Source organism: Electrophorus electricus, chromosome 6 (genome assembly GCF_041902795.1).
Source record: "Electrophorus electricus isolate QZ-2024a chromosome 6, ASM4190279v1, whole genome shotgun sequence".
NCBI lineage: Eukaryota > Metazoa > Chordata > Actinopteri > Gymnotiformes > Gymnotidae > Electrophorus > Electrophorus electricus.
The window spans coordinates 4,857,700-4,929,788 of record NC_137502.1 but is presented as its reverse complement, the minus strand read 5'-3'; positions in this window follow the sequence as shown (position 1 = coordinate 4,929,788).

The window sequence follows — 72,089 nt, the reverse complement described above, 5'->3', positions numbered from 1 at the left end:
CTGTGGGGACCCCCCACTCTGGAGTAATCAGCCCACTAAACGTATACACAAGGAGCCCTGAAGAAGGTACAGAAAAGCCCACCGCACCCCCCCCCCCCACTCCGCCGCCCAACCAGGACGTCTTTGAGGCTTGCACTGGCTTCACGGCTCACCAGCCATTCATTAATAACGCCTGGCACCCGTTTGAGCACTCGCCAGCTAATTGAAGAGCTTATCGCGCAAAGCAGCACAACAAAAACTGCGGTGCACAAACAGAAACTTCGGTGACAACCGTGCTGGAAGAAAGCGGGGGTGGGGGGGAGAATTCAGCGTTCGATTTAGAAAAGAATAAGGATTGTTTTCTCACAGGGAACCATGTCTATGACAATTCTGTGACCCATTACTTAATGGGTACACACTTTCAGGGTCTATGTACTTTGGAAAATGACATTCGTATCGTTTCGCTGCTGTCACGCTGAGGACTGGACAACAAACCCCAGCACAGGCAGCATTAGGGGGGTATATCAGATATGGGTATTTTTAGCTAATGCACACTTAGTGACCATGCAGGAAGGACAGAAAACACAGCTGTGCCTTTATTCTGTCTAAAATGTTATTTGAGTCAACAAACTTCCAACCACAGCACTCTTTAGAGCAACAGAGTGGGACAGGGGAGAAAAACCTACACAATTAAATTTTCCCACAAAATTCTTACAGACGTTTTTGCTTTAAAATGGCTGCAAGCTGTGATTCCCACGTGAACAGGCATCAGCTGGATTCCTTCTCTGTCAGTCACTGGTAAGGATGGAAGGCTGAGAATGTCAAAGTCATGACCCCGAGCTCCAGGACAAGCCCCCCACCCACCTCCCACCACTATCCCCACAGCTTCTCATGCACAGGCTGCTTTTAATTATGGAAGAGACCAACACTACGCAAAAGATAGAAGCACACGTGTGCCACACTCGGCTAGGCTCGAGAACAGACCCGTTAATCTAAGAACATCGCATCAATGTTTATGTATCGGTGTTACTTGACTAATAAACACTTGGAAATTCCAATAAGTTCTTGGAATCGTGTCAAAGGCCTAAAGCGATGCCCTCCATTTACAGTGGGAGTCTATATGGAATGACCTCACGTATTTGTTTGCACTCATCATGTGAGTTGAGCCCTAGACCCTCAGGTCATGCCTTATGCTACAGGCATGGCAAACTGAAGCAAGCACCTACGCACACACACACACACACACACACACACACGCACACGCACACGCACACGCAAACTTACACACGTACACACAAACATGCGCATGTACGCACAAGTACGTGCATGCGCGCACACACACACACGCACACGTGCACGCACGCACGCACACGCAGATAATCCATCCCCAAAATTGAAATCCAGCCTCTTTCAAATCCATCCAATGTGAAGACCTTACTGGTAAGAAGCTAAATTTGTAGTTCATTATTGTAATGTCATATTAAGTTTCAAGGACAATGTTTGAAGGAAAAAAAACTCAATGCTCTTTCATTATTATTTTACAATAAATGCAACTCTCACATCATTGCACACTTTCAATGCCCACAAATTTTTTCTCTATTGTATTTTAGAATGTGCATTCAGTTCCCTTAGCTTCCATTATAAACACCTGGTGAGAAGTTGGTCTTAGACTCATTCATTCCCAGTGACAGTGTTTTCACTGACAAAAAAAACCCCTAAGGACATTTACCGACATGTCAGAGTCGACCTTTAAGAATCTCCTCTACATTTCAAACTAGATTCTCCAGTTGGGATCCTGTTCGGTACTAGTGCTGGAAGAATACATGTTCCTCTGGTTTGTACCTGGTTCCTGCACACGGGGTTTTATGCTCCCAGCAGCCAGATGCAGGGAGATGGCATTTCTAAAAGAGTTAGTAAGACGCATCAAGTGAGCTTCTCTTCAGGGAGCCCCTTAGTCCATTCATAGCCTGCTCTTTTAGCACATTCCACTCTGCACAGTGCTTCCACCACCAGTGAGGCTTATTAAGTCATCTGTGCCATCAGTGGGAATCCATACTAAACCATGTTATGGTGGCTGGGCGATCCAAGACTTATTTTGTAGTTTGTAAGTATTCTGCCAATTTTTCAGTCACAGGCAAGGCAAAGTGGCTACGACCAAAGAAAGCAGTGCTACGTTAAAGCTGCTCAATATGACCACAAGTTCCTAAGTATATTTGTAACTGTTATGATTCATTCACTCTTGGACAATAATAAAAGGGCAACGCCTTGGCCAAAAATCAATGCAGAGTCTTGCTTTTCTACACTTCTGCTTCTTTAACTGTAAGATGTTTTATAAAGTCTCAGGAAATGTGCCCATTTAAAAAAAATCTGAACAAACAAACAAACAAATAAATAAATAAGAGGTGTGTGTAAATCAACATTTAGCTCCTATCTTATCGACTGCTGGTTGCAAATTTTGCTTTGTTTATGACAATGAAGCCCATTGATTGGAAACAATGGTCTCCGAGCATGCAGCCCAAAGCCCTCTAGTCCAGTGTAGGCAAGAACAGTTGAGCCAGAGGGAGCACTTATTGATGGGCCTGTAAATGCTAAAGTCATTTTAATTGATCAACTTTCGAGCCGAGCAAGCCACGCACAGGAAGAGGAGGAGGCAGGAGTGTTAAGAGTCCAGGGGCAGTGTAACTTAAGAGCCATTAGGTGCAAGCAAGTGTGAACCGATTACTAAAGAACACTGATCACTGTGATTAGCTTTTCACCGGGAACGCAGCAGAGCGCTGAGGCTGGACAAACATTTACAGGTGAATCAGGGTGAGACACCGGGCAGGGCTCACGGCACATCCCCCGGCACGAGGGATCAATTCACCGTGGCTCCCGCTGCACTCTGTATCAACACTGGGTTATCTTAACTCAGTTCTTGCGATCACGTATCCCCAAGGGGTGAGTCTATGTTTTGAGGTTTTTACATGTCTGAGAGGAATCCTTATATATAGCTTAACCTCTAACGGCAAGCAAACTTTATTTTTTCATCCCGACGTCCTAAAAGGCACAGATCCTCTCTTTAATAAACCTGATATGAGGTGTTATTTATAGCAAAAGCAGGGTGCACTTTTTTTATGATAAACTATGATAAACCATGCCGTACCTCTGCTTATTTGCTTATCTATTCATTTCATCCCAAACAAATGGCGTATGAATGAAAACAGCCGTGCTGGAGGGGGCTTTTAAAACTGTCTGCAAATGAAGTGCGAGAATCAGACAGTGACTGATTTAGGCAATGTTATCTACAGCAACAAAAGCCCCAATCATAGTCTGAGTCATTTACATTCAAGTAGCTGTTGAAAGTGCAAATGGATATGGAAGGGAAGAAAAAAAACCGAAACAAAAAAAAAAAACTTTTCATCTGATTTCCTGTCCTCTTTACCTTTGTAAGTCCAAGACTTTCCTCACTTTTGTTCTTTATAATAATGAGCTCACCTTGATATTCTGCCATCAGATCACAGAGGTGCGTGGAGTGAAAAACAAATGCTGGGCAAATTTTTTTGATGCCACAAAGAGAGAAAGTGCAGAACCACATTTCTCAGAGATTCAGAGCTGTCAGGGTTGTCAGGAGGCAGCGGTGTTGACAATTGATTCATGTGCAAATGTCCTCTGCTCCCCGCCTAGCAGTCAGGGTATATAAAAGTCACTTTTAGCTCTGTGAGACTGACAGCACGAAGGCAGTCAAGACAACAAAGCTGTCACAAACAGCTGTCTGCACGGGGAATGGTCATATTTATTTACAGACAATGATTTGGCGGATCTGCTGTTTGAGAAGCATAGCTTAAATAGTAGGACATCCTGTCCAGTCAGTTTGGAGGGGCGATGCTAATAAATGCTGTATAGTGTGAAGCACTTAGCAGCGGTTGCCAATCATAGCTTGTAAGTACTCAATCAAAGAATTAAAGAAAGATAGACAGAAAGAAAAAGAATGGAGACTCAACATTCAATTTAAACCAAATGCTTAGCAAAAAGAGAAGAAAAAATGAAAGCTGGTTCATTCTTAGCCACCGAAACACAGACATACTAAATTCTCTCTCACACATGGGCTTATTAAAATAAGCTTTTTATGACCTCCTTCATACAGGTACTTGATCAAATGGAAACATACAGCTACAAGAGTCAAACTAGGCCAGAAGCTAAACAAGCCGTCTCCCCCTCTAAGATGCAGTGAGGCTAGGCCTTTCATAATCTTCCTACACCGAGTCCCTGGCCTTTGGAGTGCCTTCTGTTTCCCTAAATAAATGGCCAGTGCCCTGTGGTTAATTTAATAATCTCTCTGGATCAGGTGCTCCTAAATGGCAGGAGTAATAACACTTGTGACCCTACTTGAGCGGTGAAGAGCGGGAGCAGCAGGGCATCTGTCCATCAGGGGGAGTACGGGAGTGTAATCCCACACTCGACCGCGCGGTCTCTGCTTATCCCTTCACATCGTATCAGCGCGCCATCCCACTGGCATTCATTAGGCAAGGTGACCGGACTGTTTGTTCCAGGCTATTAGGTCTCGTCCATTTAGTGGACCCGATCGGGAGGAGTCCGTTTGCGGGTACACACAGCATGCCTTGAGCCTCTCCTCTTTAGCCGTGACTCTGCAGAGTACAGACCACCAGCTGATATGGATAACAGCTTTTGCAGCACACCGCACACTGTAAATAGGCTTACACCTGCCCTCTGCATCGATGGCCAGGAGGCAGCTAGTCAGAGTCCTTAAGCCGGTACTCATTAGCCGGTGTAGCAGAAAGGGTAGAAAAGTGTTGGGCAACATTTTCACTAGACACTGAGTCATATAATGTCACTCGGAGATAAAAATAAAATCAGAAATGAGTAACATTCTATAAGATGTATCTTTAAGCCAATTCCCTAATGTTACCGACAGCCTATACTAAAAAATAAAATGTTCAGCTCATCATCTTGTAGGGGATCTCTAGGGGGCAGGGTCTAAATAATTCAAAAATATATTACTGGTCATACTTCATCTTATAGTGTTTTTCTGCTCCTGAAAGGAAATGAATACATGCAAAGCAAGATTTTTTGTTTACTGCACATGACAAACTTGAAACATGAAATAAAAGCTGTTGATAAAACTAGTTTAATCAGACATTGAAACCTTAGTAAATCTATACCTGGAAATTAAAATATTTTATTTATATTGTTTTAGGAACTTACAAAGAGTGACCAACCAAATACTGTGGTCATTTAATTCCAACACTAAACTTGTGTGTACTTTATCCAGTTAATTGTATACGCTTTGTTGCTCTATCAGTTACTCTATCACTCTATATAAAGTCTAAATAATTCTACCGAATTAAAAATTGAAATGTTGGATTATTCCATGTGAGCAGGGGTTGCTCCTGCACAGCTAGATTAACAAAAAAACCAAAACAATAAAAGCTCACTAACAGGCTACCTGATATAATCTCAATGTTAATGTAAACATCAAATAATCATTTGTTTAACGGGCTTTGGTTTGTCAGTCACAGTGAAGGTAGCTGAGGTGCTTCTCTGTTCCTTCCACTGAGGGAGTGTTGCGCTCCCTCTCTTAGAGTGAGGCTTGCTCTTCCTCGTGATATGATTTAGCTATTTTACTGAAATGCAAGAGCTCATATTGTTGTGTTTGAAATGAAGGGCTTTTTCCCCCAATTGTATCTGATCTACTCATCCCAGCCCCTAAAGATCAGAGGCTGTTTCAGTGACTGTGCACACATCAAAGGCCTTATGGACAAGATAATCCAGATAACTAGGTAATAATGCTATTTTCTCCTTGAAAAACATGTTTTCAATAAAATTATCACCACCGGATTTCAACTAAAGGGCTTTGGTGCTTCCGTATCTGATACCAGTTAGTGCAGACGGAGAGCACACTGCTCTCTTTCAAGTAATCCAAGACAAAACGCCTAAATACCTTGTCAAGCCATCCAAGAGTATTAGGAAAGGAAGGGAAGAAGACAAGTCGCGTCTCCGTAAAAGCAATTAGCATCTCTGCTTTCCTTTCACATCTAAATGCAAACAGTGATTGGAAATGCTCATTGCAGTATCATTTCACAGTGATTGCATTTATGACTCAAATGGAGCCCCTTTTACTGGGAACCGAACCAACCAGTTCACCTTTGAGTACAGCAAAGCGAAGCCACACAAAGAGCTTCTTTTGCCTGGTTCACAATGCAGACCATGAATACCAATTGTCCGGACGGCAAGGCCGGGAAGTTGGACATTCTTGTAGTGAGCGGAGGTGAATGTGTCCACGATGGCCCCTGGGGGACCTTTTGTGCTCTCATTCTGCTGGTTCTATTTGCAGTCACTTCCTTCCCAACACAGAGCAAATAATTTCTGAAATTAGGTGACACGTGTTCATATTCCAGCTCAGTGTATTAAAGTGGTGGACAAATATTGGAGGTGCAGAGCCAAGATGGCCTTTCATTTCCTTATTCAAATCAGCAAGATTCAGTAGTTGGATCCTGGCATTGAAATTGGAGAGGAATGTTCTTGGGTGCGAAATGCAATATTTCCATGTTCCATACTTTTGTATTTGCTTGTAAAATAATGAATTGGCTGTATAATGTCTGTATGGTATTTTCATGCTCCTCAGAGAAAGAGGGGATGTTGCCTGGTATGTGAGCATATATCTGCCAATATCATGATAAAGTCTGAATTTCATGCAATTCTGCGCAGCACTGCTCTGGCAAATGAAACCTAAAAAAATTATGCAGTCCATGACCAAGGAGTAGAAGTCAAGTGGCCCTGGTTTCTTATTCTAATTAGCACTGATAAGACCAAGGTATTTTCAAAGCAACATAGCACCGCTTGTTTATGAACACAGTAGAGCTCCTTAGCAATTGTTTACTGTCATTTTTTTCACCCAGTTTCCTGTGATATGTCATTTTGCCTACAGTTTCCTTTCACATAATTCCAAACAACGCTCCCACTCTAAATCAGCTCCGTATTTTTAGACCTGTGTGTCCATCATTTCCTGACACGGCCATCATTAGCACTTCTCGGTACCAGCGAGCAGCTTGCCAACTGTTCCTCTCTTCAGCGAGCTCCCCTGAAACCGCTCTGACCTGAAGCACAGCCGCCCACATGCACACTCGTATGGCACAACAGCACCCTACACAGACGTGCACTCTAACACCAGACCACAAAGCATGCACATGCACAGACATCAGCTTGCACATATCCATGCACATATACATACACATGGTGAATTGTTTGTTCTGTGTTGGGAAGACAGACTAAAAATAGCTGAGATTGACACACAGTAGACACCTGATGTTTAGGGAAAAAAACATTTTTCCATTCATATGCACCAATCTAGTGTAAAACCTTTCTGCCCAACATGTCTGTCTTTTATTTCCGGCAAATTAGTTGGACTGATCCACTGTTTTGGATTTTCTTGAATCTTGGATGAAACCATCCAGTTTGATTATGCTCAGTTCTGTTATAATTTGTGACTACGTTGTTTATGTTGTGTCCCAACTGCAGAACTCGTGGAGGCTGCAATCAAAATGAACATGCGCTGCACTTAGACTTTACATTACATAATTGATAAATGCAATAAACTGATAAATGCCATTTATCTCCAAGCCATGCTGAGTCAAGGAGTGACACACAGTGGCCCTGTTTCAGAACAGGCCCACATAAACATGGGCTCTCCTGCTTTTTGCATCCTCAAAGTGGGACACCCCCGCCAAAGTTCACAAACACACGAATGAAGTGTGATTTAAGTGGCTGAACTTGAATGCCTCTCCCGCTGCCACCCACTTTCGTATAGATCGGTAAACGAATCATTCTCAAATTATGCCAGGATGGCTCATTTTCTTATTGACTCCCGCGTACGGCTATTTTAATCATTACCTAATTGTCTAGCTGCTCTATCGACAGCATGGCAGCCCCACCGCTCTGATTTGTGCTGACACCACCACGGGCCCACTGGATCTGGGTTAACCTTTCGATGTCCATCGGCGCCCAGTGCACTGATGGTGATTGATCGAGGTGGCCCTTGCCGTTAGATAATACCTAATCAGCGTTCAGAGTCATTTGTGTAAATGAGACCTCATTATTGACGATGGGCAACTTTTGAAGCCTTCGTGCACACTAATGCTGGCTCTGCCGCTCGATCAGCGAGAAAACTTTGCTGCTTCGAAAGAAGGGAGTGGTGGGGAGTGGGTAGAGATAGGCAGGAACCCAGGCTGAGCTCACAGAAATGTGTGACAAGATGTCAAGTAATGGAGGTTAGAAAATACAGCTCAATGCACGTGTAATTCGCCAGGCCTTGGAAAACCGAACACTTTAACACATTTACAGTGTGTCTGCAAAAACTATCTGCTTATCCGTCTTTTCTTCTTCTTTCTTTATGGGAGGGGATGCTCTTATAGATATCCCACACAGACCCAACACTTCTGGTGATTAGCTACATTATTCATCACATAATAGTACTTAATCACCATAGGGATTTCTGCGGTCGTCATCTGCATATTCCTCTTCATATTACTTAGATTTGCCCCATTATGCGACTCCCTTATCTTATTAGAGTTATCTGCTAGTGAACTGTGGCATAAATGACTTCCCCTACCCTAAGACTACTTACTTTAGAAAATCATTTTGTCAGCAGCCTCAAATGAAATAACTGCGGTGCCATATTAAAATGATAATAGGTGGTGCAAGTGCTTTGCAGTATACCTATTCACTAAAATGAAGATTATTAAAAAAAAAATGCTATTTAATTCATCCATTCTCTAAACCAATTCAATTTCAAGGGGACGGGGGGAGAAAATGTGCAGTGAAATAAGCCAAAGACTATTTGAAACTTCTAGGTGAAAATTAGCCTGCTGAACGCAGCCTGCAGATCAGGAGAACACAGACTGCTGACTGACACGGGGGTGTGTGTGTGTGTGGGGGGGTGGGGGTGGGGGGGGGGGTTAGCCGTCGTTTCTTCTCAGGATGACAACAAAGGTGAACGTATGGCAAGCGGGCTCACTGCTCTACCGCCGGGTGAGGAGGCGCATCAGGGCTGTGCCTCGCAGGGAGTCTCCGTTCTTCGGCAGCTCGGCTTTTGCGTTTGCGTGCGCTGGAGGCCCATTGCCTCTTCTCCCAGCACACCGGCCTGAAGCTGGAGCTGCTCGCCCGTCGCAGCAGTTCAGGGCCTGGCCACCGCCCTCACACGACTTGATGATGATTGATTGTGTTGTTTTCTTCATTACTTTAAACCCAATCAGTGCGTGCTGTAATTTGAGTAATGATGGCTCGTTACTACCCAATTGCACATTTTAAGATCTTCTTAATTTTACTTCACCGGTAGACCCCTTGGGACATCTGCATATGGCAGACACCTTTGGAATAAGAGATCGATCCCACCCAACCCCCTACACCTTCGATCCATTGCCTTCTTTCTACAGATGGAAAAAAAAATCAAATCGACAAACAAAAAGCTTATATTAATTACACATTTTGTAGAAATTAATTTAGAGCCCGGTATGATCACAATGGAGTGAAAAGTTAAGCCTCCCTACTCGGGGAGGTTGAAATCTCTAAATGTACAGTGTTTTGTACGGTTAATTACTGAGAAATAACAGGACATGACCACCATGCTATCATTTGTGGTTTTTCTTTGTTTGGTGCATATTTTCATAATTAGATATAATACAAAAGAGTGAAGCAGAATATTTCCAACCTAATTTTCATCTAATTACAACAAATGGATTAAACTAATATAATTTTTCAAGAAGTAGAAATGGTAAGATGGCATTTCATTGCTAAACCTTCCTTTGAACAACCCATTATACAGCATTGAGGTATACAGCACCTCAATTAGACTGATTAAAACCCCCAATTAAAACCCCTCAATTAGACTGATTAAAAATGAACATAAAAAAAAAAAATTAATAATACAAAAAGTCCATTATGATGTAATAAATATGCAGCAAATATAAAACAATTTGATTTAAATTTTTGCAAAAACATACGTAAATGTTGGATATCACTGTACAGGACTTCCTACTCAGTTTGTAAGTGAGGTTTAGGGTACACACATGTCACTGCCCTTAACACTGGACTGTGAAGGGTGCAAAACAGTACCAGTGTTGGCAACAGCTCAGGACTCCAGTAGGCTTTTGAGGTTTTTATCCCCCAATCTAGACAGATGCACAAAAAACAAAATCCCAAAAGAAATAAAAAAAACCCTCTTGTAATTATTACATCAAGATAATAATAATAATAATAATAATAATAATAATAATTTAGGTTAGTTCCTCAACAATAGTCGATGGCATTGTTTGTTTATTTGTTTGTCTGTTTGCTTGTTTGTAATTAGAGAGACACACACCAAACTTACCAAGCATGCTAACTTAAATGGCTCTGTCTCTCAGCCTGGAGGAGGAGGCCCAGATGCAGGGGAGGGTAGATGTCTAGATGTCAGGAAGGTGGGTAAAGAGGGGTCACGGCACAGCTTTACACACCATGATCAGAATCAATAGGAAATTTAGAAACAGAGGTTCCCCCTGGTCCTCTAGGAATCTCTGATAGATAGGGGTGATTCATCATGCTAGCGTGTTATTATTGCTCCGATTTCTCTTTGGGTTCCAGCTCTTTTGGCACACACGCTCAATCGTGAGCGTAATAATCACAAAGGAAGGGGGAACGAAAGGTGAATACGCTATGGGAATGCATAATTACCTCCGTATCTATTTCACCAAACTGCTGTTTCAATTATAGCAGGATTTTGTTATCAAATGGATGTGGTGTAACTGGAGCCTATGTGAAAATAAACAACAGGATTGAAACAAACAGAGATCATTTTCCGGCTAAAGCGGACTTCACTGGTGTCGCTGCGATACCACTGAGAAAAGCCTGCTCGCACAGAGCTGGCTACTTTCTAACTGAAGATACTGGAAAATTGACTTGAAATAGCCACAGGTATCTTAAACAAACAAGCCCCTTAGTGGAGGCCGCCACAATAACTGTGGTCCTGTGAGGCCCTAATGTCCTAAATTACAGGACAAGAATGGAGCTCTCTGTCAGGGCTCGGCTACTTATGGTGGTGTTTTCGCCGCACGGACAGTCCTGCCCTTTTCATCTTGCTGCCTTTGGCGAATCCCCCACGGCACGGGTTGTCTCCTTTCTTCTGGAGGAAATTTCGGTTCATCAAAAGCAGGGTGAATGTATGTCTCTGCTCTGTGGCCACAGCCGTGCCCGCTGTCATTAGGCGGCCCGACGGGGAGGGCGCACGTATAGGGAGCTCACGGGGAGGGGCAACGGACACACATATACACGTGCGCGCACACACCGAGGGGTATTTGATGTCGCCCCTGTTTGAAGCCAGATCCTTGTTATCAGAGAGCTGTTCTGGGCTCCATTTCCTAGCTGTCTGAGAGCAGGCCAGGGGCTTTCATGTGAGAGCCACACTCACGCACACACTCGGCTGAAGCCAGCAGAGCATAAGCACTGCCTCTCAGCCGCTTATCTGTTCAACACGCCCGCCTTGGGCTTACACATGACAGGTACAATACGCGTGCAGGCTGCAGTGCGCGCACAAACACCAGGTTTCGTTGTAACACAGGCATTACAGGCAGAGAGCTCAATACCAACAGTCAAAATCAGTTAACAAACTGATTTAGAATGAAACAAAGTATAAAGCGTATAGAATGAAAAGTATAAAGAAATAAAGGAGGAAATAACATGTATTGGTTCTACAAGATTAAGGGGTTGGTTTCAGAATCCTGCAGCTTTAAATGGGGAATTATAAACATGTCTGGACTGTCTCAGTGGACCCTTAAGCTAATGATATAAAGAAGCGGTTAAGTCCTGCCTACACATGGACGTCTTGTTTAATGTGATGAGGCTGCAGAATCTCACACACACAAGCTGTAACTTCAGATTACACTGTACAGGTGATCTGAGAGCCTGCGCATGCACTGAGCTAGTCAACATTTTTAATGAACACAAGAAAGCAAAAAAGGAAAGCATAAGAACCTGAAACGTTCTTAAGAACGGACTACACTTACAGCTGGAAGTAAAGGACCTTTCCGAAGAAGGCAAACCACAGCAAAACAGAATCAGACAGGTGGCTGTGAAACAGAATGCGTAAACCTGAACACAGCGCGTCGCTTAAATACGCGTGCATATTTTATTAAGTCGTCGATTTTATTAAGCTGACTCCCCTCATTACGCATGCTCCAGAAACCCACCAATCGCATGCTGTTGAAGTGAGAATGTCACCCCCCGCCGACACTGCCGGCAAAACCGGAGCGCCTGGGCCCGTGAAGGGCCCGCGGTCAAACAGGCCTATAAAATCACAGGACCGGAGAGGAGAGCAGAGCAGCTCCAAGCAGAAATCACTCAGACATAAAGGTCCACTGTAAAAAGCACTCGTTTTTATCTTCCATTTTATGCACAAGAAAACTTAAGCAAGGCTAATCTACAGTAAGTAGATACAAGCCTGAAAATCTTTCTCCCATGTTTATACCATAAAATAATTGGTGTTTAGGCCTATTTCACACTTGGAATTTGAACCATATGGGCCTGGAATAAGTCCCCTGACTATGGAGAGAGAGCAGGAGAGGGAGGGAAAGGGAAGTAAGAAAGAAAGAAAAGAGAGAGAGAGAGAGAGAGAGAGAGAGAGAAGGTTTATGGGCTGGATTTTCCCTTTGACTGTATTCACTTCTCTGGAGGCCCATTGGAGTCCCCAGGCCAAAGAAAACAGTTATGATTGGAAAACGATACCGCATGGCCACATGCTGATAGGAGGGCTAGTATTTTCTTTTCCAAAGTTCTCCTCCTCTTTTTACATCTCCCTTAACTTCCCGCTCAGACATCTCTGCAGAGACGGACAAGGAGGGGAGAAGGAAGAGGAACAGGAAGAAAGGGAAAGTCGGAACCCTTAAGCCCACTGAGCTGCCCCAGGCTGTTTTCTCTTACTAATGACAACCTCTCACCCCCTCACTCTTTCCACCAAGATTTACAAGATAAGTGAAGGGCAAATTACCATGAAATGATTTGAGTTCCTGTAGGATGTCAGGCGGTATTAGTGTGTACTCTACATCTCTAATCTCTCAAATATTCACTGACTGTGCAAGACGGGTGTACCTGACTTAGCACTAGTCTCAGTGCAGGGTCATGGAGTCATTTCTCAGACAGGGGCTTGGCTAAGGAAGGGTGGGATTGCTTTTGGATGTTCTGTTGTGGCTTAAGAGATGACGGATTGGGGTTTTTCCCCTCCCCGGGCCAAGTACCTCAGATGGAGATCTCGTCTTTGCCCTGTTGCCTTAGGTATAATGTGAGTGTGTGACCCTGGCATGTGAATTGGAGAGTGATGGAAAGACAGAGCTGTACTAATGCCATGATCTTTTACTAGGGACTTTCACTAAGGGGATGAGTAGAATACATCATTCTGAAGTGATTGTGTGCTTCTTTTATTCCTGCACAGCACCGATCTGCCATCCACTAAAGGTTGCTGAATAGCTGGCAACGATGAACTGATTGTAAACAATTCGTAGCAACAAATTTCTTTATTAATTAGATAAAGTTGTAATTTTCTCTGTTGCATTGTCACTTCATTTTCACATGAAAAACACGTGAAGGGAGAAGAGGCTTCTTTCTAAAGGAACAGAAGCACCTAACGTTGCCATTTTCTACAAAGCTCGTTTACAAAAATCTGAACTTGTCACAAGAGCACAACATTGGTGCATAACCAACAAAAGAAAGCAGCTCACACAAAGGTTTCTCTTGTTCTATGCCGTTCCTTTTCCAAATGACTGAGAAAACAAGTGCTTCATAACAGCAATGTAATTAATTTTTTAGTAAAACTTCTGGTTGAAAACCCAAACTCATGAGTCGGAGAGTTCTAATGGTTTAATGTTGCTGCTTACAGGATGACTAACACATGCAGCGCTAAAATGCTAACACTGCTGGGCTTATTGATCCCTGCACCTGCATCAGAAAGTGCCCCCATCATTTCTAACAAATGTATGGCTCTCTTGCAAAAACTCTCTATGATGACTTTCTGCAATTCCAGAAGTGTCAGCACAGGTAATTCTTATGTCCTTACTGACATAAGAAATCATTAGTACATCAGAGTAATGACTCTGCAAGAATAGTACTCTTAGAATTGGAGAAAGATACACTTTCATCTGGAGATGTCTACACCTGCACCACACAATATCTGCCCAAATTCACTAAATAAACAAAACACGTAAAAAAAATAAATAAATAAAAATAACAGATGTATTTACAATAAGGCAATCTGACATTGAATAGCGTGTACTCTAAAACGTTTCAGTATTTGGCTCTTAACTGTTACATATAGTTTACAGTATACATGCTCTTAAGAAGCCCGGCTGTTGAGCTGAAATCCTCTGCTATAAACACACAGGTTATAGCTACAAGGCTAATCTATTAGACCTTAGCCGTGGACTTAAATTTTTTAGATGCTTTCGTGCAAATATGCTTGCTGCTCCGCATTTCATGCAGTGCCATCCTTTTGTGTAAACACGCAGTAAAACTGTGCATCTTTTCTCACACAGCACAGGGGCCACAGACAGATAGCTGCAACTACTGTTGCACATGCTACACTTATGCTTCATCTAACGCAAACTGTGGTAGAAGAGGGGAGAGAAAAGGTAGCAGTGTAGTCTTTTTCATACATGTAAGGCATAAATTATGTCCGCTGGCGCGAACGCGGTGCCACCGTCGAACAGCCAGTCAATGGAGAGGGCAGGGAGAAGCAATGGAGCGCGGTAATGTGTAATCTTACTACTCAATGGGCTGTGCCCAGCAACGGGCCTCTGAATGCAGGAAATGTCAGGGAGATAAATAGCAGAGTGTCCCTCTCGGAAAACATGATTAATACCCCGGCTAGTGACGCTGCAGAAGATGAAGTGGAAGCAGCTGGCTCAGGCAGCGCAGGCACGCGGGGAGAGGCTGGGGGGTGTGGTTGTGTGTGGGGGGAGCGGGAGCGAGCGCGGCAGAGCAGAGAGGGCAGAGAGGAGGACACACCGGCGACCAGGGGGAGGGAGGCGAGGCAAGGGCAAGCCAGGCTACAGAGAGAGGAGAGACCCCCCAACCCACATCACCGCCACTGCTCTCTCTCACTCAGCATGGGTGTGCACGTGCGCCCACCCAACCGCACACACACACACACACACACACACACACACACACACACGCGCACACACACACACACACGCACACACACACACACACACACACACACACACACACACACACACACACAATCTCTATCTCTCTCTCTCTCCCCCTCACGCGCACACACACACACACACACACAATCTCTATCTCTCTCTCTCTCCCCCTCACACACACACACACACACACACAATCTCTATCTCTCTCTCTCTCCCCCTCACACACACACACACACACACACTATACAAGCTTACCATAACTCAGTTTAAGAATAATCTCCATCCATCACACCCCTGAGCACACAGGCATCAACACACAATTACACGCATACTGTAAGCATACAGGGAGTCAGAAAGCAAGTACACAGCCTATTTAGTTATGTGCTAATGTACATCCATCAATCAGACAATAATTTTGGGAGGCTTTACGAGGACGTATCGGGCTAATCGGACTTCACAACAGCACTCGAACGTACAAAGGGATGAGAGAAATTATAAAACCAACAACGTGCTCACCCCATCAATCTCGGAGCAGGGCATCAGTCTCTGAATTAGACGCTTACTGCTCGCACCTTTTCTGATTCAGAGGAAAGCTGTGATGAGAGAGTAGAATTTCGGGACCTTCATTGTTGTAAGTAAACATGTCGAGGGGTGGGGCCACTTTTTCATGGTTCAGGGGCCCCGCCCTCCCCTCACACAATTAACTTTTGCGGTGTAATGGGATGATTGATAAGCTGGAAGTGTGCGCTTTAAGGTGATATTAATCATTCCCTCTGGTAATTTTAATCATGCGTTCCATCATCCCCAGATGCTGAGGATCACCTTCCTGGCAAACAAAGGGCGGCCACACCACTCGCACAGTCATTTTGTTCTAGTTTAACTTTATTTTATGCCGGCTTGTTCCTCCCATCTGTTCGCACCAGGCTCAGCGGCCCACATTGCACGTCCGCAAGCTGGGGAACCAACGTGTGGGAGTGCGCTTGTGACTCTGTGTGTGTGTGTGTGTGTGTGTGTGTGTGTGTGTGTGTGTATATGCAAGTGTGTGCGTGTGTGTAAACTTTCGAAAAACAGGCATCTTTGAAATGGTAAACCGAGTCTTCTAAGTTCGTGACTATCTGCTGCACTGACACTAACCCCCACCAGACATGTCCGTACACACACATACACACACACACACACGCACACACACACAACCAAAACACACAACACAAACACAATGATGTTACCACATGGTGTGGGCAATATGTCTGAGAAAAGCACAATTTGGCATTTGAACTGCTCTATTATTGGAGGAGTGTAGTTGTAGGGTAGAGGATAGGAAACATTCTCACTACAAAGACTGCATACCCTGACATCCCTTTAAATGTCTGGGAGAGATGCACACTCTCCTCAAGCATTCTTAGTTCATGCTCACCGCCTTCATTACACGGTAGTGTTAAGTCATGTTCACCTGAGGCAGTGATAAATTTGAGCTTATAATATCTAAATTAGTTTATTATTTACTACTGCATCCCCTTTCCTATAAAGATGGATGGCCAGGGGTATTTATAGTAGACCTGGGCACTAAACGCATTTTATTCTTAAAATAGGGACCACAGATGCCAAATGCAAACAATTGCTATGAATCCAAAGTGCTCATAAATGAACATGAAGATTTGCAGACAAGGCCGTTTGCCAGACAAAGACAAACATGGACTTCATTATTCTAGTACTTTAGTGGAGTTGGAGGACCATTCTATTGCTGTAAACAGAGACGAGTTTAATTGAATTGACATTCCATAAACAGACAACAGTGATTACAACAAATCAAATTAGTGTGAACCACATCAGCTGCTGACATCTTATCAAAAATTTTCTTAACTACAACTAATTAATCAACCATACTTCAGAAGCGTGCCGCACTGAGAGGGAAAACACAGCTTTTAAAAAAAGTCTATACTTTCTAAACTTCGGTCTGATAAGTGTCAAGCAGGCTCACTTAATCAAGTGCAGAATTAATGACAAGCAGATGACAGACATTTCATCACGGCCGTGAATGTTTTTGAAAGTTTCTGGAGGAAAAGGACCTGCGTGAATGTGAGTAGATTAGAATGAGAACGAGGCATGTAGAGCCGATAGGGCCGTCCCTAGAGGGGGTGCCAGGACACAGCCCCAAAAGCACAGAGACTGCACCGCATCTTGAAGCCATTAATTGGCCGAAAAAAAGAAAAAAAAAAAAAGCAATTTAATTTTACACCAGGTCCAACCTCATCTGTTATCGGCAGCACACTTGCACGGAGTAAAGAGAGGTAATAGAGGTTTTCAGGGGCTATTCCCCACTTATTATCTAATAATGATGAATGCACATGCCTGCGAATGACAGCTGTTTGGACATTTTGTTTGCAGTGAGGCGTCTATTCATAACTTTCCTCAAACCATGTTTGACTTTGAGGATGTGGGTGGAAAACTACTCAGGTTAGCTTCATTTAAATATGGACAGGTTTTAGCAGTGAGCAGAGAGTGTTGGCACACTGGGGGGGGGGGGGGATAAAGAAGATAACCAACTAAAACAGCTCTGATTAAAAAAAAAATACAATAAAAATATATATTCTAGAGGAACATGCACAATTAGTAATTCCTGATAGTATTTAAATAGACAATGCACATCGACTGCACTTTGCAACAGCTCACTGTGAAGGCAGAAAAATGTAGCAGCAAAAAGGAGACCCTAATTAAATCATCTGGAAACCTCCATGCTCGTGTTTGCTTTGACAACCCAGATACCTTCTTTCATCAGAAAGAACACGGGGTAACCACCAGCGGCAACACCCCTATAATACATCCCTGAGTAACCCCGGACAAAAGACAACAAAATATTTCACTTTTTCATTTAAAAACACATGCATCTTTGTCAGCTTTCACATCCATGGACAACCCAGTGAAAGCCCAGCGAGTGCAAGATGTTATGATAATCAATAGCGATGATGTATAGGAGGTGAGGAGGAACGTAATGAAGGGCAAAGGTCACGCTAGCTGAGGCTGAGCTTTTTGACTATGTCAGGTGTGTGTGTGTGTGTGTGTGTGTGTGTATTATATATGTATATATGGGAGAGGACCACACAACATCAATCTATTCCAGCACCTCCCTGTTTGGAATCTTAAAACTGTCAATGAACCGCGTGCCTTGTTGTACTTCAGCTTCTACTGAGAGAAACTTCCCTTTTTACAGACTGCTGTGATTTTCACAAGCAATTTTTCCCCTCCGCTCTTATAATGCTTTATTGGTGCCAATTTCAGTGGTGTTGAAAGGGCTTTTTAAAGCCACCTCCATTAAGGGTTGGTTTAACAGAAAACAATAAGACTGCTCACTGGTGCTCATTATCTATACGCAGCCCTGCCCTGGCCTGTGTGCTCCGCTGCACTGCTAAAAGACAATTAATCCTAATAATCATGCCCAAGCCCATCATTGCTCACTCTGGCAGGCCCCTCGTCTCTGCAGGCTGTACTAGAGAAGACTAGACCCTGGGCTCCACCGGGCACAGATGAACCCTACCCAGCTGCACAGCCATGCTTTGGACGGGTGAATAATAACTACAGGCGCGCTAGAGCACACGCTCAAGTAAAAACCACCGCACCGTTCCCAAAGCAAGAAATGTCTGAAGTGCTGGAATAGATGGCGTTATGAGTCAGCAGATTTTCATGTTTGTAAAGGCTGATTTTTTTTCCACCTTGTGCAGACGAGGTTATCCGTGGCTGTGACATTGCAGAGATGTTTCAGTCACCTCGCAGGACTTAACAGAAAGAGATTCTTTTGCATCGGTATTAGTCATAATAAAATATGGTTTTCTTGTCATACAGGCCAAGTTGCAATAATGGAATAAGTTGTAATAACTTGAACTAAAACTAAAATGTTTTGCATTTAGCCATGTAAAGACTTTTCTATCCAAACACTGGAACCGAAATCAGAGAATTATAAGTTTTAGTAACAGCTAATGAAATCAACATTAGCTGAGAACGTTTATTTAATTGTAGGTAATAAATAAGGTGGATAACAAGTTTGTCTCTGGTTTGCAACAGAACTGCAGTCATAAGTGTACTACGGCTGTGTACTACGGCTGTGTACTACGGCTACGGGAGTTAAATGTCCATCATATCGAAAGAATATCGTTGTAGTGACTACTATCTGTGTAGAGCTGTAACAGTTGAAAGAGCATCATACGTTAGCAGGGGATTGGCATGCGCCTTGCAGACTAAGTTGGTACAAATGAACAGATGCTGGGGCTTCTGGGAAGGGGGGGGGGGGGGGGAGTCATCATAGTGCAGCAATTACGTGCAGGGAGAATTGAGCATAGCACCGCGCAGTATGCACTCGCTGGCTCACTGCAGCTCTCTCAGCAACCCACACAACAAGCTCATTAAGGCCTGCTTACACATTCACTCTTATTTAGGCTTGAAAAATTAATGCACTGGCACCTGGAAACACACAGCCATTCATTCTGCCATGGCAGCCCCCACGTCCAGTGAGTGTGGGCACGATCTGCCTCAAAAAGGGATGAACGTCAGGCACCTCGACTCAAATATTAAGCAAGTCCTTCTCTTCTCTTCTCTTTCTTTCTTTCTCTCTCTCTCTCTCTCTCTCTCTCTCATATTCTGGAGTGGTACAGCAGGGGCTAGCATATTAATCACCCTCACAGTCACTAATGCTAACAATCAGTCAATGTGCTGGGTGAGGCTTTCCATCTCCGGTGACAGCCAGGTTTGTCCTGAGGCCTGCTGATTCGTCCTGCCACTATAGTCCGTAGGACAAAAACCACAATAGCAGCAACCCTCTGATTCTCCTTCCACTGTCCGCAGAATATGGATTTTTGTGTAGTCCAAGACATTTAGATTTTAGAACTGAATAATAATATTCACCTTCATTCACAGGCTGCCTACACATTCTAATGGAGACGCATAAGTGTATATGTTCCTGCAATAAAGGAGCAAACATAACTCAGTACTCACTGCAACCACATCCCTTTTATGTATCATATATTCCTCATGGCCTCAAAAAAAATTCTTTAAACAAACCTTAAAGTCGCTGTTCAGGCACAGCTTGTCACATCAAATATAAATATTCCACCATTATCTCTGAACAATATATTTGCGGAGCCAAACAGCTGGCAGGCTGCAGAGGGAGAGAAGCACATGCTGAGATAGTCCTAAACTGTCAGCCTCTCTTCACGTACACGGCAGAGCTGGCATGTTTGCATTCACAGAGAAAGACTACAGCTCTTCTCTGACAGCTTCAAGCTGACAACTGTAACAGTGACACAAATCATTTCAAATCAGTCCTGAGCTGCTTCCTTTCAGAGAGAGCTGAGGCCTGGGAACAAATGGGCACAGTCAAGGAAGGCGGCGTGTTGTGCACAGTAATGGATGGATGCATGTATGTGTGCATTCCTGTTGGCCCCCACCCCCGACTCACTTAAATCCGAGTGCTAATTATTGGACTTCACATAGCGTAAAATGCACAGCTGTGGTGACTGTCAGAGCTCCATGGTCTGTTAAGTTTGTGTGCATTTTGACAGTGGGTGGGTTTCTTTGTGTGTGTGTGTGTGTGTGTGTGTGTGTGTGTGTGTGTGTGTGTGTGTGTGTGAGAGAGAGCAAGAGAGAGAGAGAGTTAGTGTGTGTGTGTGTGTGTGAGAGAGACAGTGAGAGAGACAGAATGAAAACTACAAAATTTCACTGTCATACCATGTCAGTAGGCTTTTTTTTGTCTTTCTTCATTCATTCACTTTACAGAGTCAAATAAATAATAGGACAGTCCAGGCAGCAGCAAGTTAGTAGTGAGGGAACTCTCCTGGTGGCACAGGAGAGATACTCAGATAACAGTGTTGAATTTCATGGGGTTTTTTTCTTTCTCATTATGTCAGGCTAGGCTGAATAGCATAGTTAGAACGAAAAATTCAAGCCATTCGTGATGATATCCCGGGTAGAAAACCACCAGACAGTAACGTCAGACTCGGGAAAGGACTTCTGAGCTGTGCACTAGACCTACTGACAACAGACGCATGTTGAAATATATGATCGTACAGCGCGGCGCACCGTTACAGGAGTTAAACCCAGATTGCTCTCTCTTGGGGATAAACTTCATAGAGCAGCTTGGTGTCAATTTTGATTACTTTATTTCTGAGGAGTTCCAGATGTTCTGATTTGTGACTGGGTTTTCTCACAGGAGGATACTGGAGAGAGGGTACAGAGAAAGGCCCAAAGGTTTGCATTCGGAGACAATTATAGTTCTTTCACAGCATATCAGTCTTCTGCATTCTCATAACAGTATTACAGGCTTAGCACCTTCAGACTGGAAACTGCAGTGATTCATGTTTTATGTGCAATGTGAGTCAAATAGTCGGATATAAATGTTGACCCAACAATTTGTTGGCCAGTTGCAATTAATTATCAGTATTTGCATTTTATATTCAAGTAGTAAACTAAAACCTATAAGTAACAATTTTACAGTTCAAGTAATCACTTTTATAATTTATTTATCATTTATTCCATTTTTGTAGAAATTGAAGTGCTTCAAATGAATTTTATAAAATACTATAAAGAAAGAAATATGATAAGGTATATCGCAGGGATATTAAACATCCCTTAAAATGACAGTGACTGCACACAAGTCAAAAATTGGCCTATATGTGAACCAATATATGTGAACCTATATATGTGAACCTATATATGTGAACCAATATGTGAACGAAGGCCTATATGTGAACCAATATATGTGAATCTATATGTGAACCAATATATGTGAACCAATATGTGAACCTATATATGTGAACCAATATATGTGAACCTATATGTGAACCAATATATGTGAACCTATATGTGAACCTATATGTGAACGAAGGCCTATATGTGAACCAATATATGTGAACCTATATGTGAACCTATATATGTGAACCTATATGTGAACCAATATATGTGAACCTATATGTGAACCAATATATGTGAACCTATATGTGAACGAAGGCCTATATGTGAACCAATATATGTGAACCTATATGTGAACGAAGGCCTATATGTGAACCAATATATGTGAACCTATATGTGAACTAAGGCCTATATGTGAACCAATATATGTGAACCTATATGTGAACCAAGGCCTATATGTGAACCAATATATGTGAACTTATATATGAACCAATATATGTGAACCTATATGTGAACCAAGGCCTATATGTGAACCAAGAAAACCTTCATACATGGCTATATATTGATCAGTCAAGGACTTCCCACATATGAGTAGAAGTGTACACACACACACACACACACACACAGAAGAGAAGCCACCAAGGACAATGTAGCTTCGATACACACATAGCTAAAAAGACATGTGAGCTTGTAGCTGTAGGGCACTGAAATCCTGGCTAACCATGAAATGGCCCGAGCCAGTAATGGCGGTCAAGGAGCGCGTAGAACATTGGTACAGCAACTCAGGCAGGAGGGTACACGGGCTCACGGCGATTCTGGGACTCTGAGCAGTGTTCTAGTACACCCTGTCTGGGACAGGGTGGGTCAGTCTGGTGAGGACGCTGTGCTCCCCACATAGTAAATGCTCATTGTCTCATGAAGTCATCAGTGGTGGAGGACTTGAACCAGGAAATGCTAAAATGGCAACACAGAAGAGATGATAAAAAAATCTTTCATTTTGTCTCTCCCTTGGATCATGGATCATGGGGGGTGGGGTGGGGTAATTGTTTAGAGTAAACAGGCATGTTGCATAAGCATTTAACATATTGTTAATGTTACAACAATACTGACCTTTTAGACTCTAGTGCAGGTACAAAGTAAGAAAAAACGCTGAAACATAGGTAGTAAAACTAAATTTGACAAAATATAAATTTAGTATTTTCAACGTTACAATGTATAAAAGGCGTACAATTTGGCTGTTGACTATGAAAAACAAAAAATTAACTATTGTCGATTTGAGCATTAATTCCTTGTCGGATCATGCTGACACTGAAAGTCAAACGCATATTGCAACCTCTGACGCAGGGCTGATGAGCACACGGCACACGGCCTTGGTGCAGACTGCCTACACAGATGGAAAGGGGGATCTTCATTTTAATGCCTGAAACACAGTAGGCTGCACAATTATAAATACCGATTGCTTGACCCTAGTCACAGTCAGGGTAAATCATGTTTTCGATCAGGTGCATTAAGCTGGCAACTGCTGAGTTGAGGAGCTGACCAAAAGACCATTTCTCCCTGTGTACTTGCATGAGGTATTTCTACCAAAAAAACCTAGAAAGCTTCATAAAGTTATACTTATTTACAATAATTCCTGAAGGCCATTGCTAGTTAATAAAGAGGACACAACACCGCTGAATCCACAGACACACACGCACTTTTTGTTTACAAGCCACTAACATGACGGCAAAACCACCCCAATAACGGCATTTATGTTGGTAAATGTTCACACGTTATATGGTGCGCATCAATGATGTTAATGAAAGAACATTTAAAAACATAAAAGCATAAAAAGTGAGAATTTCAGAAAAGCTCATCTAGAAATATAAACCCACGCTCATCTAGAAACCTAAAATGTCAGAGAACCCCACTATGTGTACAGAAACAACCGCTCAAATCAGAAACACAAGACCAACCAATTTTTAATTACAGAATATCAGGTTACATACAGTTAGGTTGCTCTGTGCTCAGACATTCTCATTTTTTAAATATCTAAAGGCTTTGTAGCTTTTCTTGGTTTTGTGCTCCCGACTGCACAGATCACGTTTTTATCATGCTGCCAACTTAAATGTCTTTGCGTGACACCCTGCCCTCATCCTCTGAAGGTCTCATCATCCCACCCTCCAGCTACGTTCTGCAAAGGGCAAAACTCGGCCTGCATCTCCCACCACAAGGCACAGGGCATGTCAGAGGCCAAGGGTGGCCCAAAGAGGCTATATTTGATAACCATTGCACCATATTGTGTGTGACAGTAGAGATGTATCGCTACCTTCCATTTACTGGTGTCTCCATCTAAAGGTCATTACAGTGATTGGGAATGAGACATGACTAGATGACTGGATGCCTTCCGACCCCTGACTTTAGGGCAAGGTTTCGTAGGATAATGTCTGAGCAATTCAGTATTCTATTTACAAATCAGTCTATAGAGAGGGTAAAATGTTCAACTTGACTTAAACTGACTTATATAGATTCATAAAACATGAGTTAGTTTACATGAGTTTTAAGCTATGCACAAATTTTCTCTTCTTTTTTTAATCTTCGTAAAACAAGCACATTATATTTTATAGCCTAGGAGACTATGCTCGGTCCCTTCTGATGCGTTTCCTACAATGACTGGTGATGCAAGATGTACTCATTGACAGTGAATGCAGACACAATAAAGAGACATCCCAGTGAGGGATGAACTGTAAACAATGTCTGACAAAATGCTCATCTCCAATACATCTTTTGACAAGAAGAATACATGGTCAACAATTGCCCATTGTCTGAGGTACCCTTCCTGTCTCCCTCGCTCTCTCTCTCTGAGCGCTGACTGCTGGGCTATTCTAACTCGACCGTCGCAGCGTTGTGACGCCTGACAGAGGGAGTCTCCAAGTGACTGTCGGGTGTCAGTTTAATAAACGCACTCGGTCATGCCAAGACAAGGGAAAAGGAGTGCTTAAAGTCACACCACACGTACCCAAAAAGCACTTCATAAAAGTCAATCCCCATGACTGTCTTTAAGTGACAATGTGATAGCGGACACTAAAGTAACTTTCGGCAGAAAAAAAGCATGGGGGGGGGGGTCCTATCAGAGTCAAAAGCTTTCCTTTGTGACTGCTATTATGTAAACCACCACTGATGTAGTTGAGGGTATCCTCTTTCCTGATTCCCCTGAAGAACTGCTGTCAAGTACCTCGGATACACCCTATTAACTCTGTTTGTCCCCTAGCAGTGGAGGAGCGAGTGGAAGTGGATCAGGACGTTCACATCCTCTGTGCTGGAGAGGCCGGGGGAGCCAAGTGTGACTCTCGGCCGTGGCTGTAACGGAGCGGCTCGCAGCCATCTGATCTAAGCCTTTGATCCAAGTGAGTGGGTGGAATAATGTGTTCTTCATGCATGGCTGTTACCTCCGTGCCCTCTCAGGTCCTGGGTGTCCAGACCTTGAGACTAACCAGGCTCAGGTTACACTCAATGGAGCCAGGCAGTATCAATTTACTACAAGCCCCTGCTGGGATGTGGGCCTACCCAGGCAAGGGTTACAGCAGTGCATTGGACATTATCTGTATAAATTGTGTATATGACAACCATTGCACATTGGTTATTGTCTATTGCCCCTACAATTCTTTAAAATATTGACTTATATTCACAATACGGCAGTCACTACTAAAAATCCAATCACATATTTATAGCTACAGGTTTGTACAATCAATAATTCAAATGCACCAGCCTTTTCTAGTATAAAGAACTCAGAATGAAGAAAAACAACCACATGCCCATTGCAAGTCTTCTCATATCTCCCCCTACTAGCCTGGCAGTTAATTTCTTTCCGTGAAAAACAGGGGATCAGCATGGTTCTCCGTATCAAAGCCATATGAATTAAGCTATTTTTCCCAGCCTCTCATTTCAGTGGTCGCACAGAGAAGTAGCCTGCAGTGATATGCCATTGTAAGCTTCCACTGAGGCGCCTTTTAAAGCAGGAGTAACATTGCAACAGAGAGAATCAGCAGCATTCTACTGAAGCGAGGAATGAGATCACTGGGCTTTTTCAGCGAGGTCAACGGGAAGCCGACGCACCATCACATTTAAAATTCAGTCCCCAACAACCCCTCCCCCCCACTACACAGGGCCAACCACAAAACCTGCATGCCTTTATGTATAGAGGAGCAGGGCTGTAAGTGAATACAGAAGCCTAATGAATGCACGAATCCCGTGTGAAGAGTGAGCGTATGTGTGCACAAGTGTGTGTTGGAAGGGGGTCCAAGTCAAGCAGGGGCAGGGTCAAAATCACAGAGGGAATAATCCCGTGTGTCAACACGAGGACTGTTAGCTCCCACCATCACAATCTGCAGCTAAATTTACAGTGAAGAGCAGCCTGGTGTGGCAGCCTTTGATGGGCTTAAATCTGCACACCAATGAAGTATGAGGCGGCACACTAACGCTTATGCTTGGCTGTGAAATTCATGCTAGCAAACAATGTCCTAGCACGCACCAACCAGGCTTCTACAGGGGCCCATTTGTCCCAAAAAAGGAAGATCATTTCAAATGGCAAATAAGATATTAATACGATAAAACATTAAGGTATGGCCGTCACTATTCTAAGCATAAACAATCTATAGTACAGTTAGAAGAGTGAGAATATTATTTCCATAGAGAAAAGAGGAGGAAGACATCATTTTAAAGGACTCTGAATACCTAAAAAGACCTAAAACGGTTCATTTTAACTATGTGCAGGCGTGATCTAATGAACATACTTTCTCAGGGACCGTCTTAAACACAGTACTCCCCAGCACCACCCTGACCTAATCTCTAGATCCTTGACAAAAAGAATGAGCGCCAGCCCGGTGCGATATGTCCCAGATGGGTGCCCTCTCTCCTTCCCAGCATCACAGGGCCATGGCCCGCAGAGACACGGCCGTCCAGGAGCACGGCCCCGCCGGCTCTAGCTAGGCCGAGATCCGAGCCGGCCTGGAAGGCAGGGTCAGCCTGCTGCCTGACTTCAGCTCGCTATTATCCGGGAGCCGAGTCTTGAAGGAACCCTGACTTGATTTAAGCAGACAGTGCCTTTGAAAGCTTCTCTCATTTTGGGCCGCTAGAGCCCGGAAAAGGGAAGAGCGGGGTCGGGAAAGAGAAGAGGCCGAGGGTAGCCAGTAGCCACGCTCCGAGTACGGATGGCGAGCTCTTTCATGTACGGCCTCCGTGGATCACACCAGCCTGGCTACTGCAGGCAATCACAACAAAACCAGGAGAAGCCATAAATAAAGAAACAAACAAACTATGAAATAATATTGTTTTAAAAAACATCTCCACCTTCACATCAAAGATATGAAAGGCCTCTGTTGTGTACATTACAAACACCATCCATCACCAATGAGACCTGTGAGGTGCACTACCCATCTGATTTTATTCACCAACAACCTTGCAAAGCATTTACTGTCGGTGGTCGTTCAGTATTAATTCCCTTTAAAGCTGCATTGGCTGCAAATCTGGTCTGGGTTCAGCGAAACGCATCTCTGTTCAGCATGGGGTATGTAATACTGCTCCTGCACAGCAATTGGTGATCTGATCAAAGCGGACACTACCACAGAGGCTCGGGAGACAGTGCAGCCCCGAAAACCAGCTGGGGTCAGAGGTCAGTGGAGGGGAAGTAAAGATCCAAGTCCCATCCCATTGTGTGACACGCTGCCTTCGTCCGCTTGCCCCAGAGGCTTAGTGTCAGTGTTAACACTTCAAACACTCGATATCTTCACTAGACACAAAGGACACTACTGCTTGCCATCATCACCATTTCTTCCAGAGAAAAGAGATATGGATCCCTCCCAAAGGTCACAGTCTGTTGAAGTTGCCTTGATTAAGCCTTGGGTTTTGTTGTCTGACTTTTTCCCTGCTGAAAGCAGTGCTTTGCCATGCAAATGGCGCCACCTTCTTTAACGAACTGAACTTAAAGCTCAATCGAACTAACCTTTTCAATAGGTCAACACATTCGGTAAAGCACCAGTAAATGTTTATTTGAAAATAAATGAGTATTTGGCATTTTTTTCCCATGCCAGTTGCTGGCTGGACGGGAAAAAGATAATATACCTCATTGAAAATACTTGAATTGGTGAGGTATAATCAAAATACAGTTAAATAATGATCTAAAGTTTGAATGAACTGCTGGTCTTCAACTGCATAAAAATTCAACAAACACTATTATCAGTTTTTATATAGATTTTATATAGATCTGTTTTCATGCCAGGATGTACTACAGTGGCCAGTGAGAAGGTAAAAGATATTATGATAATGCATTGCTGTAAGCAAACCTATCAGACCATAATGTACCAAAATTTTGCAAACCTTCACCAAAACCTGACTACTGTAAAAGTCAAATGAATGCCTTTTCATTCTGGTCAGACCTTCACTTCTCTGCAAATGCAGACCAACAATGTTTATTCCACCTGAACTGCAACCCCCCCCCCCCCCCAAAAAGCCCTGCGAGACTCTTGTCTGTGATGTGTTCGTAGGTGACAAAACACCTTATTTTAAGGTTCACTAGGTGCTCCTGCATGGGCTGCCTGCACGCGCTCTAATCTTTAAATGGCCCTAAAACCACAAGGCTGCCCGGATTCTTACAGCACTTCATAATCTCCTCCCTTCTTCACGTCAACAAACCAACGGCAGAAAGGAGGAGGGCGACGAAGGAAAAAAAATCATCAAAAGAGTTGTTAATAAATATATAATCATGTGGTCAAAGAGTGTGTTTTCTCTCTGTGTGAGACCCTTCTGAATGCTGCCCAGAGTAGAACGCGCTGCAGGCTATCTTTTGATGGAAGGTCTCATTTTCAGCCTCCCACGGTGCAATATTCAAGCCAGTCTAAAATAATACGGGACTCATTTCAGGACTTAGGACCTCTCGAATATGCTGACAATAACTGGCGGCAGGAGCATCAAATGAAAAACAGCTTTTCACAGGGAGGGTTTGAGTGGCACCCCAAACCCAGGGAGCAAAGATCCTGGGTCTGTGCTTTCAGATGTCACATAACAGCACAGCTGACTTATTACCAGCCTGTCGTGATGCGGAGATCCGAAAACGGAGCAGTCCAGCTCGTGCTGATTTCCATGACTAGCCTGCGTTCATTAGGCTGAGCATATTTACAGTGGCCTTATGATGCGTCGCCAATTTGGCTTCAGATCTTGATAGGTGTCAAAATGCATTTAAAAATATATCATAACATCATTGGCATAGTTGCCAAATAGATCAATTGCACATCTAAATGTCTGCCATTTGGTTACTGAGATGAATTAATTTTGAGCAAACCAGCTGTTGTGTATCAGCCAGTTGGTAGGCTATACTTCTGTGGGACAAGAGAAACCAGATCTATATTAAAGAAGATCGTAAAAAAAGAAAAACAGTTCTTATTGCTGAGGAATTCTACACAAAGCCTGTACAGTATTAGGGAGGAAAACCAGTTCTGCAGAGAGACAGAGCGCGCCTGAGACAGACAGACAGACAGACAGACAGGAGGAGCAGAGTGTTACTGTGGGAGACTCTGGTGTCAGGACTGAATGAGAAATCCCAGCTTCACTCGGCACATCCTTCATCTCGGATAATCAGGCTCTGGACAGACAGAAAAAGGCATGTCGCCTGATCTCTTCTCCCTCGTCCAGAAAAGCGACATTCCCAGGGCCCTCTCTTAAAGTCTCCGTCACAGAGCTTCAAACCCCAGACACAGTCAAAAAAAAATTTTTTTAACTGACCAAATCTTTGTCTGCACAGTTAGCATGAGATAAAGGGCAGCAGATCGAATCCAAAGAAAAGCCCAGAAAAGCTATGAACCTGCGATCCACCCGCACACCAAAGCAAGCTGGACAGATACAGTGGGGAAGCAGAGGAGAGGCGCTAAGCATACTGGTGAGGTTTCAGAACGGACCAGGGAGGGTGTGGTCTTTTCAGCCAAAATCTTAAAATGCCTTCAAATAAATAAATAAATAAAATACAATACGATACAAACTGTATGCTGCTAAAAACTCTCCAACGTATTTTCATACGCTAGAGAGAAGAACTATTTTATAAAAGTATAGCAATTTCATAGCCTTTAACAGTTTTGAGGAAAAAACAAAGGACATATCTTTTAGCTGAGATTACTACAGCAAGATGGTGGGCCCACAGTGGCCTTCGGCGCGTGTCTCTCCTCGTCCCCTGCAGTTAGGTGTCATGGGAGGAAGCACTAGGCAGGCATGCTGAAACAGGCTTGTCCCAAGAGCAGGAGGCCCTCTCTGTCTGAACACCAGGCCACCCCCAGCAAGCACTTGGCCTAACCCCCACCCCCCACCCCCCCACAAGGCCAGCTCCCAGAATGCACGCTCCATGACCTGTTATTAATGAATCAATCACAACTAATCAAGGTAAAGCTTGCTTTTTAAACAGGTCAGAACACACACTGCTCCACGTTTGGAGGCGTTTTCCTTGTGCACATCTCTGTGAATGAGCGTAAGGAACTAGCAAGCATTGGCATTACATTACATTACATATAACATCAACGTGAAATAACGTAATTATATACAGCGTTACAAAAGCAACTGTTTATATACATTAGTTCTATACATTTCATATGTTGCATTAGTCAAAGTCGGTGCATAGGCGAACTTAAATATCAGCTCCGAGAATCATACAGAAAAGAATCATACATCAGTTTGATGACAAGGGTCAAGAAAATACGCAGCCTAATACACCTAATAGTCAGTGTCTTAACCCAGCTTAGACGTTTGTGTTAGTTGTACAACGGGGGCTAAAAATGAACAATTATCCTACTGCATCACTTTTTGTGAGCACTTGCTTGAAGGGGAATAAGTGCTAAAATACATAACCTACCTCATTAGCGGTTATCCGGCTGAGCCTTGGCTACTGTGGGGCCTTACACTTATAAAAGTGTAACCGCCAGTCGGGCTGTTTGGGGCCTAATGGTGGACTGACCAACAGGTAGGTTACCTGGGCAACGTGAGGTGAAAGAAATACAGTTAGAGAATTCCGCATGGCACCCGGGAAACACACAGAGACGAGTCTTTCTAAAAGAGCCAGACGGAAAGCTTCGCCTGAGAGCCTCCAGCACGGCCACTGAGCGGCGCTACAGGCCACCGAATTGGAAGGAGACGCGAGAGAGTTGGCTGTCAAGACATCCCGGCGATGTGTTAAATGTCTGCTGGATAGCCAGAGTCGGCATCCTTTCTGTCCTGAATTACAGGTGCGGGCAGTCTAAAAGCCTTAATCAAGTCAGATATCGTAGCTGCACATTACGTTGCGGTTCGGTCTGCGCGAATCACATGCTGGCGCCTTCCCGTGTGAAGGCTTTTCCAGAAGATGGTGTTTTAGGTTTCCAAAACCCGTAGTAAAAATTATTTAGGCCCACTGTCACAGAAACAAGACAGTTTTTTTTTTTTTCTCTCTCTCTCTCAGATTCACACCCATTTATATAAATCCCAAAGAACGAGTCTCCACTTCGCAGGTGAGGTTTCATGTTTAATGCTATATTCCTAATCTTTGTGCAGTATGTGATATGCGGATGAGGTCCGCTTGTCCATAGATTGTAACGCGAGGTGCTCAGCAAGAAATTCGCTATTTGCAGCTATACTGGTTATTTTTTATGTATTATACTGGCCCAAACTGGCATATTTCAACGTGTATATATAATATAATAATAATAATATATAATAATACTTTATATATATATATATATATATATATATATATATATATATATATATATATATATATATACATATACATATATATAAAACATCATAAACATTAGTCTATTGCTCTAAGGCTTTCTTGAAGAAACTGTAGTCTTCCCAGCATTGCATCCTACTGGAGCCAATTCATTTTGCCTACTGGAAAGCCCTCATAATAGTAGGCAGGCCACATAATTAATACCAAGCTATTAACCTCTCAATGTCACATGCCCCAAACATAGTGCCTCTGACCAGTGTCACGTGCTAACAAGTTCAGAAACAAAGCTTGTACCTTATGGAGTGCATAGTGAAGAGAAGCGAGAGACCTATCCTGTTGCACTTTAGATATGGGGTAGCCAGCAAGTTAAAAATATTTATTTACACTGTGCAAAATAAAATAAAATGAAATAAAATAAGAGTGCAGGAGGAAAAGAAAATCAGGTTTAAGCCCACGAGTGAGTCCTGGTGAGGGATGTAAGCAGATGGGAGGGAAGACTGCGCTTGACTCCAGACTTTATGGCAGAGCTGTGGGCAGCTCGTAGCTGTGTTTTTAAAAGTCTGCAGAAGAAAGCAGATTGTTTGGTCAAACCAAACTCTTAAGACCATATTGCAGCATCCCCCTCCTCTACACCTCCCCACCCCAAGCCTTTGTCCAGAGAGCTACAGGCAGTAGTTGTAGACACCAAATGGTCAAAAAATTGTTATCATTATGTTTGTCTGGGGATGGGTAGGGTGCGTTGCTTTGGATGCTGAAAGGACAGATTGTCCTCTTTTGTCCCTGGTGCCTCACTTTTCAAGTTGCCTATTACTCTCACTGGGGAGGAGGATGGAAGGTTGAGGAGGTGCAGACACGTTCAGATCTTCAATATATGAAATATAATTGGTCTCAGCATAATATAATCTGTTATGTTTTTGTTTTCTGAGTGCAAGTGTTAATTTTCTTAATCAGAGTGTTACAGCCATACATAGTCATTGGAGATCTAGCTGGGCCCAGAAACACTTTAGAAGGTTCCTTGTATTCATGAAATACTAAGAAAAGAAGAAGAAAAAGAAGAGAAAAAAAATATATATATATGTTTTCCCCCCCTTTTTTCCTCAGTATATTATCAATACCATCCTGGAGTCTCTTATGCTTACTGGGGGATGTCGTCAAAACACTTGCAGTGTTTGGTAGATTAACACAGAGCCCCCTAATGGAGTAATTACAGAGAACCAAACATCTATTTTTCACCCATACACCGCCATTACTCTCAGTCCCTCTGGCCACTCTATTGGACGTCACTTACTCTCCTTACAATGACTTATCATTGACTGCCATTTAGGTGTTCGGGAGCAATTTGTCTTACTGAGACCATGGGCTGGTCTCATTGCAGCGAACAATCATTCTCTCTCCAATATATCAAACATTCACGTGGCAAAAAAAAAGAAGAAGAGCAAACACCGCGCAAACAGATAGCAGCGCTTCCCTAATAGATCCTTTGAAGCACAGGGGCAAGAAAAAATGAACGTGATGACAGAGCAGTGGTGACTCTCAGCAGCTGGGTCTGAGCACAGCCACTGCTGTGGGGAGGGTTCTCCCGGCGCGATGTCCCGCCCTCTCTGCGCTGTGGACCGCGGCCGGGTCGGGGCGAGCGTGCCATTGGGCGGTACGACTCACCTCTGTCTGAGACCCTGCTGTGAAGTGCCAGGCCTTTTATTTAGCATCAACACATTCTGCGTTGCCAAGCATCTGAACAGAGCAGGACAAATACCGCCGTCAGAAATGGGATCATATAGAGATTATGTGAAGTCTATATACAAGGCCAAGGCCCGGTGTGTATTAGATTCAGAAGTGTCATATTTTCGAAGTATTTAATCATTTTTATTTATTTATTTATTTGTTTGTTTGTTTGTGAAAACCTATGTGATGGTGAAAACTGCCATGTCTTCTATATCACTGTGAGATCTCACATATGTAGTTGGCCCATTGCCACTCGGCCGCACGACAAGAAATGTCTAACAGTGTCTGTTCCTATGCACAAAATAAATAAATAAATAAATATATAGACAAGGTGATCCCAGTGCATATGAGGGACTTAATGCACCTTCTCCTGCATGTTGAGCAATTGAATAATTGTAATTGAAACCCTTGAAATATGACATACACTTGGAAAAAGTGTAATTACATGATTTCTGAAATCCATCTATCTGTAACTTCCACTGTGCCATTCGTCTTGGCACAAAGACATGCTGACAACTCAGATTATGAAATTGAATTAGCCAGCCACTTTAAAACGTGGTACGCACAGTGTAGGATGTTTTGAGACCTTGACCTGTCAAATTGTCACCTGCTGGGCAGGTGCCAAGGCAAGCGCTCAGTGCATTCCGCCAATGACATCACCGAGATGTACAGTGTGTAGCGTCTGCTGCTGCTACAGTGCTCAGGTGCAGTTCTGAGTGGTAGTTAACCTTGGCAATTTGTGTAGCTGAAGATGACATTTTGTTCTGATTAAGGGTCTCACCTAGTACTGGCAACCGAAGACAAGCAATAAAGTTGAATTCAGAGTAATGTGTGCGTCCTGTTCTCTGCTAAAAGCACTCCACAGTTAAAGGGTTAATGGTGTGCTTAACTCTGTGTTTTTTTCGATTACTTATTCTTGCAGCCTAACACAGTGACAAATAACCATTATTCTTTTTTCCGGAACTGATAATCGGGACAACTTCAACGTTTTTTTTACCAGACCAAGCGGGACCATTAATCCTGGACGATTTTGCCGATAAGTGTTGACTGCCAAGTAATGACCATGTCACCCAGGAAAAGAAAAAATATGTGAACAATTAAAACAAGACAGCCATTATCTTGAAAATCCTGGATGCCTATTCATGTTTCATTAGCGCTATTTGGGATAGTCTTTATGTAATATGTAACTACACCGATTCTTCATCAGGTGTCAGCAAATTGTATTTTACACTGTTGATAAATACATCAGTACATTGCACAATTACACACTGAACCCTATTAGCTGACAAATATCTAGATTTTGTATGTGAGAATGTTTTGTATATTGACTTGGGATATATACTGACTATCTTTGCACCTACAATAAACCTTGTTCTCTCTGGAAATACTGTATTGTACACATTCTGGTTTTGACCTTCTTTGTTTCCCAAGAAATCTGTAAGCCATGCGCACTGAAACTATCATCAACATAGTACTGACTTATCAAATTAAACTTATTGATAAGTATTTAAACACTTTATTTCTAAATTATATCTAGAAATTATTTAGATTTACTGGAAAACATAACAATATTAATAGGTTAGGACACACAACACACATACACACACACACACACACCAACATTTCACAACATGATATTACAAACATCCTTGCTTAGTAAATAGGAATATCTTGTTAAGAATATCTTGTAACATATTATTGATGTATCAGAATTAAAAACAATTAAGGCATGTCATTGAAAAATTATTTTGAGCTCTGTTGCATCTTATGAAACTTTATTGTAATATCATCTGTAATCAAATGATGATGTTGGTGCACTGTTGTCATTTCCTAGAACAGAAGGTATGATAAAGTGATTAAGACTTTGAATAAAGAAAAAAAGATACTTTATTCTGTTGATTTCAGTTTTCTTTTTAAAACAACATAAACAATGAATTAAACTAGGAAGATGCAGCTGCTTTTGCCATGGGAAAATTATTAGTTACATTAACAATGTTACTAAAAATTTAGTTCCTAAAAAACAATATTTTTGTATTGCACAAGAGGAAGAAGAAATAACCTGAATAGGATTTCAGTATGCATGATTGTTCATTTAATTTTCCCATATGTTGAAAAGAGAGAGAGTATATTTTTTAATGCAAATGATGAAAAACCTAGGCCACTGCAGACTTACAGAGATAGTGTCATCGGAACCGTCTTCCTTTGTGCCCTAAGGGCAAGTACACACACACACACACACACACACACACACACACACACACACACACACACACACACACATACACACACACACACACACACACACACACACACACTCCTTGGCAACAGCTACATTTTATCCTTCCTTTCTAATCTCATAAAGAAATGCCATCTATGAAACAGCAAACCTCAGCACTGAGATGAGTTCCTTATGTAAATATCATTGACCATCTCATCTGATGTGTGCCTCTTTAGATTTAACACACCAAACACGTAAATTGCTGGCAGAGACGTCGTTCTTGGCATTTGATATTCGGCATCATTGTGGGCCGCAACTCAGCTTAGATCAAAGGGGTTCGGAAGCCTAAGTTTCAAATCCTCCCCAAAGCCTATTCGGAGCAATCTTTATATAGCTCATTGGCATTCTGACCCCATGCCTTCGACACTTTGAACCCTCAAAGTTTGCAAAAGCTGAATTGCTCCTTTAAACACATTATCAGTGGGCCAGATTAAAGAATATCACTAAGCATCTTAAGGTTTTAGTGCAGTGCGGCTTCATGGTCCTGGCCTCCGAAGCCATTTACTGCCATATACTGTATTAGGAATGGCTGAGAAAACACACGGAAGGGGGCTGTGGGAGAGAAAGAGGAAACCCTTGCCCCCACGCCAAACGGAGTTCGGTTTAAATGAGATAGAATAGGAGGAATGATCTAGAAGGAAAGGAGTAAAGGTTAAAAAGAAGCCGATAGCCATATTTAGCGTCTCTCAGGGTTTCAGTAACCTTCATGATCCTTGTTCATTACGGACCGTATACCTATTTTGCAACGTAGCTTTCAATGTATGGGATTGGGGCTTAAAAGCAATATTATCTGACTTCGAAATATTTATCGGACTTTTTTTTTTTTAATACTCAACAATAGTACCCTCCTATTTCCCCCAGATTTTTTATTTTTTTTTAAAGACCAGAGTGCTATCGGTTTCAGACAAAGCGCCATCTGTGAGGTCCATTCACTCTGAAACGCTGTGGTAATTCTCATGATTTCAGATATATTTTTTTTGTCCTTGTCTGATTTGTTTTCTTTCATATAGTTGAACAACAGTGAAGGTGCAAACAAAGGGGATTTTCGGCAGAAAAGTAAATCCCTCCCTTTTTTTGGATGGTTTGATAAGGTGCAAAGATGCACATGGACCGAATGTATATGTGTTTATGCGCGTGTGCACGCGCGCATGCGTGTGTGTGTGTGTGTGTGTGTGTGTGTGTGTGTGTTCTCCTGAGCAGCTCTCACACCCTCCCTCCCTCCCTCCCCCCCCCCTCTTCAGTCTCATCAGCCCCCATGATTAAGATTTGGCACCTTGGACCACATTGTCTTCATTTGGAAATATTTCAGCTGCATTTGTGCCACTCGGAGGGGAGAGCGAACTAAAGGAGGAGAAGGGGAGAAACACACCCTGTTGTGTGAATCCCAGAGAAGGCCTTGAACCCTGCCATTCATGCCTTTCACTTCATCAGCTGAGTCTAATTGCCAGAGAGGATAGGAGACCCCAGGCCCGATTGTTCCTTATCCTCTTTGGAGCCTTCTGAGGCATGAAAAGTGAAAGGCCTGCTTTTGATCTTTTTTTCTCTCTCCACCTCTCTCTCTCTCTCTCTTTCTCTCCCTCTCTCTCCTGATTTGCTTTCTCCTTTCTGTCATCCCCTTGCTCTTCTTCCCCTCCGAGTGACATTCTCCTTTCACACCGTGTGCCCTCTTCTCCGTCCGCGCAAAATAATTATCAAGCTCCGCTTCATCAAATAATGCTCGAGGAAGGAGGTCACGGTGGGGAGGGACAGAGGTCTGGAGGGGCTGCCCTCTGATCCGCAGAGGAGCTCCCAGCTCATCTTAGCGGCATGCTCCGGAGCTCGGGGCACCTTTATGTACCTTGACCCTAGTCTCCGCTCGCCTCTCCTAATGAGACCCTCTCACGCAGCCTGCACGGGCTCAAGCCACGGTTGCAGGGTTGCGGGGTTGCCGGGCCAAAGCACAATAAGAAACAGAGGCCACGCTCAAACAAGGGCACATCTGTGCCCGCCTTATTAGGGCACACAGAAGAGCTTGCTCTTCTCAAGGTCTCAGCGAATCAAAGAGCAGATCCATGGACACCTACTTGTCCTTAGCGGTCAGCACCTTGCACAAGAGGGCCAGGCTTCATATGCAAGGTCTTGTGAGGAGTAATTTCAGGGAGGTTATTTACAGAGCCAAGTGCTTAACTTGGATCAGGAGACTGCATGAGCATGGCATATAAAGGTGCACTGGAGATAATACCAAACAACAACATCGGGGGAAAAAAAATTCCTTGATGAAGATGACAAAGGCCGTCAAAGCACAGTGCAGTCTGGAACAACAGCTACACCAACTCCCACCCAGCCCACCCCCCAGCCCTTCGAATGAATGCCCAGCCGAAGGACGCAGACTCTCAGACGCAGGCTACAGCTATTCTCAGCAACATTCATTATCAGACTTGTTGAGAAGTGGAGTGGGAATTTTGTGCGGGCAGCGTCTCAAAAGTTTGTGCCGTATGTGCAAGAGGCCTGTTGGTTTTGCTTATTGTCTCCAAAAGTGCTCGTAGAGAAATCTCCTTAGAACTGGTTAAGAGACTTGAAGAGTTCAAGAAAAATAAACAAGTGCTTAAAACCCTCCTTTATTTTGCTTTTTTTTTTTTTTGTTCTCGCTCGTAGTTAAACTAGTGCAGTAGCTTAATATAAAACATCAGAAGTTTTAGGATGACGTGCAATGAAGATGCTAAAGAAATACGGTCACAAACAACAGAGCAACAACAAACACCCCCCAGAAAAATATTTTAAAACAGAAGCAAAGAAAGGAGAAGAGGCATTAAATGACATGCCTTAGACCACACTTATATCATACCAAGACCCAATAACAAACAAGTGAAGGGAAACAAGGAAAAATGTGTGTACCAAACAAACAAGACAGCAACCAAAAAACCTTTAAGCAATCATGTAAAGGAACCTCGAACATCAGAGTACTGTGAGAGTACAAAGCGAGGCCCCTGTCGGCCCATCGATTCGTTCCTGAAGGCACACACACATACACACACACACACACACACACACACACACACACACACACTCGCACATCCACAAGGCTCTGCGCTGCTCCGTGCCTCTCCTCGCTGCTCATGGAGAATGTGTGGTATTGATCTGGCCCACTTCTGTGGAGTTAACTCACTGGTAAAACCTGACCGAGGGCCCTCCACAGGCCTGAGAGGGTTCGGGATGCAGCCGGAAGACCGAGGGCGGCGGGAGGGGAGCGCAGTGGAAGGGAAAAGCAGAAAAAGAAATACAAAACAGAGGGAAGTGGAAAAAAGATTGCAGCCTGTAAGGCGAGTGTAGCTTCTGTAGCCTGACAAGAGAAGCGTTCTGACAGTGGTGTCTTTTCAGCAAAGATTATTTATTTATTTTGCCCAAATTGTGTACTTACAGTGCAGCCAGTTACAGTTCTTGGGCTGACAAGTGGTTGCAGATATTGTATGTACTGTCATATCTTCAAGTGCACATGCCGGGATGTCTTTTAGAAAGTCACAAATTTTTTTTCAAGATCTATTTTGGTTATAACTTGTTTTCTTGTGTATCTTGTATTGTGACAGAGATTTAGCTAGATTTGGAAAGCACATATTGAGCGTGCATGTGCGTCTTTGAGGCTATGTGTTTATATGTGTCTGTGCACGCTTGTGTGTATGCATGTCACAAACCATGCTGTTTGTGAGTTTTCCTGTGTGCTCAAATGCATCCAACAGTGTATGCAATGTAAAAGTGTGTGTGTGTGTGTGTGTGTGTGTGTGTGTGTGTGTGTGTGTGTGTGTGTAACAGTGTATGCAGTGTGGAAGTCTATGTGTGTTGCTGAATTTGCGCAAGTGTGCTGTGTTGTCATGTTTGTAACATTCCATGTGGGAGGGTCTGTGGCGAGGCAGGCCATCTGTAGTGTTCTGCTGATCGACATGTTGTAAAGCGCCGTTGGAGTGTGTGGAGACTCGACTTGTCAAATCTTGGCACATAATGAGGCAGAAGGGAGTGAAGGCAGGAAAGAGATCCAGAGATAAACAATTAGATTAATCCCAGCGGTAAAGGCCACGGACAATGGAAGGTCTCGCTGAAAACAAAATCAATATGGCGTCCACTGAGGACACACTGGGGCAGAGTGATGAACAGGTTAACACTTATTTCTTAGATCAAGACTCACACACACACACACACGCACACACACACATGTGCATGCACACAGGAGAAGAGTCAGGACATGCTCGCAATCAATATTGACATGAACTCCACATGAAGCAGAAAGTCGCTATCATGCAATCTCCATCAGCTGCGACGCGCCTGTGGTGCGCTGCAACCTGACGTGGCGAGAAAAGCACATCCTAACCGGCCCGGCCATGGCAGCCTGGGAGAACAGGAAGGGATAACGGGACAGCCGAGGAGGGCCCACCCGGCAGCTCCCGCCAACTCCCCCACGCTCTTTCAGGAGGAGAGGCCATCGGGGAGTGTGCAGTGCTTTTTCGCACCCCCTCAGTCCAAACATAATGGAGCGGGACAGGCGGCCGCAGCCTGGGCCGGTCCCAGCGCGCCAGTGCCCCTCCCAGGCGCCGCCCGGACTCACAGGTCTGCTCTCGTGTGCGTCTCCACTCTGCTGTCTCAGCAGGCCTCGGGGGGCGGGGGGTCCAGGCACACCAGGACCTGGGGGTGGGGTAGGGAATCCGCCTGGAGCTGGGATGTCCTGCTACGTGCCGCTACTGTTAAAAGCGACTTGGACAACACGGGGAAGCGGGGGGATCAAAACAAAAACCAAGGGACAGCGGTGAAATGATGGAGATTGGAGGAAGGAGGTAGAGGATGTGGGGGAGCAGGGGGAGGCTCAGCCCAGAGGGGAGCAGGGGAGGCGCTGACCAGAAAGGTGGGAGTCTGCCGCACGGCACCCCGCCCCGCTGTCACGTCTCCACGGAGACTGGATGCAGGCGAGGCGTTGGCAGGGCTCCAGGGCTCCCCCGCTAAGCGGTTAGAGACATGGACGGGCTATCGGGTCGGCACCGGGAGCCACAGGAGCCATGGTACCACTGACCCCAGCAACCTGTCAGTCTGTCATCCTGGCCTGGGAAATCAAGAGGCCGAAACAGGGCAGGGGTTGGTGGATGGGGTGGAGGGATGGCTGTGTGTCCGTGTGGTTGTGTGTGTGTTGCTGGGGGGCGCACCGCTTTGTGGTGTGGTGCGTTAGTAGAAAGGCAACCTCACTGCACCTGTCTGCCTGATATTTGTGGGAGCTGAGAAAAGAAACATGTTTGGGTGTAAGAGGAAACTGGATTGTGTTTTCCTACGAGTTAACTACACTAATACTTATGGGTTCTTTGGTTTATATTAAACAATGCTTTTACCACCTAGAGTTATGTTTAGAATTGCCACTGTGTGTAAAAAGTGGTATTCAACTAAATTTGTCTTGCCTTTACTTTTTTCCATTCTCCAAAAAACAAAAAAACAAAAGCAATAACAATAAAACTATGAAATATATATGGAATAAAGTAATGCTCATTTCAGAACTTCACATGTTAGACTGGTGGCAGCAGATTTGAGATGTTACAGAGCAGGCACTCATTCCCCAGGGAGCAGTCAGTGACACAGCCTGACAACCCCGCCCCCTCCCCACTGCAGCTCCCTTTAAGCCAGAGAGAAAGAGGAGGTTTTGAATGGCTGCACAGTACAGCCTCTTTATGTTGGAGACGCGCCGAACATGACGCCTCCCAGACGGCGAGAGATGGCGAGCCCCTATAATACCGAGGCGCACAATGGCTATGACAGCGCCGGCTGTAAAGCAATCAGGGTCCCAGGCATTCCAAATCTCCCTCTCCCACTCTCTCTCTCTCTCTCTCTCCCTCTCGCTTGCTCGCTCTTTCTTTTTTTTCTTCTTCCCCCTTTACCGCCCACCCTCCACCAGGCTGAGAGATGGGCGGCTGACCTGAGAGCTGTCAATCACACCGTCCGTACCTGCTGGAGCCTAGGCAGGGTTGAGCCAGGGGCTCGCGGTCCATCAGATCTGTTTTCACACTCTGCACACTAACATTGCAAGCATAACCAAGAAGACCACAAAAAAGGCGAGCGGGAGGGGGGGGGGAAACCCATCTCTGCTGCCTCTGTCTTAATTAGGGAGTGTGGGGGAGAGAAAGACTTGTTTGGTTGTAAATGGGGAGGGGGGGGCACTAGATATAGGGAAGGGAGAGGAGCGTGGAATCCCATGGAGACTGGAGCATAACCTTTTCCCTTGATTTTGGAATCAGGCATTGATCTGTCATGCTGTTTTGTACAGGCGAAATCTCCCTCAGCGCTGGGCTGCGGGCTCGGAAAGAAAAAAAGAAGAGGAGGAATAAGAGCAAGAGAGAGAGAGAGAGAGAGAGCGAGAGAGAGAGAAAGCGTTAAGGCTAGTTCATTAGCTGTCTGTAGCTCATCCTTGCAAATAGATCACCATAATACTGTGGTTAGTTAATGGCTTTCTGCTGTGTCCTCCAGAGTCCTCCTGTCTAAAGCTTGCTAGCTGAACATCTCCTGAACCCCCCCCCCCTCACCACCACCACCACCAACCCCAATTCTGACTTTCAGACGAGGCAGAGAGACTCTTCTTCCTTTTACCTGTTACAGACAGATGACTGCAGCGACTGGTTACGTCCATGATCTGGAGGGCCACATGGGCCCAGATCAGAGACATCTCCAGGCAGCAGCCCCATGCCTTCAAAGGATCCATCATTCTTTGCTGTGGTCCAAGGCAGAGCCAGAACAATCCCCCAACACACACAGCTGAGGAAGAGCTGGCTGAAGCCCCCTCTGACCTGGGATCTTCTCCTTCGGCTGCCGCCACTAAAACAGAAACGATGCGTACTTTCCACAGAATATTACTTTCCACAGAAACACTCCATACCGTAAGACATGACAATAAAACAGTTTGCTCTCTGTTCTCTTCTACTCTTTGGTGGACAGCCTTTAGTGAAAGGGAATATAATGACATGTTTTATTCTTTAATGAAGGAGACAAATCACATTTTCTGTAAATCCTGTGGTTTATTGACTAGATTTGAATAATAATCTGCAGTTTTAAACTGAATCATTCTGATTGCCAAATTAACATGTAAATGAGTTATTTCCTCTACCTTTTTCCTGCAGCCCCAAATGTGACCTGATATACCTACTACTGTCTATTTTGCTACGAAAAAGCTCCAAACGCTCAAACGCGCCACTTAAATGTAACCAGTGGAGTTTTCTATCTTAGGGAAAATTTGCAACCAGTAATATCCCTTTTCTACAAAATTCAGATCTAGATAAAAGATCAATAGTTCATATGACACATAGATTAAAATATCTGTATATTGTGTTTATATGTTTTTGTTCCCTTTATTGATAACTGGAATTAAAGGAATAAAAGGTGAATATTGGAGAAAATATATGCGAGGTTAACAAGTACCAACAGCTGTGTTGATTTAAATGTTGAGAAAGTCTGAAATTATTATATATTTTATGACAATTTGCCCCTTGCCTCAGATGATCACTAAACATGACAAACATAAAACAATCTCCCTTACCAAGCTTTATGTCCACTGTACCTACACACAAGGGCTCATTCATCACATATCATTGTCTTAGAAGGAAGCAGACAGCCCACAGGAGTTCCTGAACTCCCCTTCACATGCGTGTTCTAACTCCCGGTCCTCTTAAAGAATGGAGATGAGACATTCACAGGGCTTGGCAGCTGGCGTGAACCGAGTGTGAGATGACTTCTGCAGAAGTGTTGTTTATATAATCCCATGGAGACCCTCCCCAGGTCCTGCCCTTGTGTTTGGCTGACCGGGCCTCACCTGGGGCCCAGTTGGGGGGCTACTCCGTCGGGCCGGCGATTGGCTGCCTCCCCCATCCCCCATGCCGTCCCTGGCGGCACGGGCTTGCGGGGAGCACGTCTGATCTTGTCCGGCTGGATGGAAGGTCCACATGTAGCTGGCTTTGCCCTGAGGAGCTCTGGGTCAGGGGGAGGCAGGGTGCAGCGGACCGTTCACCGTGCCCCGACTCGTTCAGGCCCGTTTGGAGACAGACCGGACGTTGGCCTCTGCCCTTTCTCGCTCCCCTGCTTGCATGCTGACAGACACATGTAACATGCGTACACACCACTGCAGATCTTACTGTGCAGAACCCCATCAACCAGCCTTTTGAAGTCGTGTGTATTCTCAGAGCAGTCACCCTGCCACACAGTGTCTGGTTTTCCTTGTGTATGATTCAGTGGTAGACATTACAGCCTAGTCTGTATTTAATTATATACAAATCCTCTCATTTATAATTCAACAAGTGCAGATAAAGTAATATGACTGTTGGTTTAAATTTTATTTTCTTTGAGCAGTTTATCGCCCCAGTCGAGACCACACAGCTTATTCGTTTCTTCTCACGAGCCATCATTACCTCCTATGTCGGGCTCAATCACAGGCAAGCCTGTCCGGAGAAGAGAAGTCTGCTTTTCCATTTAGTCCCACCTACAAGAGGGCAGAAGAAAAAGCAAAACCACACACACACACACACACACACTCGCTGTAATTAGCAGCTGGCACATGGACAAGAGGTCATCCAGGCTTCAGCAAAGAAGAGGCCATGCAGAGTCGCTGCCGAACCTTCGAAACCTTTGTGACCGATGACGCATCATCCCTCACTCTGTCATGTTTAACTTAAACCAATATCCATTCAAAGCAGCATCCATCAGAGTTAGCCACCAATAAAGACAGATTGCCTTTGCTTCTGTACCCATAGCATCTGGATCGTCTTTCATGGCCCCCTCCTCTCTTCTTTATGGTAAACAGCCTGAACAACAGCTGGGTGATGAGAATTTACAAGTTAATCAATTGTTAGTTAGAAGCTACTGCGCTGCCCTATACCACACCATCTGCAAGTTAATATTCATTTACCATGCTAATTTCCCCATAAGCAACACTCTAGCCATTGATTGCTGCTTGGGGGATTTCTTCACACGTAAGACTAGGATAAAGACGGAATGCTACAATGAAAAGCGGCGCCGGACACCTCAGTCCGAAACCAACGGCGCGTAATGTGCAAGGCCGCATGGGTTCTCGATAAGCGACGAAATGAACCGCAGCTTTGGTTCGCTGTTTCTCCTCACTTTAGCGCCGAGTCGGATGTGGAAACAAACAAAGGCTTGTCCTCATTTCCACAGTCTTGCTGTTGGCCTGCAGCTGGTCCAGGGGGAGATTCCCGTAACGGGAATGCTGGTGTGAATCTGAAGCGTATTCAGTTTCACAAGTGCCTGGTTAAAGCAGGTGAGGTCTGTTTACTCGGGAGATTGGCCTTCCTGTTGAGCTAGCACTCCCTTTGTCTGCTGTTTCTCCCTCTTTTGCTCTCTTTCTCTCATCCTCTGGCCAGGTGTTGATGCCTGTGGCGGAATCCCGCTCTCCGTCCGCCTCTGTCCATCAAGAGGGAGCGTGCACGCACCATTACGGCTGGGCGACAACCCTACGAAGCCGTGCACACATGCTCGCCTCCAGCCAAGCACATCACTCTCAAATACCCACCCTGGCAGCTCCTGAATTCCAATTTACTTTCTCATGCAACAGACACCCTGGTCCTATCTGCTCCAGTGACTCTTAAACCACACAAGGCCTCCGTCCTTCACATGAGCCCTGTTGAGATGGCACCAAAAACAAACAAACGGAAAAACCTCCCCCCAGCTTAAACATGCACTTTGTAAAGTGGAGAAGCCGCCAGCAGCACACGAAACCCTGGCAGAGGGAGCATTGAGAACATGCTCCAAACTAGCCATTTGTGAGTTTTACTGCACGGTGCTGCTCTGTGGTGAAATGATAGAACTATTCCTCTCGCACGAAGTCTTGGCAGCCTTGAGCCGAGGGTTTGGAGGGACGAGGGCAGCGGGACTGCCAGTGCTGGTGTTCACCTCTCCTCATATCTCTCTCCTCGCACCCATGCCAGACTTTATTTATAATCTGGCTAACCTTGCGGTGTACCCCTGACACACACATCACAAGGCGAGGTCATTTCCCACCCCTGCAACCTCCATTGCAGCCTCTGCAATCCAGTATGGCTCTAGGACAGCAGTAGCTCCAGCGATGGAGGGGGGGGGGGAGGCTTTGCCTACTCCTCGGCTCACAAAGGAGGCCGGATCAGAGGCGAGCTGGCCCCGTGCCAGGGCTCAGGCAGCTGGGGGCGGGCTCTAATAAGAGGAGACAATAAGAACTCGCCAACTTCCTGCGCTTTGCATTCTGGGGCGCAAATAAAGCAGAAGGTTTTGCTGTTTGCTACAAAACTCCTGAAATCAAAGAAATGTGGGTTCAGTCTGTGACAAGGGTCTTGTTTCATCCAAAGTTGTGTGATTGATGTCATCAAAACGAATTACCCCAGTGATATTCACCAACATATATCCTTGTTATATCAAAGTGCTTCTAATCAAGTTGTATATGGTCCTGTTCTCTTCATAGTCCAAAATGTGTTGTAATATACTAACAAGAGCATCAGAAAAAAAGCATAAGTATCTATATATAATAACTAAGTTCCTTTAACTGAGTACTTACAAAGTACCTCACTTATTGGTATTCAGTGTATACGCATGGTTAATTTTTTTATATTTGGCAACCAAAACTAATCTTTCTAAACAAAGGGCTTGTCAGTGCTGAAGCAAATTTGTATCATTTGCAACTTTTATTGTTATAAGCAAGCAAGTGCTTCCTGTTTCTTTTAACTGTGGATTTGCTTAAGCACATCTTGTGTTCCTCAAGACCTCTTCAGCACAAAAAAACAGGCAGCATGATGAATTCTATATGGACATATGTATATGTATTTATATGTATTTGTCAGTGCAATAGTGGCTTTGACATAGCAAGAGTATGCAAATGTGTCTTGCTCAAATGTTAAATACAAGCTCTGCTCTGCTCTACACAGACTATTTTGCTGCATATCACTTTTCTATTCACCGAATACGACTGTATGCATTTAATTTTATTTTTGCTTTAATTCCTACCATCTGAGCTCACCAATGGATCTCTTTAACTTTTTAAGACAAGATAAAGTGCAGAGATTTTGGCAATGTGGGTTAAATAAGTAATAATTAACAGATCACAGGAAGGTAGAGGGAGGTTGTGCTTCAAGCAGCCACCAGTGGCCTCAGGAGCCAGCCATGATAAATCTCCCTCAGACTTCCTCCCAGTATAACTAAAACCCAAAGCTCATTCAACTTCACATCCATCAGTGTTGACCTGAAAGCCATTACAAAGCACTTTCAATTACGCTGGTAACTGACTCGGGAAGCAGTTCATAGCTTGGGTCTGGCTGGGAGAAATCGCGGAGGCGGGAACCCAGATGGAGGTTGCCGGGGCAGTGGGGACTGCCAGTAGCACCCGGATGACCCACCCCACCCCACTCCAGCAGCAATATAAAGGGGTGCTGTGCAGCATGTGTGCATGTGCGTGTGTGTGTGGGGGGGGTGGACCAGGGATGACCGTCGGCCCCTAGGATCCCAAGGACAATTCACCTATTTTGTGTGCTGTCACCCCTCCCTGCATCCTGATTTATGGGTGGGCCATCCCTCACGCGACCCATGTGGTCCATCAGCCAGGCACCGGGGATGCACTGGTGATTAGGGACCACAGGATGAGAGCCCCCTCAACCAGGGCCCTCGTCTGCTTGTAGTGGGCCTAGCAGAGGGTCTATCAGCACTCCAGTGAGGAAGCAGCCAGGGTTAGAGTGGCATTCTTAACTGGAAAGCATCACAAACAGGATGGGACCATCCACCACTAATGCCTGCTCCTCATTTTGGGCTTTTTTTTTTTGCCAAATCCTAATTATATTATGTAGAGTTGAATGCTGAGTGCACGCACTCCAAAAGTTAACATCGTAATATTTAATTGAAGTGATTTTACACATAATTACACGACCCTCTCTGGCACTTTGGGCTTTCACTTTGTTGAGATAAGTAATCTAACACCAGAGTATGAATGGCTAATTAATTTACATATGTATCATTGAGTATTTGAAAATTAAAATATTAAAATTTAAATATATAAGCTCATGAAATTTAAATGATTTAAGGGCATTGCACACTCTACATCCTTCCAAGATTAATGAAATCAATAACTAAAACATTTTTTTTTTTTACATCACTTTGTGTAGAAAATAAAAGCACATTTGAACTCTAGGAAAAAAGGGCTTGCTCTTCTCTCTCCTTCAAAAGAGCTTTATTACATAAACAACACAGGGCAGAAACCTTGCAGGGAGATGATCCTTTAAAAGATGCTTCTGACTCCACAGCCCTGATGAAAGACCCCCCCCCACCCCCTCCATTAGTAGGCCTGGGCTTTTTGCTCACTCACTCCAGGCAATAATGACACAGAGGAGATATCTGGTTGTATGCAGGCACCAGGAACATTGAAAAAAGAAGAAGAAGAAGAAGAAGAAGAAGAAGAAGAAGAAGAAGAAGAAAAAAAAGACCAGCACTTCCTTTCAGGCCCAGTTGTAAAAATAAGCTTGCCTGCCTCCGTTGCTGTGCCCTTTTGACCCCTGCAATAGTGGTAAGGATGCATCCCAACAAGCTGGGGGGCAGAGCGAATCACTTGCGATTTGCGGAATTATAAAGATTTTAATAGCTACTACATTTCTCTCTCAGATTGGTCTTTATTTCCAAGTGTCAAAGTTTGTGGGATGCCCCGGGCTTTTAAAACCCAGTAATTGGCCTACAGAGAGACACAGCTTTTCCCGCAGCGACTGAGTGCATTTGTTGCCATGACCCTCAGGGTATCCCTCAAAAGATCATGCGCTCCGGGTTACAAGAGCGCGCAACATATCGAACAGGAGCCAATACGCAAACCATGCGATCTGTAACTCCCTTTCAGATGTAGTTTTGGTTTGGGGAGATAACCTCTTGGAACAACTCATGATTTTGATTGTTAATTAGTTTTGTTGCCAGATAACTCAGCATGTGTGGTGAGGTCGCAGCATGCTTGACCTGGGGACGAAGCAACATTAATGCAGAAGTCACAGAATAAGCCATACGGAGAGCACAGAACGAGTACGGCAACTTTGGGAGTGTCCTTTGCATCAAAGCACAACAGTGGAGATGTTTTGGGTTTTTTCCCTTGATGTCCAGAAAAAAACAAAGAAGCCCTGGCCAGCTTTTCTTGAGAGAATGATTTCTCAAATTGTTTTCCACCTATGCAGTGAAGCAAGTTTACTTTTTTCACACAATTTCTCCATACTGAATCACAAGGACAAAGCCAAAACATTCAGAATGTGTGTTGTCTATAACATTCCTGCCAGCAAGCAAAGAAGTGGGATTTTTAGAGGTGCAGCCCTTTTAGGGCAAGCGAACCGAGCTGAGTTCCAACTTACAAATCCTGGCTCACTTGGTCCAGCATATTGTGAGCAGATGAACGTCAAAGCACCACCACCCCCCAACCAAAAGTCCAAAATGCCATCCTAATAAATAACCTTTTCTCACTTCAAAATCACCTTTCTCCAGTAGGTTTTCATCGCCAATTACCATCTGAGCTCTTCTTCCGGCCAGGCACTTGCGGTGGTAGCCGGGCGCAAAACGAGCCAGTGGGGCATTGTGGGGACCTGTGTGGCTGGCCCCTCCACCCCACAGCCCGCAGGGGGTAGCTGCGAGCCTTTACTGGGTCCAGCAGGCCTTCACCAGCTGATCGCTGCCGCTAAGGAGCCCGCGGTGGCCACGCGGCTCTGATTGCGGCGGCTCACTCGCGGCTAGCGGACTCCGGACGTCGCCGGGCCTTTGGCCATGCCGCTCGAAGTGCTGGCGACGGTAACGGCCTTGCAGGCCAGCCGGGTGGCCGCTGTGTGTTCGGAGAAGTGGGGGCTGCCTGCAGCTGTTCGACGCGAGCACTTACACGCTCCAAAGTGGCAACTCACCAGGGCTGGCGGCTGAATCGTTCCTTTATTGTTAGTCATCTATCAGCTCTGGAGCCTGACAGCCTATGCGGGCTGAATAAAAGGAAGCTCTGACTTCCCCTGCTTCTTGCCCTGCATGTAGCCATGTGCTCAGGGCATCGCCTTGCAGGCATTGCGAGCATTTTTTTTTTCAGTAGAGCTCTATATAAAATAGTAAATTCCTCGAGTTCTGTTTGACTACTGTAAAAGCTACTTCGTTGGTTCTGTTAAAGAGGGCTGTTCCCTCAGACTTCTCTCACACCCTGTGCACACGCACACGAGCACGTGTGCTGGAGTATCCTATTGCGGAGAGGTAACGGAGTTGGCTGCAGCTTCGGCGGTCTGCTCGTTAGAGAGAGGGAAGCTTCAGCCCTGACAGTGCAGGTAGCTGAAACGCCACTTAAGGGTTTAGCTGCTGCGCCTTTCGGAGAGAAGGGAGCATGACCCAGCGCCGCCTGCCCCTGTGTCCTACACCCCATCCCACACCCCCTTTCTGCCTGACAGCCACTCAATGGCAAGTGTCCGCCGGCATAGCGAGGGAGAAGTGTGCTGCCAACAAGGCCCGGAGATCAAGATGATTACCACACGTCCCTCCAGCGCCGCTCTCTGCAAAGTGATACCTGTTAACAAACGGCTGTCAACGTGTTAGCAAGCCACAGGGAGGGAGGAAAGAGAGAGAGCCACAGAGTGAGAGAGAGAAAGAGAGAGAGAGAGTGCGAGAGAATAGAGAGGCAGGGAGAGAGGTAGTCAAAGTAAACAGTCAGGATTAATGATAGTGAGGCAAAGCTGTGTTTTGCTTTGCTGTCTGTCACAGATATGGTGGCGTCTAAGAAACACAAACAACTTCAGCGGAGGAAGGTGTCCCTTCACTGTCTGTGCTGATGGAGACCCTGCGTGTATGAATGGCAAACAAAACCACATTGTCACATAGCAGGTTTTACTACAGAACAGGAGCGTGTTTGCATGTGACATTAAAATGCCATTTCACATAAACCGTGTGAACAGCTACAGTGTATGTAAATGATAATAAACCCTGGGCAATTTTCAGAGGCGAATATCTGTTAAATCTAATCCAGAAAGAAATGCCCCAACCTGAGAATGGCACATTGCTGTCTTGGGCTTCTGTTTCTACCGGAACAGCAGAACTTCACTGCTCCATCTCTCTCTGTCACATGAGGTTTTTCCACTTTCCCTCCACATTTTTTTTTTTTGGTGAAATTACTGTTACAAAATCTTCTCAAGTATGAATCCATGCCAAACAGCCTGTAATGCTGACTATAAATAAAACTTTAGTTTATGCAGGGAAAAATTACTCTCATTGTTGCAAAAGAAATGTTCAACTGCTACATGCTTTATGAATTAAAGGTTGAAGCAAAACGATGGTCCAAACCACTGATGATATGTATGTTTGTCTAATTGTTACAGTGAGGAAAAGCAGTTTGGATGCAGCAGCTTTAATCATCAGTAATTAGAATATCCTTGCACATAATTACAAAAGATTGTGATTGTCTCAGTTCTGCAACTACAGAAGGCCTATCCTGAGCTTCCATCTTAATACACGTTTGTTTGTAAGAAGTGCCTAAGACAATTACAATAATCTGCTTCTCAGCAGGAAACTTAGTCTAAAATGAGAAAAGGAGAGAAGGAGATATCCCAAGTATTCATAATACTCCAAAATCATGAAAGAACAAATGAGAGCAATCGTAATGTTCTCACATATAGAAACAAAGGAGACTTTGGATACTAGTAATTATCAAACATGCCATTTTTGCTAAGGATCACTTTAAGAAACATAGTCCTTCATAACTCTGTTTGCAATCAATTCACCAAAGAGATAGATAGATAGATAGATAGATAGATAGATAGATAGATAGATAGATAGATAGATAGATAGATAGATAGATAGATAGATAGATAGATAGATAGATAGATAGATAGATAGATAGATAGATAATGTTCCTAACCATTCCTTTACAGAATTCCTTTATTTTGTGGCTTACATTTGTTAATTTCCCTAGAACCAATTTGTCCCAAATTATTTACTTGCACAAAACTCAGTCCACCTAATCAACCGAAATATACAGATGCATGAAGAAGTTACTACACATGGCAGCAAAATGTTAATCACAATCACAATCACAAATATCATCAGATAAATGGATTCCATTGTTTACAGTTGCAGCAGTGCAAGTAAACTGAGATGCAGAGAAATCTCAAACTAAAGAGAGACGGAGAGAAAAAAAAAACAAGAAACAACAACAATAAAAGAACTTGGTTTACGAGAAGAGGGACGGCGAAAAGGAACCTCTAAGTGCTGCTTGGAGCTGACCTCAAAAGACTAGCAGGGAAAACCACGGGGCCCTAAGAAGCACTTTATTAGACATCGGAGGGTGGAGGACTAGGTCAGAAGGAGCAGTCCCATTATTGATTGAGGTTGTCGGATGCATCCACAGCTGCACTTTCTCTAAATTTCCAAGAGTAAATATGTACCTTTGAAGTGGGGTTGGAGGGGGAGGGAGGCTTCGCCTGCGAGCACTCCACACTCCAGATAGTGTGGGTTTGTATGGAGGGCTGCAGTTACGGGAAAGATCAATGGGGTAGGGGCATTAGGGGAGAAGAGTACACTACTCCGGCTGGCCCTACCATCAGGTGACCGAAGAGCTCTTAGAGGGCTAGCTGCATTGAGTCTCGGCTGGTTGGAGATGGGTAGATTCACATTGTGCTCTGACTGCCAAGGCCTTTCGTGCCATTTTTGTGTTGGGTTATGCACTAATCACTTGTCACTCTTTTCTCTTCGATAAAACCGAAACCACAGCCATTTTGTCTGCAGCTGGCCAAACTGGTGCTGATGCCCAATCAGCACTATTATAGTAAAAATACCTCTGGAAAGCAACACAGCATCAGAAGTACTGCACTATGTGTATTATCAGGACTGTCCATATGATGATGATGATTTACTGCCCATATTAAATGTGACATAAATGACAGCATTTTTTTATTCAGAAGCATTTTTTTATTCAGAAGATATGACTTGATTCAACTGCTATTGTGGTTAAAGGTTGAATTTTCCAAGCAGGAAGCGAGATCTGAAAGGAAAAAGAGGTTAATGGGGTTAATGTCACCCCATCCTAATTCCCAAACACACACACACACACACACACACACACACACTTTAGGCTGATAGCAAATAAAGCAAAAAGTTCCACTATATGTAGCTGCTTTGAAGAATAAAACACTAATATATTATTATTATCATTATTCCTATTATTTTCATTTTAATCATTTTATTAAATAGATCTTTGTCAAGGACAAACGCTGTACATTTGTCTTAGGCAAAAGGTAAATTGCAAATAGTTCACTTATACCTACTTCAAACCCCATTGAAATACTGCTCTTGTTTGAAGGGCAGATTACTTGCAGCATTGAAGAAATAAGGTATTATTTATAGCACTCTCTGTCCCTGGATTTGAATAAATATCCACTTTTTCAATAGAGAAGAAAAGTTTCAGGGGCCTGGTAGTACCCTCTGGTTCCCCTTTCATTGACATGGAGCTGTGTGCTGTACTTGAGGCACACTGTCAAATCAATATGAGCACTCAATGCCTAGTGTTTTGCCTTGGCCCATTATGAGTCAGCCAAGTGCCCTGGCAGCCTTTGAGGCATTTGAATCTGGCATAATACTTCATCATGTAGTGCCACTTTAGCAGGACAATCGCTGCCTTCATCTTGCCTGATACTTTTCAAGAGTGTTTGGTCCAAACCACTATCCCCACCCCCTCTTCTCAAGGTAAACGGGTCGCCGGGCCAGGCAAGATTTAATTTTGAAAAATGCCTTTACAGCACAAATTATATATATATATATATATATAAAATAATCAACTCATCTCTAGACACGACGGCTCCTTCTCTGACTGGAACATGTCTCTGTTCACTTTGTGAGAGTGTGGTGGAAAAACCCATATCCTGGCTATTGTGCTGCTGGCCTGGACGCTTGTGGCATGCTTTAAGTGCATCCAATGTGCTGAATGTACAGCTTTTTATATTGCGGTTTTCTGGAGCTCAGGCAGAAGGCCATGCGCACTTGTCAGACCTCAGGAGAAAGATAATCTTTAAGAGCAGGGTGCTGCCCAATGATAACTGACCGTAAGCTTTAAAGACCTCCTCTTATCACTAATGCCATAAAACACGGCGATTAAAAAACACTGGCACACAGGCAAACATTCACTTGACCTTCGCAACAGGAATTTGCATTTTTCCCATGTAATCTTGATGAGTTTGGATTTGTAAATAAAGTTTTTGCGCCTTGACGTTAAATCTCAGCCATCTGACTCATCCATTAGCCATCTGACTTTGTACATGTCTTAACCACGTGAATAAAAGTATAGAGACGTCATTTCCCTTCTACTGGGGGTTTGTGGCGACTAGCTAGGGTCATTATCTGTCAGTGTCCACTTAACATTTCTGTCTTGGGGGTCCAATATCCTTCCAGGTGCCATTGAACCCGGAGGTTAACAAGGGTTAACGTTAATGTTCACAGCCACCCCATCACACCCCATGAACCGCAGGGTCATTCAAGCCCATCCGGCAGCATCTCGGTCTGATGCGAGAATCAGGCGCCTGTTCTAAACAAAGCTGTCTGGTGACGTAAGCTTTTCCCCGCATTTCCCCGCATTCCAGCTATTCTCCACATCCAACGGCTCGTTGCAGACTTCGGCAGTGGCGCGAGTTTGTTTGCCTCTCCTCCACCCGCCCCGTCAGCCTACCGTTATCTTTTGGATGCCGCGCTAGGTTGCATAACCATTTGCCGGAACCGAAAACACTACCCCGGGACCGTTATCGAAGATTTCCAAAGAGACAATCTTTGCGGTAAAAGATACAGGCGCATTTCACAGATGTTTAAATCAAAGTGGGGCATGATATTGACATACAGCGGGAAGCTTGACTACTCTCCGCTGGCAGCGGCCTTCGGCGGCGGCCCTCCAACAAAGACTGTTTACATATTTCCATGGCAGTGTTTTGCTCAGTAAGCTGTCGGACATTTTTTCCCATGATGCCAGCAGCAGCAGCACAATGCCATGGGGTTTCCCCCCGATGAAAGGCGCAGGCTTGTGTTGCATGAATAGACGACTGGTTCTGGCCACTCTCGCTCAAAATGAACAGCACTTTCCCTTCAAATAAAAGTGTTGTGTGGATTTTGGTATTTATCACTGCAAGCCAGCTGGTGTGCTGATGAATCTGAAATAGCTCGTAACTAGCTTTAGTTTCTTAAAAAAAAATAAAATTAAAAAATCATATGACTTCTACCATCCAGCACTCACGAGGAAGACTAGAACATTCCAAAAAATAATTTCCTTTCTCAAACAACTTTTAAAGTATGAATGCTGCAACCAGGGTCTGACTGATATACATTAGTCTTTTTTAATATTCGAATACACTGCACTGAATTAATTTGATACGTAATTTACAGCCTTCCCACCTGGACTGTTACCTCATCGTAATGGCATTAATTGGAAAAGTATATCACAGTCTTGAATATAAATTGGACAACATGGACTGTCCTAGTTGTGTATGGTATCCCCCTAAAGTGTTCCAGTGCTGCAGGACCGTCCTCAGGCACACCCGCCATGGAGGGTGATGATGGGTTAATGATGGAGACCGGACTATCTAGTAGAGGACTCATTACCCAGACTGCCACACTGCTACGCTGCAGTCTCACTCTGCGCCTGTGGCGTGGTGACCCTTGCCTCTCCTTTGATGTGCAGGCAGAAGCACAAAACAGCTAGCTTGGAGAGAACTAGCAGTGTGACAGTAAACAGGGAAACGGTCTGTTGTAAAGCACATGTGCATGTGTGTGTGTCTGTGTGAGTGCATGTGATGGGGGTGGTCTCCCAGTCTTGGGAGGGGTGGGGTGAGCAAAAAATGATGGAAGGGTGTGGGGAAAGGAAGAAAAAAGAGAAGAAAAAGTGAAAGACTTGAGGGGGTTTGCAAAGGACACAGTGTGAACTGATGAAGCCATCATCTGAACGGCCTGAGAGTGTATGTAGAGTTTGCAGCAGAGGGAGCGTGCGCGTGTGTGTGTGTGTGTGTGTGTGTGTGTGTGTGTGTGTGTGTGTGTGTGTGTGTGTGTGTGATTGTTGGAAGAAGGGCATGGCAGTGGTGCACTGATAGAGACGTCAGCTCCGCTCCAGTAATCTGGGAACGGAGGGGAGCAGCATGAGGCCCCATGCAAGACCCACGAGAACAGTGGCGTGATGGGCCAGACCACCCCAGCCGTGCTGGCAGTGGGGTGTGGGAGCAGGGGTGGGCAGGCGGGACACGCAAATCAAAGGGGGGAAGGAGTCGTTTTGGAAAAATTACAGAAATCTCCATGGAAATTAGCATGAAACACTTTCTAATCTCCTGCTCTTCACTGGCGACGATAAGGGTCAATGCCTTGAGTTCTCCAGCATCCCTGTGCTCACTCTTGCTTGCTCCCTTTCTTTTTTCTCGTTCTTTTTTCTTCCTACATCCGTAATTTTATTATTTCCTCTTTATTCTTTTTCTTTAGCTTTCATGTACTTTATTTTGCAGCCTGACTCGTTCATAACGAGTTCCCCCCCCCCCCCCCCCCCCCCCGGCCCATATTCTTCTTCTCGAACGTTTACTTGAACATTTCCTTTTTGGACTACAATTAACCATTTCGATTTCAAAGGCAGAACCCGGGGGTCTGGGGTGGGAGCGAGGGGTGCCCGCTCCACTGACATAGGATCAAGCTGCCAGGTCCGTCAGAGGCCGAGACGGGCTGAATTCCAAAGACGTGTCCTCTGCAACCCTTCCCCTGGCAGTACAGCATCAGTGGGGGCCATCGTCCGGCAGTCTGTCCGTCACCAGCGAGGGGGAGCGGCCGTGCGAAAAAGGGCTGCCCGACGCATCCCTTCCAAAGGTGACGCCAAGCTGCCCCTCAGCAGCAGGAGAGTAGATGCCAGCAGCACGGAAGATTTATGCACCAGTTGCCACACATCCTTCTCCCTGAAGTTATGAGATTAAGCGTTTTGGTTTGGTTTGGTTGGGTACAACAAGTGCATAATCAACCTAAGAATGAAAAAGAGATTTTGGATAATTGATAACGCGATTATGTTGCAGTGAAGAAGTGGTACTTCAGCCAGCTGCCTTAATATATTATGCGCGTCATTTGGCTGGAGAATGGTCTGTCACGATTCTGTTCAAGATGGAGAATGCTGGCTTCAGTCATCAACACGATGAATCATAAAAAAAAAAAAAAAAATGGCAGAAGAACTTATGAAAGCTCTTCAGGAATATAAGCAGAACTTCCAGAATTTTTCACACTTTGCATTCTGCTTCATTCTTGTTTTGGCTCCTCCTTGAGATAATTGGGTCATTGGCAGCGACTCGATGGGATCTTTCATTAAAGGACTGATGAGTAATCAGAGGCCGAGGGATGCAAGCATTCTTATGGAGCACTCGACGGAGGTCCGGCTGATGGGAGAAGTTTAAGTTACGGCCACGGCTGGATGAAGTGGGTCATCAGCTTCTTCTAGGCAACTTGACGGCAAGGCGCCCGCGTCCTGCGTCCTGGACACCATGCACTTGGAACACAGCCATGTGGTCAGGTCATGTGGTCGGGTCAGTGGCCCCCTCTTCCTGCCTCCTTCAGACCAGCGAGTGTAGAGGAGGTGCCTGACACTAGCGTTTGATTTCCCTCCCTGCCTCAGACTGGATCTTCACATGTTTCACAGACACTCAAAGTTCATCCAACGCCTGATTAATGTAAATCTATGTTAACATACAGCTCTAGCCATGAAACGATACAAAGTGGTTTTACCTTCAGAAATGTGCCAGGGCATGCATTGATTTTGATATATATATATATATATATATATATATATATATATATATATATATATATATATATATATATATAAATTAAAATATGAATTTATTTATTTGGGTTTTGGAAGAGCATTTTAGTGAGAGGCTGGGCTGTGGCTTGGCGTGGGCTCGGGGGACGCACCCACTCCCGGGATGCTGCTCACCTCCATTGTCACATCAGTGCACTTTATTCCTGGGAGAGCAGCGTGTGCCTGAACACAGCAGCATCCCACGTTGCACTGCTGCGCAGTGATGCCAGACCGCACTGCTGCCTGTACTTCTCCTCTTTAGGTACAGACTCATGCTTCCAGGCAAGGCAGACAGGAAAAACAAAGAACACAGTTTAAGCACTACCTTGAAGTGAATGTGGCTAATGAACTACATTTCATGCTTTCTTTGTCGCTCTTTCTCTCTCTCTCTCTCTCTCTCTCTCTCTCTCTCTCTCTCTCTCTCTCTCTCTCTCTCTCCTCCCACACCCCCTAAAGGTTGAAGTGTGGTAAAATGATTTAAGCTTTTTCTATTTTTGAATTATTGATAAACTGATTGTCTTTTCGTGTAGCAAAATGTCAGTCAAGGTATTGGGACAGGATAATAAAGAAAAGCTCAAAAATGTACCGCCACTAAATTTGCGTAGTGCTCCTGGGCAAATTACATTTCAAAAGTTGTTGTTCATGGCCTGCTCCCCAGCCTGGTTCAAGGAAGCATAAATAAATCATTACAGGGAAGACATGCTCTATAACCTGCCTCGGAAATATGGGTCTCGATCGCAAAGCTAACAGCTTTGCAGCATAGCAAAAGAGCCAGTGGGTTCAGAAAGTGTGAACTTCGAGCCGGAGTGTCCCAGCCAATGAGTGCACTGCTGGGACATGGGCAAAAAGGCATCTCAGAGCCAGCAAATTCAATTCAGAGGAACCCAGAAGGGATCGTGGTCTTGGGAGCTGTACAACAGGCAGACTCCAGAGGAATACACTAATTGGGTCAGACTGGGTTGTCTTTTAAGTACTGCACAGTGCGACCCAGACAGACTTCCTATTAGTCATTCACTCCTTAACTTGTATTTGGAATTTCATTTTGAGAGGTATCACTTTTTATCAGTGTTTGAAAATATTCATCTGCATTTGGCAATGAAAGCATAATGTATAAATTAATGTTTGTTAACGTTTGTTCAGTGAATACCAGCCCCAATGTAAAAAAAAAAAAAAAAAAAAAGTTAAAGATATTTTTTTTAGGAATGGGGGAAAAATCTTAATCAGAAATTAACATAGTAACCATCTAAATAAAGCTGTTGTGGTTCTTAGATGCTTTCATAATGACGACAAAAAGCAGTAAGGAGGACAGTATAAACAATAATCTACAAATGCCCATGTTTCAGAAAAGAAAACGTGTCCAAATAAAACCTAGGGGAGACATAAGGTAGACATTTACACTGCGGTATCATTATGAGAATCTTGGATTCTGATATAGATATACGGCGCTTCAGAATTAATTAGAGAAACTTGTCGATTCGGAACATTACAGTGACAAGAAACGTGTGTCAGTCTAAAACACCTTTCTAACCTCTTGTTAAAACATTCACCAAGATTGATTTCTAAGTAAGCTTTGGTAAAAATGTAGGAACAAAGTGCTCACATCATTTATTTTATAACAGTGGCATTGATATTGCAATAGGCTGCGCAATGATACCGCACAGGGCTGCGCTTTTGTTCGCAAAAAAAGCAGTTGTGTACTATCTGGTTTTTCTGCTTATAACACAAACTATGCTGTAGCTACAGTCCGTCATAGACTCAAGAAAATCAAAATTTTCGGTGTTTAGTTAGAATTCCTTATTACTACGATAAAATGAGGAATCCCAAACCATTAGTGTAAAACAAGTATATAATTCTCTCCTATTCTGGTCTATGTTTATTATCCTACTTAATAGCAGTTTACATGAAAGCGGCTGGTGAAGTGCGACATTTTAGTTAGAAACGCATTATTATTATTATTATTATTATTATTATTATTATTATTACTGACAATAGTATTATTGACATTATTATTACTACCTTCTGCTGTTGCTTTTTCGATAAATTCTGTTTTATCATTTGGGCGATATGGTATTGTATAATGAAGATCTTGCTAGGCCTAAACATATTTGAATTCGGTGAAACGCAAATGTACATATTAATAACAACAACAACAACAACAAAAAAGATTATGGGTAATTTGTTGTTGATCATGGAATAGGCTTCAGGTCCCACAAAGAAATGTAAAAATATATATACAATGCGGAATTTTGAAACTGTCATAAAAATAATTTATAGAACATCACAGACATTTACTTTTGATATAGGCACTATTAAAAACCGAATTGCAGCCTGTTTAGTTTTTTACGTTTATGCAGAATAAATCGCACATTTTTTCATAGAGGCGATGTCAACATGTAACAGCTGAATCGAGCTGAGGACATGATAGTCGGCATCAGATTTGTACCCAGACGTTACAGTTGACAAGGGCTTGCCTTATTCCGCAGCTCTGGCTATACCTACCTTTGTACCTCCTGCTGTACTACAAGTAATAGATAGATGGCACTGCACCCAAGGTAGAGCATAGGGCCTTCGACTTTTCTTTCGTTTGCGAGGTCTTACTCTTATTATCCGCCTGAAAATTAACCTGTCAATTTATCAATCACCACCATCTTGCATTTCTCCCTCCTCTTCCGCGCCCTGCATCGCACCGACTTAGCTTTACCGATAACTGAGGCCGCGTGTTTGTTAGTGTTGTGAATGAGTGTATTATCACTTAAATGACTGCTATGAATCACTAACGCTGTCGAGACGTTGATAAGAGAGAGTAACAGCACACACACACACACACACACACACACACACACACACACACACACACACACACACACACACACACACACACACACACAAAGCGACCAGTGTGGAAATGTTCTGTGTTTGTTTATTTTTTTAAGGACGGAAGTAAAAGAACATCTCTGTCTCATCGCCAGAACGGTGTCTATCTTATTCTATACCAGAATGCAGTCATAAAGATTTCAACAGAGCGGATCTGACACTATCACGGAAAGCTAAAAATACCCAGCGACCTAACTGCACAAATTAAAGTATTCGGAGACATAAAAAAAAATCCAGCGGTCATTCAAGTTTAATTAGGTGGGTATTATTAAAGCAAATATCCGGAAGGTGATAAAAATAATGACAAAATGATAAAAATAATTGGAAAAACAATAATAAAAACAATACAAATATAATTTATTACAATAACTTGTCATTGACATTACGGCTTGGATTCTAATCATATCAGGTATTATCCTAATTATAATTCCTTTTCAAAATTTTCACTGTTGCAGTTTTTACAGTATAAATAACCAATTTGTTATCTTTTTACTGCTATTATATACTATTAATAAAAAATATTTACACTGTACTGAAATACCGTTACACTATTAAATATTAATACTACTTTTATAATTAATATTTATACCCTAACAACAATAACATTGATAGCAATATCTTACTTTTTAAATTAATTGGTTCACTACCCATGCAATATACTGTTTGTAATAACAATAACATTTTAGTGGGAATCTATTTCTGTTGGGATTTTCATTTATTTTTAGAGATTTTTAAAATATTTTATTTATTTTATTTCTTTAATAACAATAATTCTTACTATTTTGCTGTTGTTATTGTTGTTACGTAATGTTTCCATCAGAAGTCCATATATATATATATATATATATATATATATATATATATATATATATATATATATATGGCAATAATTTATTATACCAAATCCTAACTTTACTACTAGAACTACTATGAGTACATCTGTTTTGAGGAGGCAATAGTGAGTGCAACATAAGTGTTTCAAGCAGTTTTTCCAAGAGCAGTGTTTGTGTGCTCCAGGGTCCCTCACAGGGCTGACAAGCAGGGGAGGGGGTATACTTTTTAAATCTCTTAATGGCTAATAACGTGATAAGCCAAACCAGGCCCTTAAAAACCTACCAAGTGCAAATGTGACAGGCGAACCCCAATTGCCCTTGTCCGTTCTGCTTTCGTGTTTTTCCCAGGTATTTTCCCTTTTCTCTAGTCAGGTTATTAAGCCCCACATGATCGCATCGTTTAAAAAAGAGAATGAGAGAATGACACAAGATAGCTCTGGTGAGGAGCAGGAAGGACTCTCCCTCTCTCTCTCTCTCTCTCTCTCTCTCTCTCTCTCTCTCTCTCTCTGTCTTCTTCAATTGTTGTTATTTGCAATTGGCTTTATTGTATAGAAGTGCCAGAACGAGACGGGGGCGCTAGTGAGGGATGGTGGTGGCTGAAACACACACACACACACACACACACACACACACAAAAGGAGAAAAAAGGAACACAACATCTGGTAATTAGTTTCAGGAAGCTTAGCCTAATGATGTAAGCAGATTATTTTCCAACAGAGAGAAAGAGAGAAAAAGAGAGGTAGAGAGAGAGAGAGAGAAGGAGAGAGAGAGAGAGAAGGAGAGAGAGAGAGAGAGAGAGAAGGAGAGAGAAGGCGCGAGACATGGGTCTTTCTATAAGGAGAGCTCTTTTAACATTTATGGACAGGAGAGGCAGGCTACAAGGACCAGCATGTCGGCTTGTTGTTGGGGGGGATGTGCTTCTCCATATCGTTGTCACCTTCCCACAAAGAGCCAGTCCAAAGCAGGATCACTTCCACCTAGGGACAGCCTGCTCCCTTCACTCTTCTCAGCTGCAGGCAGGTTATGGAGACGGCCCCTGAGCGTGGCATGCTCGCGTTGGGGGTGCCCACCCCCAGAGGCTGTGGGTGGCATCAGGGCCACAATGCCCAGCCACCAGCGCACCCAGCCAGATTGAGGGCAACACTGATAAAAAACACTGCATTGGAGTTTACTCACCGCCTCTTAATTTCAGTGGGGCCTGATCGATTCTGACAGGGAGGGCATCATACTGCCTGCCAGATCACTTAAGCGGGCATCCCCCCCCCCACCCCTCTCTGCTAAATGTCATGTCATTGGCTATCATTACCGGCAATGCAGGGACCTGCTGGATTTAAGTTCAGGTAGGATCACTGTTTGAGTTCACACTCCACTAATCAATTGGGATTTTGATAATAATGTTATACTCCAGTCTAGGTGCTTGTGCCTGTGTTTCCTTCCACGTCCCCCAGTTTGCCTGGTATCTAATCTGAAGTGAAGCCCGTTGGGAGCGCCTGTCTTGCCGCTTTATTGATTTTTTTTTTCTTTGCCCCTGCTCAGAACCTGAAACAAAGAGCGCGAAGCAGAGGGGTGTGTGGCTGGAGTCAGCCATGTCCGTAGGGTTGCCCGCTTCAGAGTGTTCAGAGAAGCGTGGCTGGCTTGGGCAGCGGGAGAGGGATGTGTCGGTGGCATGTAGGGGTCTCTCTGGATCCCCGTGGCAGACGCCTTGCACATGCGCTGACGGTCTTCCTGCCGTGTGTTTATTCAGCCACGTGCTTATTGGAGGCGGCCAGGTTAAGTACCACGCTGGAACCTCTCGCTTGGGAGATCGAACTGCCAGCCCTCTTGTCACCAGTCTAGCTCCCTGACCACAACTTCAGTCTACCCTCTCGGAAGGACGAGGTCTCGGCCAGCGCCACGAGACACTGAATACACACAGGAGCAGACGAGCACACGTGTGCACACACGCTCACTGTATTCTGTGGCCGGTATCGTGTTGCTCCATGTCAAAGACTGATGCAGCAGAGGCGGGCGTCTCTGCCGCTACGTTGTGCGATTAGATCTGTGTCTCGGACTTCGGTACCTCTTGTAATATCCGTCCCACTGCCATTCTGCGCAGGACAAAATTGAATAGGAAGGCTGAAAAGACCATGATGCGGTCACATGACATATAGTCACGTTTTTAACTACAAAAGGGTAAAAAATGGATTGTTTTACAGTTGTGTGTTTTAGCACATCTTTTTGTGTGTGTTTTAATATCAGCACCTCTTCGAAACATCAATCAAAAATAACAAACTAAATTACAGTAATGGGGTATTTATATATATATATATATTTTAAAATATAACTTCATACTTATATTTTAAAACATATTTTAGTAAACAATGTAAACATTAGGAAATATATTTATTTTTTCTGCACCCCTGACAGGAATCAAACCTAATTTTTTTTTTCCCCAGGTTTGATGATCCTGTTGTGAGCCAAATGTTTTTCTGCGTTATTTGGTTGAAGAGTAGGCCATTGAGCGTAATGGTGGGTCCGGGCACCACTCTCCTACATGCTCATGCCTCTAATGGAGTGCCTTCCTTCAGGGGCCTTCTGTGGAACCAGCTGAGGTGTTAATATAAATATAGCAGATCATTTGTGAGCTAACTAGTTTTAAGCTTTAGCCCCCGAAACGTGTGACTGGCAGGTGGGGAAACATAGAAGGAATAATTAGATGGGTGCTTTTGCATGCCCTTCATTTGTTTGGGGAGGGTGGATGGAGGGAATTTGATGGGTGGGGGTGGTGTGTGTGTGCGTGTGTGTGTGTTTGGGTGGGTGTGTGGGTGTGTGTTTTGGGGGGAGCGTGAGCAAAGCTCATAGATCTCTGAAGAAACGTTCAGTAGAACTGATATAAGTTTCTGGCTCTGTGCTTCTTAAGTTATTTTCGCCTTGTCGTGTTTGTATCTTCAGATCCCATATTTATCACATTTCATAGAATATGAGGGATGGTGCTATGATCAAATCTTACTTTTCTTAAATCATTTATTGCAATTATATGGCCGGCACAGCTGTACACTTATTTTTAAAAACTTGATAAACAGGGGACCATATCTCCGGGTGAGATGAAAGCATGACAATTGAGAGTTTGACACTTGCGTGCAATAAATGAAGAAGGATTAATTTTAATTTCACAAACAGGAAAATATTAATTGTATGAAAAATAAAAGATATCTGTTATGTTCCCTTTAAAATTTTAAGAGAATCTAGTCTCAGAAACATTTCAGGGCTTTTTTTTTTTTTTTTTGCATGGTGTTAAAACCTGTATGTATTAGGAAATGTGTGTATTACCAAAAAAAAAAAAACAACCCAAAAAACACCTTCTCATTTTCTACTATCATGCAGTTTGGCTGAGAGTCACAATCAGCTTGGGAGACAGATTTCCCATGAGCCTTTGCACCTCCCAACCAACAACTCCTACTCCCCACCCTCCCACCCACTCTCAAAAAAACAAAAAAACAAACCCACAACCACCCAGAGAGTTAGCACCTACTTTCATTGTCGTTCCCCCCCCACCCCCCCCGGCCCAAGGCTGTCCATATAGTCAGCAATGCCCCCCACACCCCAACCAGGGCCACCAAAGGACCGTACTGCCTCCGGCAAATGCAGCAGAAAATGAAGAAGACAGATGGCGCAGGAACAAGAAAAAAAAACAAAACAGAAATCATATCAGAGGTAGGGCCGTCCGACCAAAGTGGAACAGTATGTCACTGAGCTTTCATTGCCCTTCTTACTCTCCAGGAATTAGAAATGGCCTTAATTATTTGACAAAAGTGAGGCGATTAAACCTCAGATCAATATGTTTCGAGATATTTCCCATGGTACTCAGTATTGCATAACTAACACATCATCATGGCAGGGAATTCGAAGTATTCTACTAGTGCTATAAAGCCTGTTCAGAAATGTAGTTTATGAAGGAAATATCACGTGTGTATTTCGTGGACGAGACTGACTCAAGCTCGTCATGGGTCAAGTTCACAGTCGTGATCAGACACACATCTATTCCCTTCCCAAGATGCAACAAAGGAGCGTTATAAGGGTGTCCTTTCCTTCTATGTAGTGGAAATCTGGGACATTCCTTTCCGTCCTCATTTTACTCTCTTTTTTTCCAAAATGTTTTGATCAGGTTTATCTGGAGATGTTGTGTCGACATGTGAACCGTGCCTCTTCTCTGTCAGTCAACAGCAAGAAGTGATCTGGCACTTTTTAATACCACCAGGGCCCATCTGGGAGAAGGGCCCTTTTCATTTGGCATACTTGGCTGCCTGTCGCCTGCCCATAATGGGGCCTCTTCGTCGAGCAGCGACGCAATAGCCAATTAAATGTCTTGAAGGGGGACGCTAGGAGGCCCATGCTTGAAAGCCTTCAGGTGTAAAACGCTTGTGTGTATTTTTTATTTTATGTATTTATTTATTTTAGAAGAGCACTGCAAATGTATGGCAGATTGCAAGTTTGTCTCTGCCCTCTCCCATCCTTTCTCCTACCCCGAAGCTCCCTCAGCACCCCTCCACCCAGACTCCCTGGCCAGACCCTGCAGTCGGAGCTCACTGTCCTTCTCGGGGGGCCACGATAACAGCGCTCGCTGATGTACTAGGCCACTTAAGCGCAATTTTCTATTCAGCGGCCCAACCTGCGTTCGCTCCTGCCCCTTACCCTCTGTGTATCATCCCTTCTTTTCCACCGCTGTCTGCCGAGAGCACCCAAAGGCTCCGATGACGCAGACAACAGCTTTTTAGCACACAGCGAGTGATACGGAGAGAGCGGGGGCCAGTCAGGGTAGACAGGGTGGAGGTATGGATGAGACAGAGAAGGGAGAGTCAGACAGACTACTCGAAAACAACAGCAACAAAAAGAAAAAAGCTTATGAAAAAAAAAACATGCAAAAGAACTGTGCACGCGCAACTCCGAGGCACGCTTTCACGTGAGGAATGGGCTGGGAATGTGTGTGCAGGGATCCTCTGAAAAGGCACAGAAGGGAGAAGCAATGGAGTTTGTTTTCAAGGGAAAACAAAGAAGTCCACTCCTTGCACAGCCATTAGCGGCAATTCTATCAGTCCAGCTGGACGGGGCCTGTAGCACTTATCAGATTCCACAGTTTTAAAAAACACTCTTAAAAAGCCTTTCATTCCCCCATATATACACGCTCCCGTAGAACCATCACAACCGTGCTCAGAAACACATGGTCTTAAAAACACGTGGGCATCACCCAAACGCAAAGAGCCGAAGCTATTCCTTTTAATATGTGCTTAGAGCAACAGAGCGGCGGTCAGCCAGGAGAAGCGTTGGAGACGCTCTGTACGGGAGGGGCGGGGAGGAAGAAGAGGGGATATTAATCTTATTAGGATCGTATATCAGTGGCACGTCAGGTGAGAAGGCAAACGAATGGAATCCCTGTTTATCGGAGCTGAGCTGTGTGGTAAGCCTGGGGCACGTGCTGCTTCTAATAAATTGGTCGGTTGTGCAGCGATAGTAATAGAGTTAAGGAAAGCCGGCTCCAGTGTGCTAACAGCAGGAGCTGCACCGCGCCTGGACAAGTGCGCGTACACACACACGCACACACACACACACCAGTGCCCCTCCCTTTTATCAGAGCCAGATTGGGAGAGTGTCCCGATAAGACAAAGAGGGGGAGAAATCAAAACAAATGGAGTCCATTAAAGGCAGCAATTCATCAACGGCTTGATAAAGTGATTAATAAACAGGCTGGGATAGTGATTGATTAAAGCCTTTAATCAAACTGTTAAACAGGCACTATTGGCATCAGTGCATCCATTCCAATATATATATATATATATATATATATATATATATATATATATATATATATATATATATATATATATAGATATAGATCTTATAGTCCCATGTCTGTTTTTCAACGTCTTTCGTTTGGTGTTATATTTTAATTCCTCCATACCTTACTTTGCCAGTCACACACATATTATTGTAGGTTTATGTGAAATTATGTAGCATATTTAGTTTTTTGACCTCCTTACAGCACAAAAGTCAAAATCATGTTAGAGTACTCATATATTTCTCATACTTTGTATTTTTTTTTTACCTTCCTATCATTTTACATCATTTCTTGAAGTTCATTCTTTTCTAATCATTGTCTCTTGATCACCATTTCCTCCCATTTATATGCATTGTCGGAAACCACCTACAATTACAGCCCATTTCCCTGCTTCTGCAGATCTGTGCAGTGGATTGGCAGTGAATCGCAGGTGCCAGGGCACCACACAATGTGTCAGTCATTGACTGAATCATGCACAGTTAAAAGAAGGTAAGTAGGTAGTGAAAGGGCAACAGCAACACTTGCGAGACTTAAATGTCATTCATGCTGGCTAATGCAGTCACAAATACAAGGTGCGACATGATTGATGTGTTCAGCTGTTCAGAGTTCACATTTGATGTACACGACATTAAAATCGGAGTACTTGCAGGTAATATATGCAATTCACACAAGTCAGTCAATAAAGGGATAGGAAAAGTAGGTTTTTCTTTCTTTTTTTTTTTTTTTTGTCTTTCGCTTTCTCAGTTAGCCAAGACAATGGATTGCACTTCTGGAAGGAAATTCAAAAAGCACTTCCAATGAAGGATGTGTATTCCAGCACAAAATGCAGATGCTGAAATTGACTGCAGAACCAGCATTAGCGCATTAGCAGGGAGGATCACTTTGCTGACGCATGTCACACATCTGGGGAACTGAACACCGCGCTGCCATGCTGGCTTGCTGTGGGCTGTGCAGCTGCATGTAGACCACAGCCCAAGCTGCACGGCATGCGTGCTCGCAAACAAAGTGCACTCACCGTGTGTGTTACGACCGGCAGCATGTAATACATTTCAAATGTTATCACACGGTGCCCCTATGGACTTTTGGATTGGATTAGACTAAACTATGTTGTATAATGTTTCCACAGATGCAATATTCTTTAATACATTAAAAAGGTTGGGGATGGCAACCTCATTCTCAGTGGAAGGGTGAGTGGGGAGGCCTTTCTCTTGCATGGCCATGGAGGGTTTCTTCGGCATTGTGGTTATTGTATTGTAAGCCCACCCTGGAGAGCACAAAGGGGCTAGAGAAATACTAACATAGAGATAACAAAATGGGTGGAGGAAATGACTCTGGACCGTGCAGGTGGCCCGGGGCGGGGGTGGGGCTCAATTGCAGCTCAGAGCTATTTCCACAGTTTGGATTGATCACTCTGCACTTACGAATGTGCATGAATGCACCATTTCACCCTCAGGCAATTTTTATACAGTACAGGAGGGGGGTATTGTTAGTTGGGAAAGAATTGAACTGCAAGCTTCACTAAAGTCAGCCGCCCACATACAGCATAGAGAGGTGCTCGTCACAAGCCGCTGGTTCCTTATGGAAGGTGCACCTGGGAGAGCCCTGCTAAAGTGGCAGTGAGCGGCCGGGCCACTGTTTGATGATGCAGGGAGGCAGAGAGGAGCTGCACAGAGAGCAGGTCACGACAGGCCTGCCGCCACTTCACCCACGCTTGCTGGAAGCCTGGAGCGGCGCAGGGTCCGAGGCACGAACTCTGAGCGCTGATGATCCCTCTCCACGCAAAAACGAGAGAGAGAGAGAGAGAGAGAGAGAGAGAGAGAGAGAGAGAGAGAGAGAGGCAGTGAGAGAGAGAGAGAGAGAGAGAATGAGAGAGAGAGAGAGCAGGAGAGAGAGAGAATGAGAGAGAGAGAGGCAGTGATAGAGAGAGAGAATGAGAGAGAGAGAGGCAGTGATAGAGAGAGAGAGAGAGAGAGCAGGAGAGAGAGAGAGAGAATGAGAGAGAGCGAGGCAGTGATAGAGAGAGAGAGAGAGGCAGTGATAGAGAGAGAGAGAGAGAGAGAATGAGAGAGAGACAGGGATTGTGCCAGGGAAGTGCCAGGCCCTGCCCGAGTGGCGTGGCAGCTTTGTGATGTGGGCTAATTTCGTGGACAGCCGTGCCAAAGCAGCCATCTGCAAACCCGCATGCCCTCCTTCAGCGAGGTTGCCAGATAACAGCTCCGACTGCCAGAGGTGAAATGGCAGTAGGTAAGTTAAGCTTCAGAGTTTCAAAGAGAGGTGGCAGACATAACACTGTGCATGCATGCTCGGACACACATACGTTCACATGCAAACACGCAAGCACACGCGCACATGCAAGCGCACAAATGCCGTGTGCGTGTTAAAACTGCAGTGATTTGGAGTGGTGCAGACAAACACCAGAGCTCTAACATTTGCTCTATTTTTATGCATTTTTACCCTAATTGTCAGCTTCCGAGTCGGTACTGTAAAGCCAGATGCTCCTTTCCCCCCCATTCCTCGTGGTTGGTATGGCATGTGCCAGCTCAATTCCCTCCAACATGGAAGGAAATGACTTAAAAGATGAGGAACGACTTGTTAATTATGCAAATGGGGCAAAGTGCGGAGCCCGTTGGTTTCTCCCAAGCTCTGTCATTTGGAAAGGGTATGGTAGTGAGCGATAGTGTAGCGCTCTGGCAGGGAACTCTTGATGCGGTGACAGGTCAATTTGACTGGCTTTGTGAGTCGGACCCTGCTTCCACTTTCTGGGCATCCAGCAGGCCTGGGTCCCCCCCTCGGCAGCCCGGACTTTGATCCCCCCCTTTGTTCTGCTGGTTTCTCTCCTGACACTTTGCAAGAATGAGAGATGCCATGCAACCGTGACCCCTTCGCACCCCGGCGGCAACCTTTGGCTCCTCTGAGGCTGACCCTTGACCCTGGAGCTGACAGCTTGATTAATTGCAGAATGTTATGATTTATGAGTATCTTCTTTGTATGATTAATGGGGCAACAGGTGGCACTGCCTTGCAGCTAAAGGGGATATATAGCAAAAGAGGTTACAGACAATGCGAGGGGTTTGCGTTGGGGAAGAGGGTTTTGTCTGGCAATGGCTTCCACCTTGGTGAGACCATACATCATCTTGACTTTCCTGAATGTGTCAGGTCCACTGTTATTGGTGGCAACGCTTCTTGAAAAGCTTCTTTTAAGGGTTTCTCTATGGACAGACGCATACTAAAGTGTCACATGCATTAATCTTTGTAATCTCTTTCGAGGGAGTCAAAGCGAAACATAGAAACAGCTGGCAGGGATATAAAGATCAAGAAAGGGGTGTTCATGCGTGTGTGTGTGTGTGTGTGTGTGTGTGTGTGTGTGTGTGTGTGTGTGTTTGTGTGTAGGCGTGGGGGGGTCTTAACCAAGGCCCAAATTTTGCCTCATTGCAAATCCCTGAGTCAGGACCTAGTGCTGTGGCTTCTAGCATTCAGTGAAAGAATCCTGACCTCCCCCCAAGATAAGCGTAGAGTTGTTTAACCACGCGTTAGCCACCATTGTCCCCGACACACTGCCACCGCATGCCTCGGCCGTGGTGAATAGCACCCAGTGAGAAGCCCCGATGCCCCAGCACTGTCACCCGCGACATGGGGCCGCATCAAAGTGTCCACACAATGCTGCGGACCTGCTCATTCCCTGGCCTGACAGACTAGCAAGATAAGGCCTCATTTAAGGCAAGACACTTAGCGCACAACAGGACTGGGGTCCCGAACAGGTGACAGAATGACACGGCTACTGAGGAGGTCATACGCGACGCCGGTCACCTCCGTGGCCGGCAGGTCGATGGGGGAGAGAACCGACGGGCACCTCCTTTGGCATCCCCGGGAGACGGCCTCGCATGGCTGCTGCACTCTCTGGAGCAGAAGAGCAAAAGGAGAGGAGGCTTTCATCCTGACATGTAGCAGCCTTGACCCTGCACTCCACACTCTGACAGCCGGCGGGAGATTGATGCTGCCATTTGGCTGGTATCAATGTCCAGCCCTGTCACCTTAAAGAAAATGAAATATTGACCCATACACATCAGAGGACTAGCAGGAGCGTGGACATGACTGGCAGTTAAAGGAGAAATTAATGGTGGAACAAACTGCAGAGCTCGATGCCTGTCTCTGGTTTCTGCACTTTTCACAAATAACTAGATGAATGTATAAAAAATATACAGCTATTGTTCAATTTGCTATTATTCACAGTAAAGCAAAGTTACCAGCACTCTGCAAATCAATTATTTCCTCTCTGCTCTTTTATCTGAAAGCCAAAAAATATGGTTTTAAAATTCCCCATGACCTTTGAACAATTTCTTTGAAATGCCAAACACCTCTAGAATACGAACTGTCTGTGACATATGAGTCAAACATTCTCTCCAATTTGGCTGTTGGGGAATTGTGGAAAACACCCGGCCCTTTAAAAGAAACCAGTGGCCAGAGCAGCCTCTTCTTCTCCTCTCCTCGCCCGTAGACGCCCCGCGGTCCGGGGAGAGCGCGCAGCGCGAGACGTTTGCTGTTGCTTTCCAACGGCGGGAATTAATTATCGAGGTGTTGCAGGGGTTAATTTTGTTCGGGGACCTTTCGATCGATGGGACACGCAGGCACCCATGCTTCCAGCAGACGCAGCTGACCCAAGCACTGACCTGTGACACGTGTAGTGAGGGGAGCATCGTCTGCTCTGCCACCATGTAGAGCGCAGAGGGCCTGGCCAGCCTCCAGCTCAGGGGCCCCAGGAGAGTCCTGGCCTAATCAGGGCCCAAGGCTCGCTCGCGTCCCCCGGCCCCACGCGCAGGGCGCGGCTGGCCCCCAGTAGTGCGGACGCTGAGCTCTGCCCACCGCTGGCTGCCCCATATGTTTGGGCTGTGCACAAGGTGGTTTCTCGGATACCGTGGTTGCTAATTATAAATTTAATTTGCATTTTAATTAGAATGGTGGAAAATTAGAGCCTGCCAGCTGGAGAATTTCAAAAAGCTTCCTCCCTCACCCTCACTCTCTCCCTCTATCTCTTTCCTCCCTGTGCTCTCCTCTGCATGTATTCGAGACTGTGTTATGCTTCGTTTGATATTTATTTATTTAGGTTCTCCACTCCCTGCACTATCTCTCCCTCCCACAAACAGTCTCATAAGTATTCTCTTTTATTCATTAAAATGTGCTAACCAGGTTTCCATGCTAGGCCTCCTCATTAATCAAAAGCTATTCCTTTCATACT